Genomic DNA, 72089 nt, shown 5'->3' on the forward strand with positions numbered 1-72089 from the left:
GCAGAACAAATTTTCTTTCTGGTTTAGTAGTAATTTGCAAAATAATGAATTATTTTCAGATTTTACATCTCAAACGTGGCACAAAATTCATAACGCTGGTGGTGGACGCTAAACTCAGAATCAAGTTTCAAGGGACGCGCATTTCCCGACCAGTTAGGCCAATGGAACTCGATTAATAGTTTCTGATTGGATGTTTAAAAAAAAGGATGAGGTCGCTATTTCATTATTCATTATTCGGTCTCTTTTCATTATCCATTATGTCAACAAAATCAATGATTTTATGAACAGCTTTCTCCAAATTTAGGTACCCCACCAGTACCAAAGTATATATTGTTGATGAAAGACCATCTCAAAACCGGTATTAATGCTTAGATCATCTTTACAGACATTTTGCAACAGATTGAGAAAAAATTTGAATTTGTTTTCATAAAAATGAAAAGAAATTAGCAATTTTTGTAATCACTAGAAACATGATGAGGTAATCCTTAAATTTCCATTATTTACTATATCCTCTACCCCTACAACTAAGAAAAAGTGCTGATTATGATCACCAGGGGATGTCAGACATTTTGAGAGTTTCAATTTTGATTACTTCCATCTCAATTTTCAGATAATTAACTTTTTTATGAAATTGAAAAAGTGATGCGGGCGGTCAATCGGAAACTAACAATCGAGTTCCTTTAGCCTTATCGGACGCAGAGATTTTGAAGGCTAGCAGTTAGCTTTGCACTTCATAAACTTCCTACATGGATTTTTCATATTTTTTTGGTCTTGAATGTCTTCTGAACACTGTCATAAAACAGGGACAGTATTGATGAGCTAGCTAGAAAGTGCTACGGTGAAAACAAGAAAGTAAAATCATGGGGGAATCCCTTTCAGGCACAATTCATCACACACACATTGTCAATGCAGGAGATTTGGTGGTCAACAAAGTGAACTGAATGTTCAGGGTGTGATCATTGTTTATGCCCGATGCCCTAGACTCTGCCTCGAGCATAAATAAACAATCAATCATATACCCCATGACCCCAGTCATTCCAGTCTTAAATTATGAACCCCCTAATTTACTTCATGTGCCCCACCCCCTTTTTTCAGCTATTTCAAAATGTAAACATGGCAGGATTATTCAGATCATTTTGCATGGAAATGTTTTCACAAGGTTCCACACGTCTCACTGGACACCCCACAAGAAACTGCACACAACGTGATTCATATCCACTCGATACTCATTAGCACAACACACATAATCATATTAATAGGCCTATACACACAGTAATACATGCATGTAAACGGTGTGTCAATTATGCCGGTATATTATTTACGTGCAAGTCAATGGCACTAGATTGCTTCGTCGATTTCTAAACCTGCATGCAAACTCTAGGCCGTATGAAAAGGCCTATCAATTATGTGATTATTATTTCTAATACCTCCGTAAGCTACATGGATATTTTATGTATACGTACAAGCTTTCGCCGGCTGCTAAAATCCTTTTATTTACGTTGATACACCAAATTTACACAGAACCTGCATGTACCGATATGCGGAAGTGGCCAAGATGGAGGATCATGACGTCACTGCTGCTTACATTAGGAAGCCGACCGAAGAGGGATACAACAACGTCGGTAATTGGTCAATTGGGGACAAGGTGAATTATTACGTCCAATGAGATTAGGTTTGATATGATGAATTAGTAGATCAATGCGCTCTGCAAAAGGTCGGACCAATATTTCAGCACAGGCGGGTTTCAGCGTCTCCGGTTCAAGGATGCTATCTACCGTAGATAGCAATCTGGGAACCGGTAGGAAAAGTTGGAAGAAGCTTTATTTCAATCAATTTTAGCACCAGCACTGTAATGATTATTCCGATGCCGGTCTTCGTATGACTGACATTGTTGCCTTTTCCCAAGCACAGAAAATGGTTTGGATAAAACATTTAGACCCTAATTTTGTTAGCACTTGGAAATTTTTGGAGGTTAATGTTCTTTCTCATTTCAACCATGACACTTCAAATTTGTTCAAAACTAATGCCCCTAACTGTGTTTTGAATTCCTTGAAAAATTCACAGCTTGCGGAAACCATAAAGAATTAAAGGAAAATATGAGTTATGGAAATTACCACTTGCAGGATCCAATCTGGTGGAACAAAAATGTCCGGCTGAAAACAAAACAGTTTTTCTTTTATCCCGAGTGGAGTAATCTTGGTATTTCTACTCTTTCTGATCTTAATAGAGGTTACAATTTAGTTAAGACTTTTGAGGATCTTGTCATTGAGTATGAAATTCCAATTAGAGATAGACGGAAATACAATTCCCTCATGAATGGAACTCTGATTGAATGGTTTGAAAATCCCATGAATGTTGATGTGAACATTTTGAAAAAATTGTGGAAACTTTGTTTGAAACAAATAAAGTGACAAAATTTGCATACAACATTTTAAAGACTCAGGATAGACCAGAAAATACAGAGGTTTATTGGATTGACACTTTGGGAGTTGAAGAGGAAATTGACTGGACATCCATTCATGAAAATAATTTTAAATGTACCATCGAAACACACCTCAGGGCATTTTACTTTAAAGTTTTTCATAGAACTATCTGCACAAATAATTTCCTTTATAAAATTGGTAGAACAGATTCGCCTTTATGTTTCTTTTGTAAGAAATCAAATGAATCTTTAGCTCACATATTCTGTGAGTGCGATTGTGTGTCTCCTTTGTGGAACAAACTTACAACTCTATTTTATAATAAAACTGGTGAAAATTTTATTTTTTCTAATTTTGAAAAAATGTTTGGGACCGATACCACTAGTACAAAGCATTAAAAAAAAAAAAAGCGCAGGCACAACGCCAAGACGTTGATCCACAAGCCTCAGCACACTTTACAGGTTGTCGCTGACCACTATGGCCCCACATCATTCCATAAACCATTAAACAACAATTCAGGGACTTTGCTGCTTCAAGAGCGCACACCCTAGACATTCCACAAATAACTTGCCATCGCAACCAGGATCAGCTCCCCGAGTTTCGTACGGGTTACAACGAGACAAATTAGCAGTGAGTTCCTTGTCCAAGGGAATTTCAAGCTAACTCAATTTTTCCACGATAGCATACTAGGCACCACCAGGGTTCGAACTCGCAACCTCTCGCACCATAGTCGAACGCCTTATCGATTGAGCTAACTTGACTGCTAGTAACAACAACATGCTTGAACTTTTGTATTCTCTGTCTCAAGTTTTATGTTTACAGGTGTAAGTTTCAACAAATTATTCCAAATTTTCAAGCCTTTTTAAATTTGGTCAAAACTAAGTTTAAAACTGAATATAAAATTGCAGAAAAAAATGGTAAATTGGGAAAACACTTTAAAAAATTTCAGGAGAGTGAATATCAATTTAGTATTATTCATTTTGCTTTTTTACTTTTATTTTTCCTGATTTTACTACTCCCATTTATTTTTCATGCTACACATATTCATGTAATCAGCCAGCCTGCATAATGTTGACTGTATTATTCACCATGTTCCATGTTTATGTGCCCATTTTTGCCCATTTATACAGCTAGTAGTACATGTAATAGAAGTAATCATGAATACCATCATGCATGTTGTCTTTGTCCTCTGTCTTTGTCTATTTTGTCTCTCTCTGTAGGCCTACCTGTTGCTTTTATAAGTATGGATTATAGCCTAATATTAAAAGTATACAAATTAATGTGATTGTAAATTTATATAAATGTAGTTGTTCATGATCGTTGGGAACTGGTGGTTCTTTGTGTATGTTTTTTCTCCCTCCACCAGTTCCAAGCACAGGGAATAAAAAAAAGAAGAAAAAAAAAGAAAAAAATTTTAGCACCAGCATTATTGTTTTTAGTTACCAGATATTAGTTGAGTTGCATTTGTAGACGATTACTTGGAAATTTCAATTTAATTGTTAATTAATTTTGCAGTTGTGGTTCTTTTGAATAACCGGTAGTCACTAATTGACTAATAGGTCTTAGTAGGCCTACTAATTGGCCTAGGTAAAAACTTTACTGACAAAACAAAATAATGTTGAAACAAGACTACTCCATAGTCCGGACCGGAAACATTTAAATTGAACTCAATATTGAAAGGCCCTTTGTCACTTGATCGATAACGCCTTTAAAAAAACAAATTATTTTAGGATATCTCCTGATGAAATTCAGTGTTACCTTAGAATATCTACTGATATTTTCCGTTATTTTAGAGAATGTTGTGGATTTTTGTGTTTTTTTACAATATTCTTGTGTTTTCTTAGGTATTTGCGTTATCGATCATGTGACATAGGGCCTATTGAAGTAGAAAATATTAAGGCTGAAAAAGCGAACAGTGGTGAAAGTCAATTGAACAAACAAATAGAAAAAAATACAGTGTTCACTGGAAAGGTAATGACCTACCGGTATTTCCCCATTTCGCTTCCACATTTCACCACTCTCATTGCTAAGACAAACAATTAAATTAAGTTGCCGATTTCTCACTATTTGTTTTCCTTTCAAGTTCTTCCCCCTTTTTTCTCGTTCTTTCTTTCTTTCTTTCTTTCTTTCTTTCTGTCTTTCTTCCTCGCTTTACCCCATTAAAATGCAGATTTTGGTATCAAATGAAAGCTCATTATTTTCTCATTAACGTACATTGAAATTAAGAGTTCCAAATCGAAGTATTTTCGAATTGATAAAAAAAACTGTTGAATTAGTCTCAAATGTGGTCCAGTTGAGACTAATTCGACAGTTTTTTGATGATTTGTTTGGAACCCCTAATTTTAATATGTTATAATGAGAAAAATGTCAGCTTTTTGATAGGGTAAAGTGAGGGTTTGAGGCTGTTAATCAGGTTACCCACCTTTAATGAGAAAAATATGAGCTTTCATCTAATACCATAATATTTGTTTTTGTTTAACTTTTAAGACGAGGTTACTTCCCCATCCGCCCATGATTTCAGAGATTTTGTGCATTTATTAACCTGATTTTGTCCAATAATTACCCAAATCAACAAAAAAATATGTAAATGGTACAAACTTTCCAAATGAGGCATTATTATAGGCCTACAATTAAAATATTTGAGCATTAGTGGTAAAATTACAAAAACAAATAAAATTATAATAAAATTTGACATTCTTAAAAAATGCAGCTCCTTCATTCCGATATTTTTTTTATATATATATTATTTAGTAGATAATAAACTTACTTTAGGGTTGTCATTTCAACCCATCTTCGACGTTAAGGGTCACTTATTTGCAGAGATGGTTCTGGCGATGGTTGCATGCTACATAAGTACGCAAGTAATAAACCAAAACCAGAGGATGATTTAAGGAAGCCCCATCATGCACTGTAAAAGTGTTATCACTAGAGTTTCAACTGCCACTTTACTTTTCAAATCCCATTGAACTCTGTGCAAAAGATGTTGTTTTAGAATTGCCCGTGTGTCATTATTAGTTGGTCGATTTCAGATCTAAAGTGATGTATGCACGAAGGATCATTCACACCTTCTGTACATAACATAAAATGTGAAATCGACCAACCTTTTAAAGGTGTTTTTACTGTAAATATATCTGTCCAAATTCAAATTTTACCATGCACGTGTGTATGCAGTGGGCGGGCAGTGGCGTCATGTTCACTCACACAGCTGTGCTAACCGCAAGACTTGCTGGGAAGTGCTTAAATCATCCTCTGAACCAAAACCAAGATGAATATATGAACGGTTCCAGTTTATTCTTTTTATTAGTAGGCCTATAAGTGAGAACATTTTCATACACATTGCGCCATTTAGAGGTCCGTTTTAGTTTCTTACGCCATTTAGGGTGTAAAATTTCTAATATCTTACGCCAGGGGTAAAATTTGCAACCTCTGAATACGCCATTTAAGGTATAATCTTGGGTTATTCCTTCATGTAATTTTACACGAAATTAGGGTTAGGGTTAGGATGAGGGTTAGGATTAGGGTTAGGGTTAGGGTTAGGGTTAGGGTTAGGGTTATGATTAGGATTAGGATTAGGGTTAGGGTTAGGATTAGGGCTATAGTTAGGATTAGCTTACACGAAATAATTACATGAAGGATCGACCTAATCTTGAGATGCTGTGACAAGCAAGGTACCACTTTAGTATGCGAGTGAACCCCCGGGGTGCCCCCTAACCAAAAACCAAAAAAGCCGACGAACATTGTTCTTACAGCCTTATCCCTCTACTTTACCCAATCGGAAAATGCACATTTTGGCATCAAGTGAAAGCTCATATTTTTTCTGAAATAAGTTTAATTTATAGTCGGTATGACAAACAATAGTGGTTCCCAAAGACGTTTTCGACATCATTCGCAAAAGGTTATAAAAGGTTGTCAGAAAACGTATAATGTCGGGTTATATAAAGGGTATATTATGGGTATAAAGAGTTTTCATAACATTCAAAAACATTTTTGATAACCTACTGAAAATATTTTAACATAATGTTATTTAAGTGTTGACAAAATATTTGGCAACAAATGTTTGCAAAAAAATAGTTTATAATAACATTTTTAAAATATTGCTGTAGTGTGTTTTCATACAAAACGTTTTAAAACGTTTTCATGACCTTTATATAAACGACATTTAATGTTATTAAAACCCTAAACCAAAACCCAAAATATACCTTGTTTAAAACGTTTTAAAAACATTTTTGTGTTTGCTTGATTACCACCCCGGAAGTCATGTGTTGTTCTCAGCTCTCAGAAAAAAGGTTCTATGTAAAACCTAAAAAAGGTTCTTCTTGAGCTGCCCTGTATGTGGAACCTTAGATGATTCTATGAAGAGCAGAAAGGGCAGTAGCGTAGCCAGCGGGGGGTGCAGGGGGGCACAGTGCCCCCCTGACAAAAAGTGAAAGAAAAAAGTGCCCCTCTGACAAAAAATAAAAGAGAAAATCAGGAGGGCAAAGGAAAAGAAAAAGGGCAAGGAGCCCTTTTTTTACCCAAATTCAGCCCGAAAATACAAAATTTTTGGGCGCTACGCGCGCACATTGTAAAAATAAAGCCCGTTCTATCCTGATAATGGCCAAAAATAGTGTAAAATACCAATTTTTTGCGCGCTACGCGCGCACATCATCCCAATAAAGCATTTTGTCTCATTGTTTCATATCATTAACAATCAAAAATAGCCTTTTACCCAATTTTACAGTACAAAATAGACAAAACATTTTTGTCAAAATGCGCGCGAAGCTCGCCGAAATTTCAATTTTATGGACTAATTGTTAACAATTAAAAAAGGAGGTCATTCAGTGTAGGCATTTTTGTGTAGAATTTGCCAAAAATACCGGGGTCTTTTCATGGGCACATGATGTATATGTCAATATATGCGAGTGCCCCCGGGTTTCACTCAATATTATGATGTGCATTGATTGTGTGCAGTCCCAAAGACCCCCTAGTTTGTCCCCCGGGTTTGTCCCTCCCGACCTCATATTTATTTCACTAAAAGACTGACATTTTCAAAAAATATTACCAAAGAAATCTTGTAAGGAAATTTGTTCAACCATGAGTGTAATGCTTCCCCCAAAGGCCCAATTTTGTAGAATTTCCTGAAAGGACCCCCCCCCCCATTTTTAGCATCTGCCCCCAAAAGACCTCTATTTGGCTATTGTTATTTTGTTTATTTATTTTTATTGCTTATTACTAGTATTACTTGCCCCCACAGATCCATATTATATTGGATGTTGCGGCTATAAATGAGCATCGTTAACGTTATCAGTAATTCATAACATGTATGGTGATATTCAACTTAACATTGATTTTAAAAATCAAAACCACATTAAAAAAAAGGAACATGCTTTTAACCACAAATAATTCACGTTCCTATTTTTATTTAATAAGTAGCTTATACAACTCTTTTTAAAGCCCTCCCCCCCGTTTCAAAAAAAAAAAAAAAAGGAGAAGAGAAATTGGAGAAAAGGAGAAGAGAAACGCCTACATGTGATTTTGACGAAACTGATCTCATATATTTTGACCATTTTAGCTTTTTAAAAAGCAAATTTAGGCGCGTTTCGCGCGAATTTGTTCAATTTCAGCTTCAAAATGTTATATTTACACGTTTCGTGATCCTTTTGTAGGTCACCAAGAAATTCGCGCCCGGTTGCTGAAGTTCTGTAGCCTATTTACGCGCCTGGTAATGACTGATTTTACAAGTCGCTATCTACTGAAGATAGCAGACACTTACGATGTAAGACCCATTACCGCTTCACACGGTCAGCTGGACTTCTAGTCATTCTAAAAAGAATTAAATCAATGTTTGTGATATGATGATGGCTTGTGTCTAATATTGAAAAAGTTACATTTAACATGTTTAAACATCTTAGTTACATTAAAATAATGTGTATCATCTGAGATCACACAACTAAATCAGGTCCTCGTCTAGACGTTTATCTGTCTACTCTCACATCCCTGGACTGAACTAGAAATAACAACCATGTAGTGCTAGTGTTTCCATTCGCTGGTTAATTCTGATGGACAAAAAGGTTGGAATAAAGGCTGATGACTTATGAGCCCCTTTTTTGTAATACCTGTACTCTGTAAATGTTTTGCTCACTATCAAAGCATAAAAAAATAAAAAAATAAAAAATATTACAATTATGAAATTTCAGGAACGTTGATGGGGTTAAATTCACCATGACATCGCAACTTGAGAGGCTGTATGTGTACGGTAGAGATTGGTAATAATGGTATGGTGTATATCGTATTCGAAGCACCATCGCGGAAAATCGAGCCGCTCAATTACCGAAAAATTGCAGGTTCTATGGTAGAATATATATAAACGTTTGGCAAAATAGTGTTTTGAATGCACGATGACGTTTTAACCATGACAAAATGACGTACCGGTAATCTTCTGTGCCTTTTAAGACATGAAAGAATTGAAACTTAATGATTTGGTGTTGTCATTTGATTAGGCCTACTGACAGACAGTGATGATACAATTAGTCAAATTAAGTGATTTATTTATATCATAGGCATATACAGTGTATATACGGTATAATTACATAAAACAAAATAATTACGAAATGTGGATAAAGGTGTTCCCCCTTTTTGTAGCCACTCAATTTTACCAGCTACGAATATTTCTTGCAGGACACCATACTGCAGTTACTGTCCGTTTTCCTATACACAATACACAGAGCTCTCACAATTGACGCGTGACCTCTACAAGTAGTGCATGTTAGAAGTATAGGCAATTGCCTAGTTAACGCCACTGTGTGAAAAATAACCGGCCAATATTTAACATGTTTAAAGTATTCTCTGAAATTCTAGAAAATATAGTTTTGTAACATGTCCTAAATTTTTAGCTAATTTAGGTGTTTGGAAATATTCGCACTTTGGTGTTTTAGTGTATGTTATAGGTAATAGGACATTGCCTAGTTAACGTCACTGTGTGAAAAATAACCGGCCAATATTTAAAGTATTCTCTGAAATTCTAGAAAATATAGTTTTGTAACATGTCCTAAATTTTTAGCTAATTTAGATGTTTGGAAATATGCGTACTTTGGTGTTTTAGGAAGGATATGTAAACGACAGATAACACCAAAAATATGAAGAAATTATTTCCAAACCGTGTTAAGTCTGCAAACCACCATGTTTCTCATTTTCAAGAACGCTGGTTAACAATAAGCACGTATTGTCTCATTTCGTAAACAAAGATCACACACAATTGTTCTCTAGCGCTCGCTTTATAATCGTTCACCCAACTGAAAGTATAATCCCAGCTCATTGCTCCATTGTACGTGTAAAGCAGACACATATGTTGTGTGTATTTAACCAGAGAAGATATGATTTAATCAGTTGAGCTGTTTTCAATGAGTGTTATCTTGGTTTAATAGCTTTTAAGTCCTGCAAAGGTCGAATTGAATTCTACTGTAGACATGACTGCATCATGATTCGAAGCACCACCGCGGAAAATCGAGCCGCTCAATTACCAAAAAATTGCAGGTTGAATGGTAGAAGATATCATAACCATTTGGCAAAATGGTGTTTTGAATGCACGATGACGTTTTAACCATAAGAAAAGGACGCAATGTGCCTTTTAAGACATGAAAGATTTGGAACTTGATTTGGTGTTGTGATCTCATTAATTAATTAGGCCTACTGATGTCGAATTTTGATAAAATATGTTATTATTATTTAATCATGATGAATGCATTCCGTTGAACTCAAAATTATACTGATGTTTATTAAACATGTTAAAATTAAAGTGTTCAATAGTAAAATGGTCATAAAGAGTTTATATAATTATATGATTAGTGACAATAAAAGTTGTCGAATGCAACATAATCTTGCATAATTATAATGGCTCACTTCAATAAACTTTTACCCTTTTCAATAATGTCGTTAATAAGTCTTTAAAGCCTTAATGTACGATCTTTTTAAATTTTTAGATTTTTCTTTTTTTCTTCTAAAATGATAATATGCAATCATTGTGAAAGTTCCCAATACATTTGGACGCGAAAAACATTGGGAATTTGCAAAGAAACAACATCATAAACTTCACCTCTATCACTCGAAACATCTCGCACTATTTAGATTAGGACAGCGAGTGCGGCCTCAGAGTTAGGCTCCTACGCGGCCAGTGTGGTTACGCTCCCTCCACATGTGGAGGGAGCGTAACCAAGCTAGTTTTGTACGAGACTACGGTTTGCGATCGTGGCCGACATAAAGTCATAATCTAAAATTATGACTTTATGTCGGACCAACAGAAAATCGTCCCGTTTTACTACAAATAGGACGAATTTGACAGTTTGCTCATAGATTTAAGTTAGAACATGTGTAAGTATTACAAATATGCCAAAAAATCGGTTTTGAAAAAAATAAAGGTAAATTCTGAAAAAAGATCGTACATTATACAGGATATGTTATAGTACATGCACCTATTCCTTTAAAATACAGAAATCTGGTGGTGCCTTTATAGCCAAAGTCATAGATATAATATGCTATAGTATACAGTATCAGAAGAGTTTGCAAGCTTTTCCAGGACCGCGGTTTTCTGAGCAAACGCATGAGGGCGGAACACAAGATTTTTGTTTAACACTATGGATGAAAATGTGTTCAGCATAAAGTTTCTTCCTGCATCTTTTATTCATCAGTCTTCCTCTGATGACGACGATGATTTGGTCTCCTGTATCCCGTCCTCTACCCTCGTCTTGAGGGCATCCATCACCTGCTTGAGATAGTCTGTCTCTTCAATTTCTTCTTGCTCTAACTGCTTGACGACCACTAAGTCAGTAAACATCACCTTGGACATCATTATCATAGCACGAGCACGGTCAAACAGACCAGCCTGCATGGTGAAAAAAATAATAAAAATGTGAAGTTAATTCTTATAATTTGAAGTTTTGGTTTCCATATAAGATCGACAGTGGTGGCAGCAGCACTTACACTTTAGAGGGAGATTGGTATATTTTGCTCCGATATTACTAGGGTCAGTGCGCGAATCGCACCAAAAATTTCAATTTCAGCACAACATGAAGATGAATTTTGCTATTTGAAGAGTCAGTGTGAAGCGCGCGAAATTTGTACAATTTCAACCTATTTTGGCCCAAAACATCGGCTGAAAAGGAAGATGCACGGGGCAATTTTAGGGGTCCTGGACCCGGACCCATCTAGCCCAATGGTAAATCCGGCCCTGTGGGTGATCAAATTGGCGACAGTGTTGCACTGGATGGGTGATCAACGAGGCGATATTGTTGTAGTGAATATATGGATAGGTGATCAATGAGGCAATAGTGTTGTAGTGAATCTATGGATGGGTGATCAATGAGGCAATAGTGTTGTAGTAAATGTATGGATAGGTGATGAGGCAATAGTGTTGTAGTGAATCTATGGATAGGTGATCAATGAGGCAATAGTGTTGTAGTGAATCTATGGATGGGTGATCAATGAGGCAATAGTGTTGTAGTGAATCTATGGATAGGTGATCAATGAGGCAATAGTGTTGCAGTGAATCTATGGATGGGTGATCAAGGAGGCAATAGTGTTGTAGTGAATATATGGATAGGTGATCAAGGAGGCAATAGTGTTGTAGTGAATTTATGGATGGGTGACCAATGAGGCAATAGTGTTGTAGTTAATGTATGGATGGGTGATCAATGAGGCAATAGTGTTGTAGTGAATTTATGGATGGGTGATCAATGAGGCAATAGTGTTGTAGTGAATCTATGGATAGGTGATCAATGAGGCAATAGTGTTGTAGTGAATTTATAGATGAGTGATCAATGAGGCAATGGTGTTGCAGTGAATCTATGGATGGGTGATCAAGGAGGCAATAGTGTTGTAGTGAATTTATGGATGGGTGATCAAGGAGGCAACAGTGTTGCAGTGAATCTATGGATGGGTGATCAAGGAGGCAATAGTGCTGTAGTGAATGTATGGATGGGTGATCAATGAGGCAATAGTGTTGTAGTGAATCTATGGATAGGTGATCAAGGAGGCAGTAGTGTTGTAGTGAATATATGGATAGGTGATCAATGAGGCAATAGTGTTGTAGTGAATTTATGGATGGGTGATCAATGAAGCAATAGTGTTGTAGTGAATCTATGGATAGGTGATCAATGAGGCAATAGTGTTGTAGTGAATTTATAGATGAGTGATCAATGAGGCAATGGTGTTGCAGTGAATCTATGGATGGGTGATCAAGGAGGCAATAGTGCTGCAGTGAATCTATGGATGGGTGATCAATGAGGCAATAGTGTTGTAGTGAATGTATGGATAGGTGATCAATGAGGCAATAGTGTTGTAGTGAATCTATGGATAGGTGATCAATGAGGCAATAGTGTTGTAGTGAATTTATAGATGAGTGATCAATGAGGCAATGGTGTTGTAGTGAATGTATGGATGGGTGATCAATGAGGCAATAGCGTTGTAGTGAATGTATGGATAGGTGATCAAGGAGGCAATAGTGTTGTAGTGAATCTATGGATGGGTGATCAAGGAGGCAATAGTGCTGCAGTGAATCTATGGATGGGTGATCAATGAGGCAATAGTGTTGTAGTGAATGTATGGATAGGTGATCAATGAGGCAATAGTGTTGTAGTGAATCTATGGATAGGTGATCAATGAGGCAATAGTGTTGTAGTGAATTTATAGATGAGTGATCAATGATGCAATGGTGTTGTAGTGAATGTATGGATGGGTGATCAATGAGGCAATAGCGTTGTAGTGAATGTATGGATAGGTGATCAAGGAGGCAATAGTGTTGTAGTGAATCTATGGATGGGTGATCAAGGAGGCACTAGTGTTGTAGTGAATGTATGGATAGGTGATCAAGGAGGCAGTAGTGTTGTAGTGAATGTATGGATGGGTGATCAAGGAGGCAATAGCGTTGTAGTGAATGTATGGATAGGTGATCAAGGAGGCAATAGTGTTGTAGTGAATTTATGGATAGGTGATCAAGGAGGCAATAGTGTTGTAGTGAATATATGGATAGGTGATCAAGGAGGCAGTAGTGTTGTAGTGAATGTATGGATGGGTGATCAATGAGGCAATAGTGTTGTAGTGAATTTATGGATGGGTGATCAAGGAGGCGATAGTGTTGTAGTGAATGTATGGATGGGTGATCAATGAGGCAATAGTGTTGTAGTGAATTTATGGATGGGTGATCAAGGAGGCAATAGTGTTGTAGTGAATGTATGGATGGGTGATCAAGGAGGCAATAGTGTTGTAGTGAATCTATGGATGGGTGATCAATGAGGCAATAGTGTTGTAGTGAATCTATGGATAGGTGATCAATGAGGCAATAGTGTTGTAGTGAATCTATGGATAGGTGATCAATGAGGCAATAGTGTTGTAGTGAATTTATAGATGAGTGACCAATGGGGCAGTAGTGTTGTAGTGAATGTATGGATGGGTGATTAAGGAGGCAGTAGTGTTGTAGTGAATGTATGGATAGGTGATCAATGAGGCAGTAGTGTTGTAGTGAATTTATGGATGGGTGATCAATGAGGCAATAGTGTTGTAGTGAATTTATGGATGGGTGATCAAGGAAGCAATAGTGTTGTAGTGAATATATGGATAGGTGATCAAGGAGGCAGTAGTGTTGTAGTGAATTTATGGATGGGTGATCAATGAGGCAATAGTGTTGTAGTGAATTTATGGATGGGTGATCAATGAGGCAATATAGTGTTGTAGTGAATTTATGGATAGGTGATCAATGAGGCAATAGTGTTGTAGTGAATTTATGGATGGATGATCAATGAGGCACTAGTGTTGCAATGAATTTATGGATGGGTGATCAATGAGGCAATAGTGTTGTAGTGAATGTATGGATGGGCGATCAATGAGGCAATATAGTATTGTAGTGAATTTATGGATAGGTGATCAATGAGGCAATAGTGTTGTAGTGAATTTATGGATGGATGATCAATGAGGCACTAGTGTTGCAATGAATTTATGGATGGGTGATCAATGAGGCAATAGTGTTGTAGTGAATGTATGGATGGGTGATCAATGAGGCAGTAGTGTTGTAGTGAATTTATGGATGGGTGATCAATGAGGCAATAATGTTGTAGTGAATATATGGATAGGTGATCAATGAGGCAGTAGTGTTGTAGTGAATCTATGGATAGGTGATCAAGGAGGCAATAGTGTTGTAGTGAATGTATGGATGGGTGATCAACGAGGCAATAGTGTTGTAGTGAATCTATGGATTGGTGATCAATGAGGCAATAGTGTTGTAGTGAATATATGGATAGGTGATCAATGAGGCAATAGTGTTGTAGTGAATGTATGGATAGGTGATCAATGAGGCAATAGTGTTGTAGTGAATCTATGGATAGGTGATCAATGAGGCAATAGTGTTGTAGTGAATGTATGGATAGGTGATCAATGAGGCAATAGTGTTGTAGTGAATGTATGGATAGGTGATCAATGAGGCAATAGTGTTGTATTGAATATATGGATGGGTGATCAATGAGGCAATAGTGTTGTAGTGAATATATGGATGGTGATCAACGAGGCGATAGTGTTGTAGTGAATGTATGGATGGGTGATCAATGAAGCAATAGTGTTGTGGTGAATATATGGATGGTGATCAACGAGGCGATAGTGTTGTAGTGAATCTATGGATAGGTGATCAATGAGGCAATAGTGTTGTAGTGAATGTATGGATGGGTGATCAACGAGGCAATAGTGTTGTAGTGAATCTATGGATGGGTGATCAATGAGGCAATAGTGTTGTAGTGAATATATGGATAGGTGATCAATGAGGCAATAGTGTTGTAGTGAATGTATGGATAGGTGATCAATGAGGCAATAGTGTTGTAGTGAATGTATTGATAGGTGATCAACGAGGCAATAGTGTTGTAGTGAATGTATGGATAGGTGATCAATGAGGCAATAGTGTTGTAGTGAATTTATGGATGGGTGATCAAGGAGGCAATAGTGTTGTAGTGAATCTATGGATAGGTGATCAATGAGGCAATAGTGTTGTAATGAATATGGATGGGTGATCAATGAGGCAATAGTGTTGTATTGAATGTATGGATGGGTGATCAATGAGGCAATAGTGTTGTATTGAATATATGGATGGGTGATCAATGAGGCAATAGTGTTGTAGTGAATCTATGGATGGGTGATCAAGGAGGCAATAGTGTTGTAGTGAATGTATGGATGGGTGACCAATGAGGCAATAGTGTTGTAGTGAATGTATGGATAGCTGATCAATGAGGCAATAGTGTTGTAGTGAATTTATGGATGGGTGACCAATGAGGCAATAGTGTTGTAGTGAATGTATGGATAGGTGATCAATGAGGCAATAGTGTTGTAGTGAATGTATGGATGGGTGATCAATGAGGCAATAGTGTTGTATTGAATATATGGATGGGTGATCAATGAGGCAATAGTGTTGTAGTGAATCTATGGATGGGTGATCAATGAGGCAATAGTGTTGTAGTGAATGTATGGATAGGTGACCAATGAGGCAATAGTGTTGTAGTGAATGTATGGATAGCTGATCAATGAGGCAATAGTGTTGTAGTGAATTTATGGATGGGTGATCAAGGCGGCAATAGTGTTGTAGTGAATTTATGGATTGGTGATCAATGAGGCAATAGTGTTGTAGTGAATGTATGGATGGGTGATCAATGAGGCAATAGTGTTGTAGTGAATGTATGGATAGGTGACCAATGAGGCAATAGTGTTGTAGTGAATGTATGGATAGGTGATCAATGAGGCAATAGTGTTGTAGTGAATCTATGGATGGGTGATCAATGAGGCAATAGTGTTGTAGTGAATTTATGGATGGTGATCAATGAGGCAATAGTGTTGTAGTGAATCTATGGATGGGTGATCAATGAGGCAATAGTGTTGTAGTGAATGTATGGATGCATGGTGATCAACGAGGTGATATAGTTGCAGTGGATTTTTGGATGGGTGATCAACGAGGCGATAGTGTTGTCATGAATTTATGGATGGGAGGTCAACGAACGAGCCGATGGTGTTGCAGTGAATTTATGGATGTGTGCCGCAAAACAATGGTTTTCACTGTAATTATTACATCTGAGGGAAGATCAACACAACGTCTTTGGATGTATATATGATCATAATATTTTTGTCTACATATATCACAAAACTTATCTCGCGCTATCTCGAGTCTCTGTTTGATTACAAAAAGAAACCGATTTCACAAATTCCGTCAGTGAAAATGACAACCATTTCCACAGTGATATGCATTTAGTTAAGCTGACATTAACAACATACAGTGAGCAGAACTCGTGCCGAAAATTGGCACAACACAATTAAATTTGTACGGAATGTTTAATTTTAGGATAATATTGTACTATCAAATATAATACATGCACATGAAACAAAATCGACCATGTTTCACTTGGGCATTGGGGTGAGGTTTATCAGTTGTGCCAATTTTCGGCACTCGACAGTTACTGATCACATGCAGAAAGTAGAAATTATACACACTCTATCAAATTGTGCGACTGTCAAGAAAAACTTTGAAAACTTGGTCGTTCGCATCAAAAGGATAATGAGACCTGCTTAAAAACTTTAAATAGTGGTATCAGTGAGATATGAAGCCTGACTAACATTTGGGCGCGGACGGCTGAACGTCGATACAGGTGATATCAGTGAGATATGAAGCCTGACTAAAAATTTGGGCACGGACGGTTGAACGTCGATACAGTGATATCAGTGGGATATGAAGCCTGACTAAAAATTTGGGCGCGGTCGGTTGAACGTCGATACAGTGGTATCAGTGAGATATGAAGCCTGACTAAAAATTTGGGCGCGGACGGCTGAACGTCGATACAGTGGTATCAGTGAGATATGAAGCCTGACTGAAAATTTGGGCGCGGCCGGTTGAACGTCGATACAATGATATCAGTGAAATATGAAGCCTGACTAAAAATTTGGGCGTGGACGCTTGAACGTCGATACAGTGATATCAGTGAGGTATGAAGCCTGACTTGGCGCGGACGGTTGAACGTCGATACAGTGATATCAGTGAGATATGAAGCCTGACTAAAAATTTGGGCGCGGTCGGTTGAACGTCGATACAGTGGTATCAGTGAGATATGAAGCCTAACTAAAAATTTGGGCGCGGACGGTTTAACGTCGATACAGTGATATCAGTGAGATATGAAGCCTGACTAAAAATTTGGACGCGGACGGTTGAACGTCGATACAGTGGTATCAGTGAGATATGAAGCCTGACTAAACATTTGGGCGGTGTCGGTTGAACGTCGATACAGTGGTATCAGTGAGATATGAAGCCTGACTAAAAATTTGGGCGCGGACGGTTGAACGTCGATAGCTGTCGATACAGTGATATCAGTGAGATATGAAGCCTGACTAAAAATTTGGGCGCGGACGGCTGAACATCGATACAGTGATATCAGTGAGGTATGAAGCCTGACTAAACATTTGGGCGCGGTCGGTTGAACGTCGATACTTACATCCAGATAATCTCTGACTTTGAGGAGTTGCTTTCTCACATTCCTGATGGAGTCGGCGATGGCCCACATACCATAGCTGGTATGGATCTGTTTGGTGCTATAATACTCGTATAATCTAGCCACATCATCATCTTTTTCCTCCCACATAGTCATCTCTGGTTCAATCCGATACAGCCGGATGCAGAATGCAGGAGCAATACGATTCACCAGAAGATGCTTATTGAAAGATGCAGGAAGGGGTTTACCAACGCGTGGAAGAAGGAGTGTATCTCGTCTCAACACGATCTGGCTCTCCTTGGTACCCTCTGCGTGACAAAGGCTAGAGTAGTTCTTCACCATCTCCCACCATCTTAATTCATCCAATGTCCCTATCCAAACATAGAAGCCCCATCGACAAGCTCTCTCCAGGACCATGTACGCTAATCGTGCCATATCAGATCGAGGATCTCGTACATCAGGCTCATACCCAGAGCTACTCTTTCGTATCATGATACCTGTAATAAACTGAAGTTCTGGTTTATGTTTTACCAGCATCACATCCACTTTAGGTTGGATTATTGTCCTACTGCGCATGTATTTCACTTTAGGATGTTCGTACTCTAAGACAACCTGGTCTAAGTCTTTATCATGCCGTGATAGTAGATAGGTCATTGTTTCGTAAAATCGTCCTTGAAAGAATCGAGCATCTTTGAGGAGCTCTTTCTTTCCCATTTCGATGTCCTGTAGGATGATGCCGTGAAGGGCGAGACAGGTGTCTTTGAGTAGCTGTTCGCTGTATGAGTAAGTGTCGCTGATGTTGGGGTACTTGGCAGCCATATCCCTGGCCTTTTTGTAGACGTCGTCACCCATGATGTCGAGCCCTGCAAAACACAAAGTAATAACTTAAAATTAATTGAGCAATGCATTGAGAGAACTTAATGTATTGTCAGCTGTCGGACGATTTAGGGATTCAAAAGTATTGTATGAAATCAACTTATTTAGTATTTATTCAAACTCTAAAAGACAAAGGTAGACGGAAAACTCAAACGGCACAAGGTTAAGGGACCTGATGAATGGGTAAAGGCCGACCCTCTTTAATGTCAAAAGATCTCCTCTTTGAATAAGTTCATCAGGACTGATATGATTAAATTAAATATCAGATTTTGTTGTACAACAAAATCTGATATTTAAGCCAAAAGATCTTTTTTCAAATGAGGTTTCCAAATAATGCAATTGTGAACGGAAAACGCTTTTTGTAAAAACAGAAAAAAGGACGAATATTATAAAACCCACGCAGTTACCCCTGCCCGAAGTCTTTACCTCCTCCCTGTCGGGATTGATATGTAAGGTGTTTAATGCCCTTTTTTGTACTTTTTAGCCCAATTTGTTGAAATTTTTTTACCCCAGCCGCCACTTGAAAGTTGCCTTTCCTCCCCAGCAAACACAAAACGTTTTCGACATCATTCGCAAAAGGTTATAAAAGGTTGTCAGAAAACGTTTAAATGTCGGGTTATATAAAGGGTACATTAATGGTATAAAACGTTTTCATAACATTAAATAACATTTGTTGGTAATTTACTGCACAGCAAACACAAATGTTTTACAGAAAACATTTAAATGTCGGGTTATATAAAGGGTATAAAAACGTTTTAATAACATTCCAAAAACATTTTTGAAAACTTGGTACAAATCATTCTAAACAGAATGTTATTTTGGGGTCGAAAAAATATTTTGCAAAAACTGCTTGCCCAAAATATTTACAATAACGTTTTTAAAATGTTTTCACGACCTTTATATAACCCGACATTTAAATGTTATTAAAACGTTTTGTAAAAACATTTTAAGAATATTTCTGTGTTTGCTGGGTGAAAATATTTTAACATAATGTTACTTAAGTGTTGACAAAATATTTGGCCAAAAATGTTTACAAAAATAGTTTACAATGACATTTCGAAAACATTTTAAAAATATTGTTGTAGTGTGTTTTCATACAAAACGTTTTAAAACGATTTCATGACCTTTATATAACCCGACATTTTAATGTTATTGAAACGTTTTTACCTAAACCAAAACCCAAAATATAACTTATGTAAAACGTTTTAAAAACGTTTTTGTGTTTGCTGGGTCCATGCCATACGTCACTGCCAAGTGAACGTGGAGGGAGGGCAAGTCAGGCTAACGATAGAGTACCGGTCACTTCAAATGGTCTTCGTGCTGTTAAGACTGACTTCATGTGTGATGTTACGTCTGTTTGTATATCGAGTACGGTATATATTTTGGTCTTGCTAGCGTTGAGCAAGTCAGTCACCCAGCTATAGACGAATCCAACGAGCCAAGTGATGATCAGAATTCAGTCAGCCATTACTGGGTCCCCGCAGCACCAAACTGTTGTTGAGACTGCCCATTATTGGGTTGATATAAGCCGCTTAAAATCGATGTTAGATTGTATTGTGCTGTAAACTGTCATCATTCTTTTGTCTACTTGTAACACGGGTGATAGAATGCAGTTTAAAATCCCATGCAAGGCCGCATCATTTCACATTTTAGGTGAGTTGCAGCCGACGGGGACCCAGCTATGGCTGCCATTGAGGTGTAGGAATGTGTGGATTTGGGTTTGTCTATAGGCATATATACGGAGTCAGGAATCATTTTATTTCATTGTTATGAAGGTTGTATAGGCATCAGCATGTGAATTAAATTGGCAATAAAGATTATGTATAATGATTTAGATCTGATGCAAAAAGTACAGATAACAATGGTCCAAGAATCGGTCCTTGGGGAACTCCAGATGATGAACAAGACAAAGAGGATTCAGACCCTGGCCTAGGTCACAACACACTGAGGCCGGCGGTTAGTAAGATCAGGGATATGATGTTGTCTCATATCCCTGGTAAGATACATGTAGTTAACAAAACAACGAAGGGCGGTCCAAAACCCAGGGTCCAAAACGCCAACATTAAAAGAGAATTGAAGTATCAACCCGGTGGCAAGATCAAAAACACAGCGCCCATATTAAATTTTGTATGATCCACGACACTGAACCAATCTTCGAAAGCCATTGCCCACTTTTCATTTCATCGTTATACGGACGACGCCCTGAATATTCAGCATCGAAGTGGTTACGTAATTCTCTTGGTTACCGGATCACGCTACTTTGGTATGCCTTCGAGTGCCATATACTTTATGTGGTGATCATTTCGATCGTGGTTCATTACTCTAGCGCGTGATCCCGTTGACATAGTAACATTACGTAACTTCGATACTGAATAATAGATTACCCGGTAATCATGTTGACCATTCAGGAACTGTTAAAAAGTTTCAGATCAGTCCCGGTCTACGACCGGTAGGCTAAGGGTAGTTTCGTTAGACGAGGACTAAGTATATCGTCTATGAAACTAATGGTCAAATACTAAACTTATAGCCTAAGTGTAATTTTGTTATAAGCAAGAATGCCGTGGCCATTTTAGTCTGACAAATGATCTATTATACTATTATAATAATACTTTGTTATGTGCAACCCTTCGTACCAATACATATTGCAAATTATATTAATTCTAGATACATGTCACTTTTAATCATTTTCTGGAAGTTTACGAATGCTACATTTTGATGCAGATAAAATCGGACATCTGGTTACCGAGTTATTAGAGCAATTTATCAATTGCTTTAAAAAAAGAAAGGTATTTGAACACTGTTTTTGCCAGTATCTCAAAAAACAACATTAGCGACGTCCAACTCATGCCCCTTGATCATGTCACATATATATAATAGTACATTAATACTTAGTTTTGCATGTTTCTATCAATTTATTTATTGAAAACTTACCTTTAATGTCAGAGATCTACGAGTATGTTATTGTTCTTCCTACAACAGTGACTCCAATAATATTATAAATATCGGAATGTATAGAATATATTTCCAACAAACTACGCAAGTATACTTATGTAAAGTATAGACCTACCTGAGTAATATTGAATATAAGGTCGTGAATAAATAATATAAAGAATTGAATTCGATAACTAATAATAGCTAATAATTGATTTTGATCAAGGTTTCCATGATATAGAGGAAGGAATGGGATGCAAAAAATGGGATCAGGTGGTTATTTCTCATAGTGTTAAAACTGATATGCTTACTGCAACATCAGTTGAACATTATATAGGAAATGGTCGTTAATACAAGTAGAAATTATTAAAATTAATATTAATTGCATCTAATAAAAAGAGATAATTTGTTCTTAATAGGCCTAGAGGTTGAAATGAATGTCGATGAAATCGGATCGATTTTTTGACCAGTGAGGCGGTACATCATGCATCATCACATAAAGGTGGCGCACGAAGTACGTCACCATCATGACCATTAAATGGGAGGGGTAATAAGGGACCCTTAAAATGGGGGGGTGTAATTTAGGATAAGGCCAATAATTGCTCTTACCGTCAATATGTCAATTTTTTTGTCTTGAGCCCGTTTTTTGTCATTTCCTAAGGGGGGTTGGGTGACTTGGGTCCCAAATATATAGGGATGTTCTTAACTTTGTTATACTCATCGTAAAAATAGGGGTCATAAAATTAATCAGATCGATAGTCCGAGGGGTCATTAGTCCAAACCCAATTAGTAGGCCTATTATAAACCCTTATTCTTACTCTAAAGCTGGTTTCATACTACCCTGCCGCTTGCCGCTAAGCGGCGTGGCGCATGCGCATTGCAGACAAACGGACACAATCAAGGCTTGTCATTGGTTGAAACGCCCTATGCTGGGGGCATAACCCTATAAACTTCCCCCAAGTTGGCCTATAACCTTGAGCTTTAACCCCCCCCCCCCCGGACTCTAACCATAACCACAACCACAACACTAAATGACTCTAATCCTAATTCTGACCTACCCCTAACATTAGCCTTCATAACCATGCATGGCTCTAAACCTAACCTAAAACGCCCTAAACCCTAATTTTAACCATTTCGGACTATGCCCTTCTAAGCACTTCCAAACGTTTTCGACATCATTCACAAAAGATTATAAAAGGTTGTCAGAAAACGTTTAATGTCGGGTTATATAAAGGGTAGGCCTATATTAAGAGTATAAAACGTTTTCATAACCTTAAAAAACATTTTTGATAATCTACTGCTCAGCAAACAAAAATGTTTTACAGAAAACGTTTAAATGTCGGGTTATATAAAGGGTATAAAACGTTTTAATAACGTTCCAAAAACATTCTTGAAAACTTGATACAAAACATTCTAAACAGAATGTTATTTGGGGGTTGAAAAAATATTTTGCGAAAAATATTTGCCCAAAATATTTTCAATAACGTTTTAAAAACGTTTTCATGACCTTTATATAACCCGACATTTAAATGTTATTAAAAGGTTTAAAATGTTTGCAAAATAAAAATAGTTTACAATAACATTTTTTGAAAACATTAAAAAATATTGTTGTAATGTGTTTTCATACAAAACGTTTTAAAACGTTATCATGACCTTTATATAACCCGATATTTTAATGTTATTAACGTTTTTATCTAAACCAAAAGCCAAAATATAACTTATTTAAAACGTTTTTAAAACGTTTTTGTGTTTGCTGGGTTATTATTATAAGCACAATTTGCCATAATGAATGAATGAAAATTCACAATTTTGAATGGGGCTTCAACTTTGTCAATATTTTTTGCCAAATCTTTCATTTCAAAAATAGGCCTACCTAAAGACAATTTTCATTACTTATTATCCTTCACTTTTAGGGAATTTATAAACAATTTTATTTTATGATTCACAATTTTGGTGCAATAATGTTTTAAATCCCATAGGCCTAGATGACAAATTAGCACTTAGCTGATTCCATAATATTAGTAAGTTGGGACAGTGTGTACCGGTATTAAATCATGAAAATCAGGTTTGAAAAAAAGAAGATGCTTTCATATTTCGTGCATTAAAATATATTATAGGCCTAAATACAGGATTAAAATTTAAATTTAAAATCCACCATAGTCCTAAATTTAATATTGTATAGGCCTATAGGTGACTTCAATTTCAAGTTCTTTCATTTTTTTAAATTTTGATTTTATATTATTTTTGATAGTCTTTTGATGTTCATGAAATAACTAGGCCTACTATATTTTTTGATAGGCCCTATTTTCATAAATATTTTGAAAAGAATATTAACAAAATTTAAATTTGAAAATTTAGATAATATATAAATGAGAGGGTGCAGATCTAAGTATTGCTGCCAAACTTGTTAAAATCCTGAAGTGAAAATCAGAAATTTGAAAACTTATCCCAGCCCAGCCTGGACAATTTGTATAGGCAATTTCACCTGACAAAATGTCCATCTGGGCAATTTCAGGTCAATTTTTCTCTCGCTCTAGCGCCCTCTTGCATAAAACCAGTCAACTTTGGCTTGATTTGTAAACATCTGACATTTCCCGTGTCATTTGGTGCACGTGCCGAATTTTGCTACCTCAGTCGCCTCAGCTAAAACAACTTGAAGAAAATCATTTAGACCAAGAAATGGCCAGTTCTAGCGGTTCAAAAGCAAATGGACATTCTGCTCCATTGCCCAGATGTGTTGAAGACCGAGAAAAACTAGAGAAACAGCGGTTTGCAGACGACAATGTTTTGACACATTCGGCAAGGGAACAGGTAAGCTTAAACATCATGATCATGATGATCATGTTTTTACTTGGTATACTTGGTAATTTAGTCCTCTTTGCCGATGGGCAGGACTCTCAGTAGATTCTTAATGGATGCCACGGTGGGTGCAGAAACAAGATTATCTGGCAAATTGTTCCAATTCTTAACCAGCCAGCAAGACTTCAGTCTTTATCATAACCATGACATCTACGGGAACTCATCCGACTGGAAACCAGTTCTCAGTGGAGCTCCACAGGGGACAGTTTTGGGTCCTCATCTCTTCCTCATGTTCATAAATGACATCCATGAAAACATCTCTAGTACCACCCGCTTATTTGCTGATGATTGCCTGGTTTACAACAACATCAAGTCAGCTGAAGATGAACACCAGCTACAAGCAGATTTAGACAAAATGGTTGAGTGGGCCCAAACATGGGGCATGAGATTTAATCCATCAAAGTGTAAAACCATGAGGATCACCCGCAAGAGGAATCCAGAACCTTGCAACTACTCCATGATGGGAGTCGACCTAGAGGAGACGAATAATACCCAGTATTTAGGTGTCCACTTCCAGCATGTCCAGCGTGATCTTCGTTGGAACAAACAGACAGAGTATGCTACATCAAAAGCAACCAGGGTGCTTAACTTCATCAGAAGAAATTTTTATCACTGTGCTCCATCTGTCAAGGAAAAATTGTACTTGACGCTCGTTAGACCCCACTTAGACTATGCCACAGCTTCTTGGGACCCCTTTACCAAGAAGAACATTGACACCATTGAAAGAGTCCAGAAGAGGGCTGCAAGATTTGTGTCCAACACTTATGGGCAAGACACCAGCATCACTGCCATCCTGAAAGAATTGAATTGGTCCTCGCTTCAGGAAAGAAGGAAGTGCCATCGGCTTACCTGCTTTTATAAGATCCTGAATGGCCACCTGGAGATTAAGCACTCCGACCACATCAAGCCCAAAACAACCAGACCCAGAAGAGGACACTCACAGCAATTCCAGCAGCAACACACAAACACAGATGCAAATGCAAACTCATTCTTCATCCGAACCACCAGGGAATGGAACAGACTCCTCCATACCACAGTAGACCAGCCTTCACCAATGACCTTCAAAACAGCTCTCAAATCCGACCCTGCAATTCACATCAATTAGACAACTCTCTCCGACCTCCAGTTAAAACTCTTTTTGGAGTATTCAGGAGGAAGAACTACCAAGTACCAAGTACGGACCATAGTAGATTCTATGGTCATGATGGTTAGTGCCGTACTATTACGCTGACTTTCGTATTCGGCGAGGAGGAGGATTTCGACCTCCTCGTTTGTTTACAAACAGAGAGGTAGACAAAGGGGCCTGTCAAACCTGTTCCGCTTGTCCAAATACTCAAGTATCAAAACTTAAGGATGGTCCACAATAGAGACTAAATCAGTGATTCACGCTAGTTCACCACTTAAACTTGTATGGCTCAAAATTCGGACCGCTCGCCATTAAGTTTGCTGCTTTCTGTGTTTTGAAATTTGTTGATGTTTTAACGATCCCCGATTCCCGGTCGATTATTTTAGCTGTGTCACATCACATGCATGACGCTGGTGGGTACCAACCAAACTTCAGAAAAAAAAAAACCTCGATCGCCGATAACGATGTGATATGGGACTTAAGCTGGTTTCATACTTTCTGCCGCTTGTCGCTGAGCGGCATGCCGCTTGTACTTTTCTGCAAGCGGAGCGGCACACCGCTAAGCGGTAGCGAGCGGCATGACTCTGAAAGCTACTCTTGCCGCTCAGCACCGCTCCAAAATCGTATTTTGTTCTCGTACGTCAGAGCGGCACCGCTCCGAGTTGACTTGAATTCCTGTTGCTATTGTAAGACCTACAGTTCTGATATTGTGGTTGTATATAGCTAAGACATAGGGCTAATTAGGTCATCCCTAACCTTAAAATTAACATCGCTAGGCTGGTGAGGACAAAAATAGGGTGAACACTCCCCGCTCTCCCCTACGTCTGAAGTTGTAATTCTGTGTTATTGATTGCAAAGATCATAGATTTTTATTCCAGATTTGAATTCTGTACTTTCACAAGGGTGCAGAATTCTGTGAAAATTTTTTTTTTTAAATTACAAGCCTCATTTCCCCAAAACAGGGAGGGTGGGAGAAGTACTCAGTGCATAAAGCCAATGCATTACTTTGCACTGCAGTCTTAGACACTTGAGAATGTTCCTGAAATCTTATTGGTTCTTAGCCATGTGTTATGACTAGTCCTGCCAGCAAGACTTCAGTCTTTATCATAAACATAATGACATCTACAGACCTGAAGTCTTGCAGCGGTGCATAGGGATGCACTGTACGTTTAAGAAATCCAAACTTCAAGCATCAAGAAATATACCTTGCATTTGTCAGTTTTACCTCAGAGATGTTGTAGACCCTCTCTACACAGTGTAGAAACATCACAAGGAGAATGGTGCTCAATATGATAAATCCAAATCATGAAAATTAAAAAGTTTTGCAGAGCAATATTTTGACCACTTTTGCACTATTTTAAGTAAATTACTCCCCATGAAGATTGCAGGTTTTGCCAACTCAGGGAATGTTGAACTCACCCAAAAGATGAGATCAATGTTGATAAATTACCTCAACTTTGTATAGTACATGTATATATAGACTGAGAGTACTGAATTAAGAGAGGCGCTACATCGATCGCTCAAGTGAGGACAGCGTGAGCTCGATACCTGTATAAGAGTCTGTTCGTCACGCCACAAATCCTGAAAGGTGATTTTGAATATGTAATGATATGAATGAGCTATTACAGGGTTGCCAAACCCGCGATTTGGGCGCCCAATGGGCGATTTTCAACTTCCGTCCGCGACAAAGAAAGTGCTCCAGCGATTTAGCGAAATTTGGGCTACTTTGAAAATCTCACCCTTGAAATGTATTAAATGTTGGGCGATTTGTGACAAAGCCGACTTCAAAACTTATTTTTTATCATGATTGCCAATTCTTTCAATGGTCATTCAACAAAAGCACCAAACAACTAATTCAATAAGCAACTAGTTACAAAACACTCTGTGGTCAGTGTGCTTCCCATAACAATGGCACGCACAGGGAGGGGGCTGGTTAATCGCATCACATGTTGTTGCTAAAGACCACTTGAGATGGAGGATTATCCTTAGAATATTCCCATCTAAATACTCACAAGCGGTTCAAGACGACTTAAGTTGCTTCTTAGTGTCAGCGGGGTGCCAAGTTTGAAGTTTCTACATCAACATAAGGTTTTTTTCCCGTTGGCGGTTCTTTTGAAATAAAAATGTGTAAACACCTAGTACCGATATCCGCACATTTTCTTTTGAAGCGGCATGATGATCAAAAGTACCAGCCGTTTTGAATTTGATTAAAAATAGTAGGCCTACATGCACTGCGTTGTTATCAGTCAGCTGAAGGAATTTTTTTTTTTTAAAATAATTTTTGTTCTTTTGTTTATCATTTGTTTCAGCATTTCCCCAAAATTAAAAAGATAGTGCAGATCCCCGTCAAAAGTCAACTTTTTTTTCCTTGCAGTTTATTTTTTTCTTAAATTTTCAATTTGCAGTTTAAACATTTTTTTTTTCAATTTTGTTAGTTTTTTGTAATTTATTTCAAAAAATTCACAAATAAATTTTCCTTACAGTAGGCCTAAGCCTATAACAAAAATCAAGTTTTTGTTAGTTTTTTATAATTTATTTCAGCATTAAAAACAATAGAAAGAAAGGGGTGTAGACCCCCCAGCCGTCTTTTAATTTTTCTTTTTTTTTTAAAACTTTTTTCATTTTTTTTTTAAAAATAATTTATTTCAGCTTTTCCCAAAACTTCCAAAATAAAGGGGGTGTAGAACCCCTCAAATTTTTCTTCAGCTTTTTTTTTTTTATTATTTTTTTTTATAATTTTTTTTTTTTTTTTTTTTTTAGAATTTATTTCAGCATTTTCCAAAAATTTCAAAATAAAACGGGGGTGTAGAACCCCCCCTAAATCGACTTTAAAATTTTGGGCGATTTTTTGGCTATTTGGGCGACATTTCACGGCTAATACCCGCGACTTGGACTGAAAAGTTTTGGCAACCCTGGAGCTATGATGTGACGTAGCTACGAAAAGGCGCTGTCATTGGATGTATGTGGTTCATTTTCCTATGAGTTATTGTTGTTGTTGTTTTAAATGTTTATTTTTTTTGTCTTTTATATGAACGCACCGCCAATTAAGGCGTGTGCCACTGATATAGGCCTAAAAGCGTCCGTTCAAATAAATAATTAAAATAAAATATGCCCATATTGTTGTTGTTGGGCAGACGTCATGCTCTCTGCGAACGGTACAAAAAGGTGACTAATAGAAATATATTACGGGACTTGGCAGCAGACAGATTGCGCTGTCCTCTGACCCTGAGTGTTTGTCACGTTGACCTAGATAAACACGTACAAGCAAGGGGATGCGACTGTGCCACAGGTTTTGTCTCCGGAATCGGTATAGGCAATTTGTACAGAGTGCCGCTAGCCTGATATAGACTGCGGAACTCAGTCCTCAATGATAGTCAGTCATTTATCTTTTGGTCGTTATATGACTATCATTTGAGGGACTGAGTTGTTATAATATATCTTCCGACTTCCGAGGTGCAATTTCAGACAATAGCTGGGGATTAGTGGGGCAGAGGTTATCTATTGAATCCTTTCATGACCACTGAAGCATAGTCAAGTCTGCCAAGGACACTCGGCACAAATTGAAAGACCACACGACACACGACACCAATTTGGTGTTTGTTATGACACCAATTTGGTGTTTGTTATATGCTCCTCGAAATTAGTACCTTACGGTCTATGTCTGATGTATATACTTTGAGTATAGTACAATGGGATTAAAATCATCTACCCACACCCAAACCCTGGTACAATGGAGCCTTGGAGCCCAAAATGAGCCTACATATTGCGATGTTTCTCAACTGTAACTCAATATCTAATATTAAATGTCCCAATGATAAATGAAGATAGTGAGTTACAATTACTGGAAGTAGTGTTATGACACGATATAACAACATGGTTCAGCACATGCGCGTTGACTGAACCAATTGGAGGCGCATAGAAACAACGGGACTGATAGATTGTAAGCCCTAGGTACATGTAATTCCTTGTAAAATGTAGGATTTAATTTGATTAAAATTTGTTATACTTATGATATTTGTATCTGAATTATAGTGTTTAAGAATGAGAATAAAGGTACTGTTTTTAGCTACTGTCGTGCATCTGTTGTCTCATAGAACACGGGCGTCACAACATCAATATTTTTGGTATAAAATAACTCGGCTTTGCCTTGTTGTTTTACTGAGATGATAGATGCACGACAGCGGCTGTAAATAATACCTTTATTCTCTAAATATCAGCTATTCATGTACCGTAAAACCACGTCTACAAGCATATAGTGTGCTTCTGATGAAAGCTATATTAATCCAGTCGCCATTATGGAGTTTGAGCAAATAAATTACGGATCCAAGCATATACAAACAAGTATTATTTTAAGACCGATCTATTGTATTGGTATATTAACGCTTGCTTTGAATTAATTAAGCTTTTATAAAAACACTATATATGCTTGTAGACGGGGTTTTACGGTACTCTTAATCACAAGAAAGGCTATTGTTAACGGCAAAGCTTGTGGACACAGTGATGTAAACCTAAAACTAACACGGAAAAACAGTGGCATGATCGACGGGAATTATATAAATAAACATTATTTTTCATCAGGTTCGCCGTCGCAAATAATAAAGGAGACAAGGAGAAAAAGTGATCCCGCCGGGAATCGAACCCAGGACCTCAGGTTTACGAGACCCACGCCTTAACCACTTGGCCACGGGAGCTTCATGATTAGGCTGGTTGAAATTCGAACCCATAAGCGGTCACTTAAACTTATCTCCTCCCGCAAATAGCCCATAGTAGCTAGGGCCGTAAATGCGAGAAATAAATTGCCATCCTCCCTGTGAGGAAATATAACACGGAAAAACAGTGGCATGATCGTGAAATTATATAAATAAACATTATTTTTCATCAGGTTCGCCGTCGCAAATAATAAAGGAGACAAGGAGAAAAAGTGATCCCGCCCGGGAATCGAACCCAGGACCTCATGTTTACGAGACCTACGCCTTAACCACTTGGCCACAGGAGCTTCATGATTAGCCTGGTTGAAATTCGAACCCATAAGCGGTCACTTCGAACCCATAAACCTAAAACTGTTGCAAAAAATAAGCAGAGTGGTATTTGTTTTTCTTTTGCAGGAAATAGTTGAAGACAATGTGATGGAAATGTTTGAGATATTCTTGGACAAATATCAGGAGTTAACATTAGAGAAGAAAAGGTAAGTAAAATTGCTACTGAGGATGACTAACACATTTCATCGTTTTCTCATAAACAACTGCCATGCATATCAAAGAAACCAGGAGATCAAACAGATAGGAATGGAGGAAAGTTTTTCAGAACTACAGGATAACTTGCCTGGGTAATTAATAACCACCATAATGAGCACATTACTAAGTATCCTAATTCCAGAAGAATATGTCCCAGCACTATTTTGTTGGAATTAAAAAATATTTTCTTAAATTGTTTTTACCAAATCAAACAGTTTAATCCTAATCCTTTACTTAGTTCTAACTTGCCATGAAAGTCAAATTTGAATATTTTTGCATTTAGGGAAAATGGGATTGATTGATTGATTGATTGATTGATTGATTGATTGATTGTAATGTAATCGCTTTAACAGTGACTTGAGATGCATTGCTTATGTTGTAGCTTCAGCCCATGTTTGGATCGTGAGAAACACCTTGCCTATCTGAAGAAAGGTTTAATCCAGCTTTCATCATCTTATGAGTGCCTAGACGCTAGTAGACCTTGGCTTTGCTACTGGATAGTACACTCCATCAAACTACTCGATGTAGACATACCAGAAGAAATTGCAGCCCAGTAAGTATTGACAATTTGGTTTTTAAAGGGCATTTTGTGATCCAGAGCCTCGCGGTCCTCTCCCCCACACTTTTCTAAACAAGGGTTGAGATTATACCATTGGAAACCTCTGGCTTTGTAATGTTTGTGTGCAACACATTTCATGTAGATTCATTTGCCTGGTAAAAATATCGTCAAATTTGTATGTAAGTTGTGTTTAACAGAACAAAAATTAAAACAGTGTGGCCTAGGGGTTGCAAATGAAGCATGTATAGCCTATGTTATACATAACTTGCAAAAATGCAAAATTTGAATCAACTGAAATTTTGGGAATCGTTTTTTTATGTGGATATCTACTGAAACATACGGTAAAGCAGGGACCATATATTATGGTCCCTGTGTAAACAGGATGCTAGAATCATGAAATATTTCTTAGCTTACAGTTTGTTGATAATTGATTTGGATTAAAACGGGTGTAAAAAGAAGTCGTGTTGAAAGGCAGTCAAAATGAGTAAAAATAAGTGTGTACAATGGTTGAATCCGCACAGCACTTGTGTAACAAATTATGCGAGTGATAAAGAGCTATAGCAAAATCTTGCCATCGTTGAAAGATTTGTAAAATATCAGCTAGGGTTAAGTTTGATTAGCGGTTGCATATGAAGCATGTAGATATGTCAAGAAGCACTTGTGTTATGTACATGTATGTAGGGGAGAGTGGGGTAAGTTGAGCCAAGGGGTAAGTTGAGCCACCCCCTCTAGAAAGAAAATTAAAAACTTATCTTACTTTGCAGTTCCACTTATTTGTATATGACATAACAGAGGCTTCTCAAGTGTAATATGGAATCACTTGCTCATAGGGTAAGAAAGCTGCATTAGAAAGTTCATTTTTTGCACTTTTGTTGAACTTTTGGCAAAAACCAATTTTTTTCATGTTTCACCCAGAAAGAAAAAGGCTAAAATGATAACATTCTGGGTATTGAGGATGTGATATATGAACACTATTTTAGGAAACTATTTACAACTGTAACAAGTTTTAGTCAGGCGGAAGGCTTGGTTGTTGACAAAAAGGGCCACATGGGGTAAGTTGAGCCACAGGCCATGGGGCAAGTTGAGCATAGGAAAAACCTGCAGAAATTTCCCCAATTTTTTTTATAAAAGTAAAATCTTGTCAGAAATTACTTGTATGCAATATTTAGATCAAACTACTTCTATATCAAACTATTTTTTTAAATAAATACCTGAAAACAACAATTAAAAAAAAGGCCAAATTGAATTTCACAGCTATGGCATATACTGTGCATTTCTATGGTGGCTCAACTTGCCCCTGCGATTGGCTCAACTTACCCCACCGTTAGTAAGTTGGGCCAATTTGCAAATGATTTTTGAAGTCTCACTGTGAGAAAGTGCAAAATATTGATTACAATTGTGTGGTATCATAACCAAGTAAACATACATATGTTTCATTTGTAACACTGCATTTGGGTCCTGCTTTATTTACTTGAGCGTAGGGAAAGTAAATGTAAAAAGTGGCTCAACTTACCCCACTCTCCCCTACATCAGACTTGCTTTTTGATAGAAGAATTCAAAACTTCTTAATTAAACACACTGCATTGGTTTTGAAAGTGGTAATTTGTATGGATTCTTTTACCATTTCCAAAGCTGGGACCATCATGGAGTCAATCATGGACATGCTGAACGATTTACAATGAGCTAAAGAATCTGTGGGCAAATTTCCTATAGCCCCGTGTACTGTGAGGCCTGCAGCAGTCTCTGTGCACCCTACAGATTGTCTCTGATCATAGTACATGCATGTTCTCCGTAGGCACAAATTTCACAAAACATGGCCGTGAACTTGCCATTTCATGTTCATGTGTAAATACATTGCAAATTATTTTGGATCAAAAGTCTCTGTATGTTTTAGATTATACATGTTAAATATAATTCTAAATTGTAAAGTTTGCTTTTGTTTGTTTCCTATTTTCAGTGTAATACAGTTCCTAGCCAAATGCCAATGTCCAGATGGTGGATTTGGTGGTAAGTCACTATGGGCTATTCCATTTACCGTATTGGTCCGAGTATAGTCCCACCCGTTTTTTATGTGAAAATTTTTCACAATTGTGAGGTTGGATTATACTCGAATTTCCAAAAAAAAAAAAAAAAAAAAAAATTATTTTTTTTTTTTTTTAAGTTTTTCGGTTTTGGAGTGTCCCTGGACCTAGACCTAGATGCTAGGATCATTCATGGTTGACCTAAAAAAAAAAAAAAAAAAATTCAAGATATTTTGTATTTTAATATGAAAATTGATAATTTGTATTCATGTCATACTCTATTAATGATTTCAAAATGCATTGAATTTGAATGCATTTTGAAATCATTAATAGAGTATGACATGAAAACAAAGTATCAATTTTCATATTAAAAATACAAAATATCTTGAAATTTTTTTTTTTTTTTTTTTTTTTAGGTCAACCCTGAATGATCCTAGCATCTAGGTCTAGGTCCAGGGACACTCCAAAATCGGAAAAAAAATAAACTTAAAAAAAATTTTTTTTTTTTTTTTTTACAATTTCTGAAATTTTTCGAAAAATGGGGGGTGGGATTATACTCGAACATGGGACTATACTCGGACCATTACGGTAAATCCATACTACCCCTGTGGAAGATTTAGCTAAAGTCTTCCACAAGGGGAGTATAAGTTTTGAATAGAATACACAATTGGGTAACTTCCATTTGGAATGCTCACTCCAGTTGTGGAACATAGGTAAAGCAGAGGGAGTATGGATTTCAAAATGATTAACTCAGACCAGTTACATTTGAAAAACATACTCTCCTTGTGGAAGATATTTCCAAAATCTTCTACAGGGGTAGTGTGGCTTTTAAATGGAATAGCCCAATATTGTATATGTATCGTCATGTGGAGGCTTCATAAAAAACTTTACAATACACCGATTAGATTTACCATTCATAAACTTAAAAAAATAAGAATTTTTTATACAGGAGTTGTTTGCAATCACAGCAGCTGAAAGGAGTATCCCATCATGCATTGCAGTATATCTGAATGCCCCATAGCAAATGTATACAAAATATAAACAAGAGCCGCTTAGATATTGAGAGCTATTGATAGATTCACAATACTCTAGGGTTGATATTTTTTCAAACAAAAGTCTAAGCTTCCCTGATTTAAGTGAGTAATTGAAAGTTGAAGTGTGAGATTTTGTGTACATTTTCTATGGCACATTCAGTTCCATTATGGTACTGCAAAGCATAATGGGATACTCCCTTCAGCTGCTGTGGTTTGCAACCAAGGAAGATATCTTCTGGACTTTATAGGAAGGATCTTTGATAGTGCATGGATAGATGGTACATTACGAATGCATTGTTACCGTGTGCGTAATTGATAAAAGTGGTACTTTTTTTCCTGATAAAATGGATTCTGTCATAAATAGCAATGTATAAATGCTTGACCAAATATGCAAGTATCGAAAAGGAAGTCACATGCAAGCGCCTACCTGAGAAAGCGTACAAGGGAGGTTTGTCGACACTCTTGCAGCGCGACTGTAAAAAAGCATTGACGTCACGATAGAACTTCAGACAAACCAAAGAATAGGCATTTCTAATAAACTGAATAAATTTGCTAGTATTAATGTACCTGCTTATATCGAGTCACTATTCAAAATGCCTAATACGACAAGTGCATATTTTTCAGGTGGTCCTTACCAGTATCCTCATCTGGCTCCAACATATGCTGCTATCTTAGCACTCGCTGAAATAGGAACAGAAGACGCCTACTGTGTGGTGAATAGGTAAGCTAATATCCCTGTTGTACTTTATGTATGCCAATATGTGTGGTCTTGTTTGTTGCCTAAGTTCCTGCCGCTTCTTGCAAGGACTTTAGGACCTCATAGACAGAGTAAAAGTTAGACTACCCCGTAGTCCACTTGCCCATTCTGCATATACTCTGGGTATTGTATTTGAGCTTAAAACTCTGATTTAATTAATGTGTGCACTATTGATAGATTTTCACATCTGATCTTTTTAGTCACCCTACACCTTCTGTTTGTTAGATCCCCAAGTGGACTACTGACATTGGATTGCGGTCAGAGATGCTTAACACGGCTGTCTATGAGCTTCTATGGATGAGTTTGTCGGAAATCTGGCCTACTAAAATTGGCCATGATGTAATGCATCTTTAAATGGATCTGGCTTGTGATTGGTCGCCCAGATCTCGTTATGGTTTAAATCCTCCGAGTACCTATCATTACCCTTAATAACTACATGGTACACAAGTCTGCCGCCATTGTGTGGTGTAATTGCATGAACGCGTCACTAAGTGCATGAGCGCGTATTGTATTTGCTTGCGGTTAAATTTGATTGATAAACAAGTGTGATTGACAGTGTGAGTGTCAGGGACTTTGCCCACTCAAAATCGCGTTTAAAATTGGAAGTCCATAGTCTAAGTAAAAGTAAGCAATAAAGAATTTGGGCTACGTCTCACTGTTAAGATAACAACAACAATGTGGAGGGATGTGGAGGGATGTTGATCAACAGGTGAAGGTGGATGGGGAAGTTGTGGAACAAGTTGACACTTTCAACTTTCTGGGATCACTCATAGACAATACAAGGGGCAGTTCTCAGGAAATCAAAAGACCCTTGCCATGGCAAGAACATCTGCAATAATTGCTTTGACAGATATGTGGAAAGACACTAGATGTTTCCAAAGCTACTAAGATTCACATGATGGATGCTCTTGTTTTCCCGATTGCCTTGTATGGCTGTGAAACTTGGGCGGTTGGAATGGCAGATATGAAAAAGATCTTGGCTTTTGAAATGTGGTGCTTGCGGAAGATGCTCAGAATATTGTGGAAGGAACATAAGTTCACTAAATTTGTTAGAAATCAAATTGGATAACATGCTATTTGCCAAAAAATAAAACGCTTCAAATTGCAGTATTTTGGCCACATTTCTAGACGAGATGGCGACAACATTGAGAAGATAATTATACAAGGTCACATATATATATTGCTATAGGCAGACATGGATATGCTCATACAACTTTCCACCTCAGTTGATATAACCTCAGGTGATATCACCTGAGGTGGTCGCATATTACTTAGCCAAAATAACAACTAACACTACTGTGTTAGTAATGTGCAAGCGGCTATGGCGTACCGTCAGCTTTAGTTTTGAAGTTTCATATTTTCTGTTTTATATATTTTAAGTTTATGGTATCGTGCTTCAGTGAAGCACAAATCATAATTTATCGAAGATAATAATGATATAAACATTATGGTCTGTACTATAATATCTTCGGTACTGAGTCTTATTAAGAATAATTACCACATATCCATGTCTGCATATAGCTAGAATGCAGTCGTAGAAGAGGTAGACAGAAGCTTAGATGGACTGATGGAATTAAACAGTCAACAGGCCTTTCTCTTGTCGCAGCTCATCGTCTGGCTCAAGACAGAAGCTGCTGGAATATTGTCATCAGAAGGGGTACAAAGGGTCAATCCTGAACCACAGGGCCACGACTACGATGTTTTTATTAAATTTGGAGCGTGTTTAATTTTTTGTCCCCCTCCTCCCCGCTATATGAGTATGTAGGGCGTTAGGGGATCTTTTTTTTAGGGTCACAGGGTTCCAATATTGCTTGGCAGACAAAATGTTTGAATTCAGCATTCCCGAATCAATCAAAATATTTTGGTTGCCAGCTTTATGTGAACTTGCTGCTTTATGCTTAATTAAGCACATATTTCCGAAGTAGAACCAGTCTATGAGCTTTGAGACATACAGTTTTTTAGCCTAACTCTTTAAACTAATGAAAACAGGTTATAAGATTGAGTATTATCCCAGTATCATCAAAAGTGGATAACTTGAACTCTTTCAGTCAAAATTTTACATTTAATTACACAGCAAATATAGGGACGCACAATTTGATTCTCAGGGGGGCATGGGAGTATGGGTCAGGTGGAATATGTTTGGGCGATATTGGCTGCAATTTTTTTCTTTAATTTTAATGTAAATCTTTATGGTCGCATGTCATAAATTGGGTATGCTAAAAGGGTGGAGGGATTACACTTTTCTGAAAATTGCGATACAAATTTGATTGGCTTTCCGTAACCCCATATCCTATAGCAGTGGTTGATACCTCATTTTAAGCCTAACATTATACTCTTTCAGTCTACTGAAGCATATAATTATAAATTATTCTGTAAAAAAATCGCATCAGTTTAAATAAAACATGCCAGGGGTGGAGGAGCAGGCGGATGTGGAGCAGACGGATGCGGGAGTGTGCAATAGGGCATATGTGAAAATTCACATGTCAGCATGTCAAAACTACTGGTTACTTTTTCAAATCTAGGGAGGGTATGATGTATTTACAGCTTTGAATGTTGAATTTGTACTTGCTAAAACAATTACTGACTACTTAAGGTGGTATTACACCCTCTGATAACTTTTGTGATTAATTTTGCATTTTCTCAAAAAGTAACTACACACTGGTAACAAAAGTTATAATATGTATATAATTCTTATAGGGGCAAGGAATCCAATTACTTCACTGAAATTTCAGTGATTCAAGACAAGGAGTTCATTATATATGTTAAGAAGTAAGGTACATTCTAGCGGTACCTCTTTTCTTATCATAAATAACATACCGCTTGGATTGAGTCACTGAAATTCCAGTGTAGCTAGTAACTGGATTCCTTACCCCTATAATATACGTGACTTTTGTTACCAGTGTGATATTATTTTTGAGAAAAATGCAAAAATAGTCACAAATTTATCAAAGTGTGTAGTACCACCTTAAAGGGTTATATATGTTCCATTTTTTCATTTTTAATGAAATCCTAGTTGAATTTCAGTATTTTTTAGCAATATGCTAATGTACAATTCTCTTCTTGATATACATTTCCTCAATAATAGAATAACCATCTCGCTAATTACTCATAAAAAGGTCATTGACCTTCACAATGTAATTAACATACATACAATTATTTTAAATAATTCATTTGAAGCATTACTGTTTTGAGAACATATCCTCCAAATCTGATGACATTCTTGCATAAAATAAAAAATTTACAGTCATTTTTGTAATTGAGGTCCGATTTGAGAAAAACGCATTTGAAAATTGAGATTTACATAGACGCCTGTGTATTAATTAATTAGTAATTAAGCATTATTTCAAAAATTAAGCAGGTGTTAAGGTTAAAAATGGTATTACTTATTTAATTAGAGATAGTCAATATATACAACATATCAAAGAATACATTTTTTGTCATTTTTTACCATGTAATGGAAATTGTACCCAACTTATGACATGCGACCTTATACAGATTTGGATGAGCGAATTTTTTTACACATTACATTAGTGAGGAGAAATTGCCTATAACATTTTTGTGGGGGTGTGTGCGGGTGTGAGGTGAGCAGTCAAGTGTATTTTTCCCCCTGCAGGTTTGGTGGATTGTATTTTTTTCATTTTGTGTATCTGCATTTATATATTTAGGCCCTACTATTTGAGTGTTTCAGGGGGCACAACATTTTACAGGCTTCTGCTTCTAGTTGTGTCTCCTCCATCGTTTTGTATCATGTATTGTTATTTTTATGTTTTAATTTTGATGGAAATAAAATATGATTGATTGATTGATTGTATCACTAGTGGGTAAAGTTTTTTTTTCTTCAAAAAATTCATATGCCCGCCACCCCCGGAAATCAAAAGGGGCGCCTTTAGTTTTAGAATATTCACAAATATATCGCCTTTAGTTTGGCTTGGTACATGGAATTATTCAATGCTGCACTAAGTCTTATTTGGCTGGTATATGAAACTATGTTGTCAGAGTTTCCTGCCCATAGAAATACTGTTTATTTTTAGATTTCCAACTGAAATCATTACATTGTGATTCATGTATAGAATTCGGTCAACTACAAAAATGCCTATTCAATTGAACAAACACTAAATATATAAATGTATGATGGTGTATATAAAGAACTTACTAAGAAATTACATTGTGGTTTAGGTTGACGTACATTATACTGGTGTGGTGCATTGGGTTATTCCATTTAAAATCCACACTGCCCCTGTGGAAGATTTAGCTAAAGTCTTCCACAGAGGGAGTATCAAGTTTGAATACAATACACAATTGGGTAACTTCCATTTGAAATACTTACTCCAGTTGTGGAAGATGTAGGTAAAGCCATAATACAGGGGGAGTATGGGTTTCAAAATGATCAATTACATTTGAAAAACATACTCCCCTTGTGGAAGATATTTCCGAAATCTTCCACAAGGGTAGTGTGCATTTCAGCTGGAATAGCCCATGATGCATTCAGTCATATATCATGTTTGAATAATGTAAATATGCAGTTTGAAAGGGTAAATCAGCACCTTTTGCAAATATGAATGTAGAAATCCATTGAGTAGTAACCTTTGCAAAGGAAAGGATTCTTACCAGTACAGCTACTCATACGAGGATGGTCTGATTTATCATCCCCTCTTTTTCTCAAAATTATGATTTTGGTATTAATCCAAAAGCTATTTTTGTCTTGTTGACCCTGTGAAATATTTTGTGAGCTAAAATGTGTGGGTTAACCCATTGATCATTCACATAGCATCCGGTACCTTCAAATTTCAAATAAACATTTTGGTAATGGCTCTAGTATCAAAAGGATGAATAGGGGTCATTGCAACCAAGATGAAAACAGCATGAGATAAAATCAGACCATCCACTTCTTAAGTTTGTTCGGCTTATAAAGGCGGAAATTATTCGGCTTTTGTTACTGCGTGCGACAATAAGTCGCAAGTCTTGCGTAAATTCACATGAGCGTGCGCCAGTCACACATTACACAACGCACAACTAGCGAAAGAACTGCGCCCAGTGTGCACGACACCATTCTATATCAATACACAGTGTTGTGAGTCTTATTTTTTTCACCTGATATAAACCGAACAAACTTGAATGAAAAGAATACCACAAATAAAATTTGAAATTGGTTAATGTAGTCATAAACCCATTCTAAACAAGTATCATACTGTATGGGGGAAGGTCCTCATTCATCTGAAAAGCAACCTCTTTCCATTACGAGGTAAATATTTCCCAAAACATCATGTAGTTACCACAGAATTAAAGAAGGAGAACCGGGACTTCCTATACCGCCACGTACAATCGCGCCGTCAGCTGTGGGGAGAAAATTGGGGGTATTCGGGTCCTTGCCGACGGTGCGTGGAGACGAACAAAAACAATTCTGCATCTCATCTTTAGCATCTTGGTATCACGTGCAGATCACATGTGCAGGTGCATTCTGAGGGAAACTAACTGAATACCCCCAATTTTTGCGCCATTCTTGTATCAAGATGGTAGTTTCTCAGAATGTAATAATTATTCCTCACCATTTCTCATGACCTATCAAAATGGTCTCTGTCGCTGTTTGATACCATCTTATTGCCTACCGTACATGCTTTAGCCTTTTTGAGATATGGCAGACACATTAGGATGGCACAAAGTGGGTAAAGGCTTTGAATTTGCTAGGTTTTACCCAAATTGAATACTGCCCTCCTATTGTGTGTGTAATATTTTGAAAAGGCTAATGGTCATTTCTTCGGTACTTTCTTTTGCTGGAAATTGACAACCAAGTCTTACGGCATTGCCTTATATGCTTTTGGTTATTTTTGTTTTTCAGGCCGAAACTCCAGTCATTCTTAATGAGTATGCGAACTCAAGATGGCGCTTTTACCATGCATGCTGGTGGTGAGATTGATGTGCGAGGGGCGTACTGTGCTGCAGTATCAGCTAGATTAACTAATGTAGCCATACCTGCTATGTTTGATGGGACTGCACAGTGGATTGTAAGGTAGGTATTTGTGAACCCATGATGGCGCTTTTCACTGCGCATGCTGGTGGTGAGATTGATGTGCGAGGGGTATACTGCGCTGCAGTATCAGCTAGATTAACCAATGTAGCCATACCTGCTATGTTTGATGGGACTGCACAGTGGATTGTAAGGTAGGTATTTGTGAACCCATGATGGCGCTTTTCACTGCGCATGCTGGTGGTGAGATTGATGTGCGAGGGGTATACTGTGCTGCAGTATCAGCTAGATTAACCAATGTAGCCATACCTGCTATGTTTGATGGGACTGCACAGTGGATTGTAAGGTAGGTATTTGTGAACTCATGATGGCGCTTTTCACTGCGCATGCTGGTGGTGAGATTGATGTGTGAGGGACTTACTGTGCTGCAGTATCAGCTAGATTAACCAATGTAGCCATAATACCTCACAAAATGAAGATAGTTCAAAATTAGAATACATATATTTCTAGCTTATTTTTATGGTCCAGGAAACCACCCAAATAGTGAGGAAGCCAGCACATGTTATTACAGGCATTGAGGTAAAGGTGGGGCAGATGACCCATGATAAAAGACCTCGTTACAGTCGGTTCCGATCAGGGTAATAAGCCTGCTTGTTGGCCACACTTGACTGTCCTGTAAAAATTGCCCTGACCAGCTATCTACAGCGACCCTCTTTGTTCACCAGGTCACTTCTGGCTGGCCGAAGTTCGTCAGCGTTACTCCTAGCTTTCAGCTGTTATACCTAGATATGCTCGACATAAAAACAAAATCCACCAACTAACAAAATTGTAAAAGCTGTAGTAATCAACATCGATGTCCTAAAAATGTGATATGAGTTGTGAAAACCCTTCATATGGTGACATTTTTAATTTTTGAGTTTTGTACACAAAAAAACATGGAAATTAGAACTCTTTTAGAACTGTTTTCATTTTATACCTGCGACTTCAACATCAAAAGTTATGAGCAAGAAGGATTGAAAAAAAAACACCCACCGAAATAAGAGTTTTAGTTTTAGCCTTTATTATTATCTCTATAAAACAAAATAGGATAATGTGACAAGGGTGTTCCCTTGTTCACAGATCACATCACAAAGGTACTGTGTGGTATTTTAAATATTTCAATTAAATTTGGAGGGGAAAAAACTCGGCTCAAATAAAAAATAACTTGAACAAAGTTATGATATTTCTATACCTTTATTCAATATTCTATAGGAAAATATAACAGATTGCATAATATTTGTGAATTTCATTTATAATCGAAACTTTACCAGCAGGTATGTCTTAAATAAACTGGACATTTATAATGTACACTACATATTTGAGAATAATAGAAGTTATAGAACCTATGTATTTATTTAATATAGTCTAACAAATTATAGTATATACACATAGTCAGCTATATAGTCAGTGTGCATTTTATTTCTTGTGTTTTCATGGCACACTACATATTTTAGAATATCCAACATTGTATGTATTTATGTAACACCCACAGAAGTATGCAGAGTCAACGGTGCAGGGCATTGTGCATTTCATTGGTTAAATACTGCTTAGATACTTTCGGGCTGTGCAATAATTATGAGCCAGGGTGGTGGTAAAATTTTCAAACAGCATGGCAAAAATGCTTGCACCCCCTCTTGGCCCGCCTAAAAATTGCTTGCCCCTTCTCGGCTTGCCAAAATTGCTCCCCCCTTCCCAATTTTACCTTCCCACCAGGTCTCATAATTATTGCACAGCCCCTTTATAGAAACCAGGGTTTACTACATAAACCATGCTTTTGATGTGCACCAAACAAGCAAACAATATATAAGTTTATAATTATGGTATATATATCTTTAAAATATTGATGTAGTTCAAATCCAAAAGCAACCACATTGGGGTAGGGGGATACTGGTCATGGTGTAAAACTTGTGGTCTGCAGGGAATATTTTGGATGACATTTGCCAGGGAACTTTAGAAGTAAGGCAAAAAAAGTGATTTTGTTTTCATATTTGTTGACAATGACAACACTTGGCACCTGCTGCTGTGAAAAAGCAAAATGTTGTACTGTCCAGTACCATTGTATTTTATCAACAATAACTTTTAATTGTTCAATAAAATGTCAAGGCCAAGTTAATGGCATTTGATCCTTTTTATGTTGTGAGTACAGGCATTGTAAACCAAGTCAGAGGTTTCATTCCAAATTGAGATTAATATCAAATTATACTGGAATTCAATATCAATTACAATAATTGTATCAACCAAAGACCCAGGCTTAAAACATGCAAATATTTCATTATTTTATTTTGAAAATGTAATTGAACTTGTAAAAGTTAACAGGTACTTTTCTTCATTCTTTTCAGAATTTAAAATTCACCATGTTTGCAAATTGAAAGTAGCCAGTTCCAAATTTATTCGGAAATTGAAGGATACATTTTGCTGTCGAGAGCATACATCTATGATCTAGCAGGCTTCAAAGTCGAAGCACTTTTTTTTTAATCGTAAAAATTGAACTTTTGAGGCTACTTCATGATTTGGGGCTATAAAATACACATATTCCCCATTTTGAACAACAAGTCTCAAAATAGTTTCCTTTTAAGGCCTACTTTCTATTAAAAATCACCTGTAATTTAATTTTTTTGGAATTTTTTGGGCAAATCTTCCTTATTTTGAGCCTTGTGACATATAAATAAATGTCAGTGATTTAACCTGTGCTACACCGAAGTACCAGCACACTTCAACAAATATTCAACTGCCATTAGCACATTTCAGCTTCACCAAGTCCGCGGGTACTCTCAGCTGACTTAGATTGTGATTTCCCCCAGCAGCTCCCCATTTTACACCTGTGACTGCAGAGTGAAGCAATTGGGAATTAAGCCGTCTTGCCCAAGAACGCAACACACTGGCCATGGTGAGGCTCGAACCCACAACATTTCCATTATGAACCATTAGACCACCATGCTTCCCACATATAGCATTTTTGTCAAAAGCACTTTACAAATGAATGCAGTTCAAGGCTCAGTACATGAATACTATGGACAGGCAGACCAACAATTCTGGGAATACCCATTTATGTAAGAGGTTCAGATGACGCTATTTTCCTGCGAAACAAGTGTGAATAAGAAATGTATGTTTTCACTTTCATTAATCGCCATGTAATTTTCTTTAACCAATCCAGTTTGAAGCCCAGAATATGAAGGGAAGCATTGCTTGTAATTGTTTGTAATTCTAATGTTTGTACATTAGGGGCTAGGTATTAGTCAGACATTTCACCGAAGCAATAGAAAAAATAAAATAAAAATTGCCCAAAATGCTTTAATATAAAACAATACATTTTGCATTACCTTTTGAGACAAACCTTTCCTTCTACAAAGGAAAAGGTAGAGATTTTCTGTAAAAATATTTTAGCTCAACACAATTTACAAGGAATTTATCACATAGCATAAAGTATGTGACTCCCCCATAAAAGAGTGGGGAAAATTCATGTTGTACATGTTAATGTGTTCTATTTCATCAACACTTGCTTGTGGTCTTACATTCAGTCTGATTTTCTTTGAACACCATTGTTTCTTTTACCAGTGAAAAGTAAATTTAAACCAATGCCAAGCTTGCATTACTTATACTGTGCTTCCAGTTTATTCATTACAAGGGGCAATTGCAGCACTCTAAACATGCAACAACTACATCAAGAAAAAAAATAGTAAAGTATGGAAAAGGTGTGGAATCATAGCAATAAATAGTTGCATGTCCCTTTTAAATGCCCATGGAATATTATAGATATATTTTGTATTGTAGCTGCATCCAGTAACTATACTGTATAGCTGATGTTTCTATTTTTTATTCTTGCTCTCTGGTTTAATTCTGAACACCATTTCAAAGCCCACATAAATATTCTTTACCCATTGGATGTAATGGGCTATTCCATTTAAAATCTGCAATCCCCCTGTGGAAAATTTTCGAAATATCTTCCACAGGGGGAATGTGAATTTTAAATGGAATCAGCACATTAGGCATGCTCCATTTGAATTAATATACCCTCTGAGAAAGATTCAACCTGAATATTCCACAGAGGGAGAGTGAGTTTCAATTGTAGCTGCCTAATGTGCTCATTCCATTTGAAATTCATACTCCCCCTGTTGCAGATATTTCCAAAATCTTCCATAGAGGGGAGTGTGGATATTAAATAGAATAGTCCTTTGGAACCACATAGGTTCAGGTAGTATAGGAATAGGTAGTTCTTTGAAACCACATTATGAAACAGTTAGGAAAACTGATCACAAGCAAAAGAACTCCAAAAGTAAACAGCACAAAAATATCCCACTATACAGGGACTGCCTTTTGAGGAGAACGGGAGCAATCGCTCTCTACGGCTCTCCTTAAATCTGATTTGTAAATGCTCTAAACAGCTCTCCTTGAAGGCTCCAGAAGAGCTATTTAGTATTTTATGCTCTCCAGCAAAGTCCAAAAGTCAGTCCCTGACTATACAGTATAGCTTGATGGCAGTACATTACACAATACTTGGGTAAGTCCCTCTTCTCTTAGCAACCTTATAGTTCCTGTGGTCTAAATAATCATACAAAAATGCTGAAAATGTGTACAAATATGGGTTAAAAGCTGAATTGATAGGGATGATGAAAATGACGATATAAACATAGACATCGTGAGATATGTAAATAGCGTTCAGCTCCACTAGTATACCCATGACCACAACAGGCATGCAGGTCATGAAATTTGTTGCAACAATCAGACCCATTCGTACACACATGCGGATTTCTTGTTTAGCCCTGGTCATGTGTAGCTTACTGCTAGATGCCTTGACAATGTAAAAGATGGTGATGTAGCATAGTGCGATGATGAGGAGACAACAGGTGTTGAGTCCGATGAAGATGGACATCATAAAGTAGGCAGTGGACTGTGGCTGGCTTTCGTTATTTACTGGGGCGGTCAAGTTACCGGTCATGTGCGATTGTCCAGCTGTTCTGTTGAAAGCACCGAATGATTCGGTAATCAGAGGTAACGTTAGACAAATGTCGGATTGAACTGCGGGTGTAGGAAGTATTACAGTAGGTATGATGCCTAAGAGAAGTGCAATGACCCATAGAATTACAGACATGATTGTCACATACGTTTTTGAAGGACGGAACTTGACGCATATCGGGTACCGGATAGCTATTGCCATAACTCTGTCAATGCTGATCAGTGTAATGATAAAGATGGAAGATTCAGTCGAGAAAACGGCAAGAACACTGGCAAGTTTGCAGACGATACCGGTTTTCCACCAGTTTGCCTCGGTGTCGAAACCGTGTTTAAAGTTGATATCAACAGATGCAATGATGATCATGAACACACCCATGAAAAAATCCGATATAGCAAGATTGGCTATGAGGCGTATTTGAACGGGGTTCTCCCTGCCTTTCCCAGCACACCGCCATATCAACACGAAAGCGTTGCCAACGAGGGCGGTTAATCCGATGATCCAGACGAAAATTCTGCTGAGGTTATTTGGTAGCAACCAAGTACTTTCTGCGTTTGATGAATGTGCATTAATTGTTGTAGGCGAAAGTGTAGTTAGATTATTATGAAAAGAAGCACCTCCCTGGTCCAACGAGTCTATTACATTTCTAGCCGTACTTTGCCATGGGAAGAAACAAAAGTAGAAAAGGAACACTGCACACAATTGGTGATATGCCATTATTCACAATATGTAAGCATAAAACTGGAACTTGCAGACCGAGTCAAACTAATTATTTGCACCAGCAGTAAACAGCAGTGTCATGCAAACAATAGTGGTTGCCTTGTTGAGATAAATCGGCACAAATTTCGCTGTAGGTTTTCATATAAAAAGCAAGAAGTCCAGGTTGTTACTGTGGCATTAGTACACCCTTTATATGATATTACTTCATTTTATCAGCCACTGACACTAGTCATTGGTGGTACTGATAGCTAGTACACATGTTGCCCCTCATGCTACTACCTTCCTACTGTTGTATGATGTCAAGTATAAAATGCCTGCTTTGGTTCCGCTTTTACGTAAGTGCCTGATATAGAAGGTCAGTGATTGCATTGTTGGGCATTGAAAAGCAGCAGACCATGAAAGGGCTGACTAAGGGAAAAAAAATCCAGTGATATTTATAATTGTAATATGATGTTTTTTTGTTTTACTTCATTCATTTTTTTTAGTTATGTAAAAAGGTGATTATCATAAAATATGATTTTACTCTAGTTTTAAGTTTTAGTTTGTAAGAAGAATTGATCATGTACAATTTTGTACTACGGGTGATGAATTCTTGGATTTTTAAAATCTGAATGTTTTGAGACCATGAAAATAAACTTATGTTTAATTATTTAAGTCCCATGTACTTTCCAAACATTTCAATAGTTTGTTAAACTTATAAGCAAATAAAATATATGGGGGAAATCCACACACCCAATGAGTTAACCAAGTTTGGATTTACATTATGTCGGTTTGTTAGTTCTTGATTACATACCTGAGCCGACAGATTACGTCAATAAATGTTTGATATTTGCAATGAATGAAACCCAAAATTGAAAAGGGTCATTAAGTTGCTAATTCACAGTATCAACTTCCTCAAATCTATTTAGTTTGCATGTAATGTACAGAGTGTATGGAGTACTTTTTTGTATTATTACAATGGGAAATAGAAATTTAACTTCCTGTTACTTTACAGGTGATTTGTTAATATTTACAAAATATAAGGTGACATGCCATTACCATAGTCAACAACAACAACAACAACAACTTGGCAAGTCCCTTTGGACGTAGAACAGGGTTTCTTTTTTCGTCAACTTCCTGTAATTTTTCTAGTGCTCTTAATTTGTTTTAATGAACTTCATTCATGGATGTGGAGAGAAATGTCAAGAGGTTTCCTGTGTATTTTTTTTTTACAGACTATTGGTTACATTTACCCGAAGACAATGTTTACTGGTTTTGATGAAGATTTACAAATATCTAACAGTGAAACTTGTCATGTATGAGCTTTTTCTCTTGACATATAAAACAATGTTTCTATTGCAGAGATCGATGATTGCAGCTTTACAATTAAGCTATTTAGAAACTCAAATTATTAAGTCTTTTTTTTTCTCTCTCTGCAGTTGTCAGAGTTATGAAGGTGGTTTTGCCGGTCAGCCTGGGATGGAAGCTCATGGTGGTTATACATTCTGTAGTGTGGCAGCACTGATGCTATTGGAACATGACAGGCTGATGGATATGACTGCATTATTAGTAAGTCTAGCTTGTGTGGTCAAAATATAGCTAGAAAGCTTTCATCGTATTAAATGTGAATGATAACATTGAAAAAAAAAAATCATTGGAAATTTGTGTGTATGATCACAACTATGCATCAATGAAACAGCAGAATTAGTATGTTATGATATTTGTTTATTATTGCCAGTTGACCTTTATTGCCAACTAAAGTATTGAACCATGTTTTATTTCACAAAACAGGATATATTATTTTTTAATTAAAAAAAAATAGCACTGTATGAGTTGATGCTTGAAAAGAAAATACCCAGAATTGTTTTTGTCTGTGTTCTTGTGCTCTTGCCAATTATATATTCCCAATTTGACTAAATGGCTGATGCTAAAGTGGGTGGTATAGGGATTCTGGATGGATTCTCTGTAACTTTTCTTCTGTGGTTGGGATTCAGGACATTATAGGGTGACTAAGGCCAAATTTAAAAACAAAGGTTTGTCTCAAAGCTCGCCAACTCGGAAAAACTAATGCGAAATGCGTTTTTGTTCTTTTTTCCAAAGATTTTTTTTTTAATGTGAAAAAATCCTCATAAGTCCTATTCTACTGTACATGAAGTGCTGTATTGAACAATAAAGTGATGGTGCTAATGTATTGAAGTGAAGTAATCTAAGAGCAGGGGTCTGGTGGTTCATCTCGATGTACTTTTTTCCCCACCCCACCATACCCAAGTACAGGGAATAGTAGAGGAGGGTGTAAACAGTTGCGTAGTAAAAAATGAATTCCTGAGGTTTAAAAAAAATTGTCAAAATGGCATTTTGATCATATTTTTTACACTTTTCTGGAAAGGACATTTTTTTTACCAATGCGGGTGAATAAACTATAAATGCGCGTGGGAGATTTGAGACAAACCTTTTTTTTAATTTGTCCTAATCGTTTTCCTGTACTTTTATTCCCCATAATCCTGCAGCGTTGGTTGTGTAATCGTCAGATGAGGTATGAAGGCGGTTTTCAAGGCAGAACCAACAAGCTAGTAGATGGTTGCTATTCCTTCTGGCAAGCAGGGGCCTTTCCATTGATTCATAAGATCCTCATGACAGAGAATGATAAGGCTCTGCAACAGGAACACTTTATGTTTGATCAAAGTAAGTAGATGGTTGCTATTCCTTCTGGCAAGCAGGGGCCTTTCCATTAATCCATAAGATCCTCATGACAGAGAATGATAAGGCTCTGCAACAGGAACACTTTATGTTTGATCAAAGTAAGTATATGGTTGCTATTCCTTCTGGCAAGCAGGGGCCTTTCCATTAATTCATAAGATCCTCATGACAGAGAATGATAAGGCTCTGCAACAGGAACACTTTATGTTTGATCAAAGTAAGTATATAAAATAGCTAGTGCACTGTAGGGAAAATAGTTTAACAACAAAAAAATGGAGAAAATTGATCTGTTTAGATGTTAGGAAAATGGAAAAGAAACTTTAAAATCTATTGATATGTTATTTGAGTATAAGTAAATCAAATTATCCTCTTGGTACTGGTAAACGGGGTCAAATGCCCTTATGAGTAAGAAAGAACAGGACAGACTGTGCAAGAAGTTGTATAGCAGACAGTAGGGGCATCAACTTGGTTCTTTTTTCTAGGGGAAAAAGTGAAATTTTGGGGTGGTGGGGGAAAAAATCAGAAAATTCTCTTAAAATTGGGCAATTATGGCCAAAATAATGGATTTCATGAGATTCTTTGTCCAATATGGAGGCGGGTAAAGCAATTAAAAAAAAATTTGCCATCCCTTTGCCTCCCCATGCAGCTTAGGTTATGAAGTGCAAAAAGAGTGACCCAAGGACATATGTCCAATTCATCATTAATCAAATTTGACATTGTTGAACAAAATCACCTTGTTAAAGCCTCTTTCTTACCACAAAATGGGCAGGTTGTCCGTTCACATACTCATCTAAGTGGTAAAACTCTTCAAATGTATGTTTTGATGGTCAATAAGATGTTGTATATGATTTTGTTTGCTAGGAGCATTGCAGGAATACATCCTATTATGTTGTCAGCACAGAGGTGGTGGTCTCATTGACAAACCTGGCAAGTAAGTAGATAGACAATGAGTGCTTTGATCTTATACAGTTACATTGTAGGGTCCCATTTGCATTTAGAGTATCCTACCATCAGCAGTTCAATATAGAATAGACTTGCCCATATATCATTGTATAATTATGTCTATATGACTGCACCTATAGTTTGTACAGCTTATAATTGGCAAACAAATAAGACTCATAACATTAATTGATATAGAATGGCATGCACACAGTTGGGCGCAGTGCTTATGCTAGTTGGGCATTGCGTAATGCGTGACTAGCGCACGCTTGTTTAAAAATACACAAGTGTAATTTGGGACTCTATTGACGTCGCACATAGTTACAAAAAACGAATAATTTTCACCAATTGTAAGCCGAACAAACTTCAGCAGATTTTATATCAGAAGTTTCAATCTTACCCTTGTTCCATTAGGATCTAGTTGGCCAGTTTGCACTCTGCCTTCATTAACCAAAAATTACGTATTTTTATTTCATGTCTATGTCCACATGAAAAGACTTTTTGTTGGAAGAACAATGTCAAGTACATTCTAGCATACAATATGCACTTGGGTGGTGTTAAGGACCAGAAGGTTTATGGGGGTTGAGCATATTTTGTGCCAGTTCTGCTTGGACATTTGAGCGCGAAATATTATCAGTTTCGGACTTATTTTAGCCCCAAATGAAGGTGAATCTTGGTATTTGATGAACCAGTATGCACTTAGCACGGGCTAAATTGTGCAATTTTACCCTAATTTGGCCTAAAACACTTATGTCTTTCTGGCTAAAAAGAAAGCTGTACATGGTAATTACTATTAGTATTTTAAGGGGTGATGGTATCAACATGAAAATTTTTGGGTTTTGGGGATGTGTACCTGCTTCCACCGCCTATGTTAAGGAGATTACTTGCATATGCAATGTACTCTGTATTGCAGAGGTTCTCAGCTTCATTTTCGAGGGCTGTACAGTGGCCAGACACATTTATTCATACACACTAGTTTCTTATGTTTTCATTCACATTTGATCAGTGTTTGGCAGGGCAAGGTTGGCCTACAGATCGCCTCTTGAGAACCTGTGATGTATAGCCTTGCACATTATTCATAGCTGTTTTATGTCTCGGTTTGAGAACACAAGATGATGAAAAAATCATGCATTTTTGTCGAAAATTGACTATAGTTGGTAGAAAAGATGTATGATTTAGACTGGTTTACTATTTATAATTGCATTTCTATTTTCATGTGGTATATGTTGAAACTTTCAGGGGTCGTGACTTCTACCACACTTGTTACTGTCTCAGTGGCCTTTCAATAGCTCAGATGGGAAAAGATGATGTTTTAGGAAATCCAGAAAATGAATTGGTAAGTGAATGCAATCATCATAAATATGTTCATGGACGATAGTTCAATTTCTGTTTCTATCATGTATGATAAAGGTAAAAGCACGCCTTCAACCATGACTTTTTGTTCATTGGCAATTAAAGAAGCAAGATAATTAGGTTACTAAAGTATTTTACATACCCGAGTACCCATTGCTCTTTCGAAGTGACTTAAGGCCAAATTCTTCAGCCAGCTGAAACCCATGCAAGTCGGTCCCATGCAGTTACCCGAGGTGTAGGTTTGATGAGCATTTGGCATATTGAAAGGGCAATGAAACTCCAGAATCAATTTGAGAAAACACTTTTTGATATGCCTGTTATAATTTATGTAGAATGTTACCACATTTGTGCAAGCTGATAAGGAGATGATTGATGTACTGTCGCTGTCATCCACACTTGTGTCAGATATGGCAGTGTGGGTATTGTCTGACATTCTTGGCATTCTTTATGCATACATTTTGATTGTGCATAATAAATTAATATTTCAAATTTTCAGTGAAACTTATCCAATAAGCTGCCACCTGCATCTTGAATCAGTGGGAGATGGTTGAAGAACAACAGCAGAGAACTAGTGTAAAAAGGTTCTGTGCTTTAAGGGCTCTGGTATGAACGTTTCGACAGTATTTTTGTGGGACATGAGAGCACAGCGGAAATATCGAACTGCATTCTTAATACAAAGAATGTCCTGATGATATCAAATGATTTTGATTTCTTGAAATTTGCGATGTAATACAAATTTTATGACAAATTATTATTTTTAACATTTTTGATATTTAACAGTCCTTGAAGTAAACTTTCTAAATCTAATGATATGTACTTGAAGTGTATATAGTTGGGATGAAAAGCCGACGACCAATTGAAAATTTTGAAAAGTTATGGATTTTTTCCCCAAAACACACACAAAAAAATGTCTTTTTGGGAAAAAAATCTTCAATTAGAAAGGTCAAAATTTTCAATTGATCGTCAGCTTTTCATCCCAGCCACATACATGTTAGTACATATCAATAGATTTATATCATATCGATAGAAGTTTACTTCGAGGACTGTTAAATATCAAAAATATCAATATTTAATCATTTGCCATAAAATGTGTATAAATTGCGAAAACTCAACATTATTTGATATCAGAAGGACATTCTTCGTATTCGGAATGCAATTTGATATGTCTGATGTGCTCTCATGTCCCACAAAAAATACTGTCCAAATGTTCATACCCCATCCCTTAACATTTACATTATTGAGCCATTTTTTTGCATTTTTTTTATAGAAACCAACTCATCCTCTGTACAATATAGACCTTGTATGTGCTAATGCGGCTACTAAATTCTTCGAAACATTACCAGTGCCACAGCCACAGTCATCCTCATAATTGTGTAAGTATGTCATAGGAAAGTCAGATGTGCATCAGTAGAATAATGTGATATGTTCCGACATATCTAAGAACATGGCAAAGTTAAACTTTATATGGGCCTTGGAAAAAGCTACTAAAATGGGGAAATAAGCTTGAAAATTACACCAAATTAGTTTGCATACCGTATATTTTTAAAGCTATAAATAGAGAGGGCGGCCTATCTGCTTTGTTCTAATAGGACATCAGTCAATATGAGATATTTTTACATTTTATATTTAAAAATATTAAATGTGAGGATCCAGGGGATACAGGCCTGAGAAATATATAATAAATAAAGAAATGGAGCTCAGACAAACTGGCATTATAATAAAGGAGAGAAAAAATCAGAACCGTACGGATTCAAACCAGCGCACACCCACGATTACATGTCATTGAGTTCACCACCACACTCCACAACAGCTCATCGCAAAAAATGGCGAAAAACTATGTACTTTTACAAAGCAAAAAGCAACTTTTCTAGGCATTGTTGATATGGTGCTTTCGAGAAAGAAAGTATTCTACTATAAAGACCTGACTTTTGAGACGGTTTGTATATTTGAAGGTGCAAAATTAATGCATCCGGTTTTACTGCCGCATTCAGCAACTTATCATCACGCAACTTGTAAACAGACCAAGCCCGAGTTTGATTGACAAATGGCATCAGACACAAACTTTTTAATTCTGTCCCGTGGATGTCAGCTTATATGTACACACGTCGAGCACAATGCTCCGTGCAGTATTACATGTAATATAATCGGCGAGCGTAGTACAAACATTGTAGGCGCTGGAATGAAATCGCAATTTTCTACGTTATACCTCATTTGTTTGGCTCGATATTAAAAGAGGATAGTGTGATCAGTGAAAACAAACATTTATATAGGAATCTATTCTTGATGCAAATCACAAATTATTGCTTAAATTTGTACTGTGACGAATCACTGTGATGTCATTGTGGTCCACAACTGGTGACAGATTTCTTTGTTATCCGTTTGACTCCAAAATTTTCTCAATGTGATTATGTGCAGAGTTTTGTATCCAATATTTTTAATTGATTTTTGCTATAATGGACCTTAAGCAAAACTATAGGCTTTTACTGACATTTCTGACACCAGAAAGGCTGGACACCCACCCCCTAAACAGCCCCCCATAAATGTAGTCATAAAACATCCTTTTAGATGTGGCATGTTAATAATCTGACATGATAAACACCCCAATGATAAATTACAATTTTGACCTTGAAAAGGTTGTCCCTGTCTGCCAAACAAAGTTTGGAGAGGGGACTTTAAAATGAGCTCCAATGTGTGGCTGTGCACAAAATGTTAACCCAAATGTTAATCCTTTGCTTCTTTGGTTGATTTCTCCCACATGTTTTGATGGATTTCAGTTGGACTTGAACACAATGACCCTCGGGGTACATTGTCATGTGTATGGTATGGTATGGTGTCCGTCAAATGACGAACTTTTATTAATCCTTGTCGACCCCTTCCGGGGTATGAAAGATGCATAAACATTACAAAGACAACAGAGGGCTAAATGGCTCCAAATAATGCAGTCAAAAAAGATACATACATGTACATGTAATTTCTTAGAGCTACAATGTATTATGTAATACAGATTTTACTTGTTAAAAACTAATACTAATTAAGGTTGTTTGCTATAAAAGAAAATAAATTTCTGAACAAATATAAATAAAATTTTATGTACAGGGTGAAGATAAAAATAAAATATTTAAGCACACAAGTAATAATACCAATTTTTAAACCATACAACAATATTCACAAAAGGATGAAAGATAAGTGAGTTGAATGTGTGATGTCAGCAGTTTTGAGGTCAAAGGTCTGGTGGGGGTCACTTGAGGTCATTTTGCAAATATGTTAATTTAAAAAAATATTTATAATATATATATTTTTTTACTTGCCCCAAAAGCCCGAGAACCACCATTCTGGCGGGGACACATTGGGCTATTCCATTTAAAATCCACACTACCCCTGTGGAAGATTTTGGAAATATCTTCCACAGGGGGAGTATGCATTTCAAATAGAATGAACAGCTCCATTTGAAACTCACCCTCCCTCAGGGGAAGATTCAGTTTGAATCTTATTCAGAGGGTGTATGAAATTCAAATGAAGCTGCCTAATGTGTCCATTCCATTTGAAATTCATACTCCCACTGTGGAAGATATTTCCAAAATCTTCCATAGGGGTAGTGTCAATTTTAAATGGAATAGCCCAATTTTTATGCACCGTGTAATTTACTAATCTTGTTGTTCCTGTATATTTTGATATTTTTTGCAGAATGTGTTTGTCTTCTAAGCTGCAGATCATGGCTCAAGAAATGCAAAGTTTGTATCAAGTCAAGTATAAATCATGCTATGTGTCATGTCAGTCTGTCGTAAGCTCAGTATGTAATAGAGTATATATGCAAAAGTTTATTTTATATTGTTTGTTTGTAAACAAGTACTGCTGATGTGGAAAAATATTAAACAAGACCAAACGTAAACTAAAGTACAAGTTACCCAGCCGCTGATGTTGTGGTAAAATGTCAGTTTGAGGTTGAAAGATTTTGAAAGTTTGCAACATGTTATTGCTGTTATATTTTTTGAAATTATTTTTATTATTAAATACAAAACAAAAACATAAGCATGGTTGTATTAAAAAAAGTAAAAAAGGAAAATCAAACTATTGCTAACTTAAAATTAACTGAAATAAATGGCAAAAATGTTGAAAGTTTGCAACATGTTATTGCTGTTATATTTTTTGAAATTATTTTTATTATTAAATACAAAACAAAAACATAAGCATGGTTGTATTAAAAAAGTAAAAAAGGAAAATCAAACTATTGCTAACTTAAAATTAACTGAAATAAATGGCAAAAATTTGTCTTTCTGTTCTTAGTGGCCTGAGAATTTGGCATCTCGTACATGGCCTCGAGTATTTCCTCTTGAATTGGAAAATCTTGAAACCGTTTTCGGTAACCGAACTTCTATAGCAAGATATAGGATCGTTCCAACGTCAGCTAAAGGCAAAATATGAGAAAATGATTATCAGTGGCAGATTAAAGCAGTCAGAGGGAGGGGGATACAAGTAACAAGCTCTGAAGCATTTGAAATTCAATAAACCAAAATCTACCTTGTATATTTTTGTATTAACATTGTTATTTTATTTTTAAATGAAATTAGTTTGATGTAAAGATGTTTGACCTGATTGACAGCCTCATCTTCCACTTTTTCCTACCAAAATGGAGATTTTGGCTTTCAAAGAAAGCTCATTTTTTTCTCATGATATCTGAATGGGCAGCGATGTTAGGAAGTAGTTGTTCTATAACCACCATTTCGTAAAACACTCTCCGTCCATTTCCTCATGGTAGTCTGAAGTCTTTGTTTACTAACCAGTGATAGTAGACACGTCGGGTATGAACCCAGTTTTGGAACCTGTGTGCTGGTTTATTATTTGGCTGCCTTTGCCAGATGGAACTTGAAGTAACCCATTGCCATTTTCATTATGCCTCCACCGGAGGTATTATTCCTGGTTGTCCGGGAATATTTGGTGTTTGAAATTGGCGGTGTCGAATCAAGTGAATCGGGGATGAAATTATTTTCTCGGATCGATTTAATACATTGGATGGGGAATATTGATATAAAATTGGACAGATTGAGCGTGATACCTGAATTTATCCTGAATTTATTGGTCGCAAAGCTGTCTCGATAACCAGCGTGATATTTGAAAACTCAAGCGAGAATAAGAGATTGGATTTGGAAAATCCTGTTTGTCTTTTCAGATCAACAGGTTTGCCTGCGTTCTTCAAGTGCCTATTAAGAGCAGCTCGTAAATTGATTAACAATCCCGTTTTGTACAGCGTACCATCTTCTCGTCGTACTTTTATATAGAATTTTGACAGGATGTCAGCAAGCTCTTTCTTAGTAAAATCCTCGAAATTTGTCGGCATATTCTTGGCAGTCAAATATGCCCTGAAGACATTGGCAGCTTTGCGTGTACTTCTCTGGGTCTTTGCACTATCCTTCTAATGAATTATCTCTTTGAATTCATCTTCTTCTATGCAAGCAAAATGGTTAGTTCCGTCCGATAATTCTGTCTTCAAATTACCTGCTACCGCAATGTTTACTTCTGTGACGAAACTTTTTTTTTTTGTCGTCAGTGTGATCAACAACTTCCGGGGCGCATGGCACGGTCACTCGGTCCGACTCAGATATGACATGACACCACAGAGGAGTAAGATAAGACAGAGCGCGTACCACCAGTCAAAGTCCCTGTGTATTGTATGGTACCAGTTCTCGCATATTCATGAGGGCCGATTGTTCGATCGTGCTGTGTCAAACAATCACGCCAGCGCTGCGTGCCCAGCGTATCGCGATAGGCGTTATGCTTTTCGCGATACGCGATAGACCATGAAAATACTGTGTAATTGCGTAGCAGTCTCGCCTGTCGCATTTCATGGAACAATCGGTCCTCATTATCGGATGAGGCGGAGACTTTGACTGGTGGTACGCGCTCTGTCTTATCTTACTTCTCTGTGCATGACACGATTTACAAAAAATAAAAATTGAATGTCGCCAAAAGAGAATAATTTTATGGGCGCTAAATATCAGTCACAGTTGTATGGCAATTTGTGCACGTAAAGTATACGAACTAATATGCAATATAATGAGTTTATACAGATACAAATATTATCTGTTGCTCCTGGCCACTGATTATCGACCGATACGCAATTTTATTACTTTTTAAAGCATGTACAAAAGTATAGAGGCAAGATTCTGAAGACATAATAATGAATTTGATTGGGATATTGTCTGTGTCCGTATCCAGGTATGTGCCGTATCCGTGCGTTAGTAATCACCATATTCATCATCACGCATAATAAAAATATATTTTAAAAACTATTAATTTGGCATTCCATACCATTGTGGCTTTTTGACATTCTGTCTAGTTTTGGTGGTGTACATGGATCAGTCCCCATGGGAGCCTCTGGTATACCTGCTCTACTGCTTTAGTAGGTCGCATAGGTCTTCAATAGCTCTACATGTCCTATCACCATCGGACTTGGATATTTGTACAAGATATCAGAAACTTTAGTTGTAACTACTTATGAGCTCTTTCAAATGTTCTGAAATTTAGAAGATAATCACTTTTTCTTAATAGGGCAATAATACCAGACACTCTGACCAGGAAGGATTGCCTGAGTAAAATGCCTGAGCTGAAGGTTTATGATGGATTGCAACTTTTGTTTTCTTTGCACAAAATTGTGTAAATCTCTCACTAGGTTGTTAGTGGACAGTTGCCTATACATGAGATCGATTGGCAATCTTACATTACGCCCCGAAACAAGTTCATTTGGGGTTAGTAATGGGTGCTATCTTGAATAGAAGATCAAGTCAATGTAACATATTGTAAATGTTGATCCCAATCTTCATGATTACTAGCAATATATGGTTTCATCATTTTCATTGATAGACCATAATCCAGACCATAATCTTTCATCAGCCATGGTAGTCCTACTAAATGTCTTCAGGAAATGAAGAGCACTGAATGAACGTTCACAGCTACAACAAGTACAGGTAATGTTGCGGCAATTGTCAAGACTGGAGTAGTGTCTGGAAAAACATCCATGTTGACCTCCTTCACTATTATTGCATCGTATATTTTGTGAATGATCATGCATGCCAAACAACCCAATTATACAATACTCACAAGGTATTGCTAGCCATCAGAGTACCACCACCACCATCACATGCTTTTCTCATAAAATGACTTCCTAAAATTGGAGGCAGTTTTTGTGGCCTTGCAGGTCTAATCTCTTCAACCAGAAGGTAGCCCTGGTCATCCTGAAATATATTTTCTATTCTGTATCAGTGAGGTGTGGAACTGTTCATTCTTCCCACCTGCTAGTATATTTGGTACATCACAAGTTGTAGAGTAGGTTTTCAATATGTCTGTTGTATGATACTCACAAGTGTCACTGCCACACACTTTTCTAATGGAATTGATTTCCTAAAATTTGTGCCGTTAGTTTTTTGTGGCATTGTAGGACTGGTGTAATCTCTTTAAATAGGCTGTTAAATGTAGCCCTGGTCATCCTGAAATATCTTTTCCATTCCTTATCTGTGAAGTGCAGAACATTCCTACCACCAAGTAGTATATTTGGCACCAGGTAGTTTGTCACCAGATAGTATATTTGTCACCAGATAGCAACCAAATTTTAAAAAGTGTTATGAAGAAAAATTAATTTATAGGCCTAGTGTTTTAATTTTCATAAACTCAATTTCATGTCTAGAGTCTCAAACATTACAAATTCATTTTTCAAAATATCACATCAAAAATCACTATCAAACATATCCAAAAATCTTACATAAATCATGACAAAACAATTTTTGAAAATAGCAAAGGCTTAAAATCATTGCAAAATTTTAAATATTCTACATTTAATCATCACTAATGCAAAAGTTACTTAAAACTAAGCAAAGAAAAAGACTAAATAAATTACCCCAAATTATTTACATGCATTCTCAGGTCAAGGAAGGGTTCACTGTACAAAAGGAAGTATGGTTTTAAATGCCAACATTACTCACACCCATCAGCTTGCATTCATCACCTTGCATACAGCTCATTCACAAAAAGCCCCAAAAGAGGTTAATTTGGTCTCACACACACCCAGGAACATCCATCCCCTGTAGCCATCGGCACACATTCTGACTGAAAATCATACAGTGACACACTGCATTGAATGTCGTCAGGAGATGTAGAGCAATGAATGAACTTTCATAGCTACAACTAGTACAGGTAAAGTCGCGGCAATTGTCAAAACTGTAATAGTGTGTGGAAAAGCATTCATGTTGACCTTCTCCGCTGTAATGGCACAACATCACCACCACCACACGCTTTTCTCATGAAATTGACTTCCTAAAATTTGAGGCAGTTTTTTGTGGCCTTGCATGTCAAATCTCTTCAACCTGAAGGTAGCCCTGGTCATTAAAATATTCGTAATTGACGAAAAGTTTTGACCTGTTGGCCATTTAACATACTGGAGATTTGTTGTGGCTATATGTGTCTTCCTCTTTCAATATATATTTGTCTGTTTGAGCAATGTAGGTCAATGATGTAAAACAGATGCAGCTGCATCCGCCTTGGTTTGGCATTAGCAAACCGGTTCACAGCCTCATCCAAATCAATAGGTATGTACATGTGAACATAGCGCAAGTCCAGACCATTCAATCTTTCACCAGCCATGGTAGTCCTATTTAATGTCTTCAAGCAATGAAGAGCACTGAATGAACGTTCACAGCTATAACTAGTACAGGTAAAGTTGTGTCAATTGCGTCCCGCCTCTCTTTGTCTCTTTCAGAAATGTTGTGGCTATATGTATCTTCTCTTGCAATATCTATTTGTCAATATTTAGCAATGTAAGTTGATGGTGTAAAAACTGATGCAGTTGCATCCGCCTTGGTTTGGCATTAGCAAACCAGTTCACAGCCTCGTCCAAATCAACAGGTATGTACCTGTGAACATAGAGCAAGTCCAGACCATTCAATCTTTCACCAGCCATGGTAGTCCTGTTAAATGTCTTCAGGCAATGAAGAGCACTGAATGAACGTTCACAGCTATAACTAGTACAGGTAAAGTTGTGTCAATTGCGTCCCGCCTCTCTTTGTCTCTTTCAGAAATGTTGTGGCTATATGTATCTTCTCTTGCAATATCTATTTGTCAATATTTAGCAATGTAAGTTGATGGTGTAAAAACTGATGCAGTTGCATCCGCCTTGGTTTGGCATTAGCAAACCGGTTCACAGCCTCGTCCAAATCAACAGGTATGTACCTGTGAACATACAGCAAGTCCAGGCTATTCAATCTTTCATCAGCCATGGTAGTCCTGTTAAATGTCTTCAGGCAATGAAGAGCACTGAATGAACGTTCACAGCTATAACTAGTACAGGTAAAGTTGTGTCAATTGCGTCCCGCCTCTCTTTGTCTCTTTCAGAAATGTTGTGGCTATATGTATCTCCTCTTGCAATATTTATTTGTCAATATTTAGCAATGTAAGTTGATGGTGTAAAAACTGATGCAGTTGCATCCGCCTTGGTTTGGCATTAGCAAACAGGTTCACAGCCTCGTCCAGATCAATTGATATGTACCTGTGAACATAGAGCAAGTCCAGACCATAATCTTTCACCAGCCATGGTAGTCCTATTTAATGTCCTCAGGCAGTGAAGAGCACTGAATGAACGTTCACAGCTACAGCTACAACTTGGAGGACTTAGTAGCAGCTCAGTGGCAGCATCATCCTGAAGATCATCATCAAATTATACAATACTGTCGCGTTTTTTGGTTCTTGGGGAATGACGGCGACCATTATCTCTGAACCGTCGTCATCCAAAAACAAGCTTTGAGATTCCATCTTATCAGGGAGAACCTGCTAAGGACGGGAGGGGATGTTATTTCAGATTCCTCACCATGACAATACTTACACAAGGTGTTGCTAGTTGCCAGAGTGTCCCGCTTTCCTAATGGAATGGACTTCCTGATAGTTGTACCGTCAGTTTTTCATGGCATTGCAGGTGTAATCTCATCAACAAGACTCACTGTTGAAGGTAGCCCTGGTCATCCTGAAATTAAATTTCCATTTCATACAGTGTACATTTTAAATAAAAAATCAGAAAAAAATAATACTTAAATAATAAAAAGCAGTCAATGGGAAGTGAAATTACAGAATTTGGAATCTGTTGTGTTGTTGTAATGTTCAAGATTAGCCTTTGTATGGGTTAAACTTCATTATTTACTTATATTAATGTCATTATAATTTTACAGTATCATTAGTAATTGGCTTATCAAATTTTATTTCCTCCTGCCATTCTCGCTGACATCCACCTGTTCACTGGTCATGTAAATGCATGACTTGACCAAATGTCCAACAAGACTGGTAAATTTGGTTGACATGAGATGTTGATCCTTGAAATTGGCCCTTTGTGGGGTGTCTGCGCTTGCGACCCTTCCACCTGACCCTAGGCATTTGATATAAGCTTATCATCTTTAGAATCTGTATGCCTATATGGAGTAACTACCCATGCTTAATATACAGAGATACAGGCTGACCAAAAAAAAACACCTCATGGGTTTCTACACAGAAAAAACCCTCAGGAAGTCTGCTGGAAGAGCTATTTTATAGGGAAAAACATTAAAATTATGACAGAAAATGCATGAGTTTAATCAGTTTTATTACCATTTTTAAATTGCAGTGCACATGTAATCTGTAACGTCAAAGGTCCTGATAACACAAAAATCATTTACAAGTCCTTGGCACTGAATTTACACACTAATTTACCCACAGGTTTGGTGTTAAAGCAGTTCCATCGCATTATTCAACTCGGATTCCAAGATTTCCACTGCTTACCTGTTACTTCTGAAGTTTTTTACGAGCTGATTGGCACTGCTGTCTCTTCCTTTTAGCAGTTACACGCAATTGTTTGACCATCATCTTCTTCAGCGTTTGATGCGGTTTCTTGAGCTGAAGTCTTCTTTTTCTGTGGCTTTGCTACAGTGGGCTTGGATTTTTCTATCGGGATGGAACTTTTCCTGAACCTCCTCGTTGTGTGGAAATTGATGCTGGGTGCTGTTCCAGGATATTCTTCCGAAATCTAATTGTGCCCTTAAAGCTGACACTTTCTCATGGTCAGTAGGTAAAGCATCAGTGCCTGTTTGTTCTCTTGACTGCCATATCCCCCAATAAACAATGTTAGTTGTCTGATCAATCTTTGCTTGTACTCTTTTCCTTTTCAAGCTTGTACTTAATTCATTCTCAATTGCTTTCTTTTCCCTGATGATATTTTGTCTCTCCTTAAACTGTTTTCTAACATATTTAACCTCCTTGTATGCTTCTTTCAACACTCTGCCTTCCTCTGCAGGGGATTTGGTTTCTAGCCATTTCTGTGTTTTATTGAACACAAGGTTGTAATATGTGGCTTGTACTTCAAGGAGTATTTCGTGATCGTAGCATCCTCTTTTTATTACATTTTTCAGTAGATATTTACGAAAAATTTTTTGGTTTTCCCATTTTGCGTTTGCGAGTTTTGCATGATTATGTGTATTACACTGCTCCACAGACAATGTGTTGTAATTTTATTGTGGTGTACCAGAAGGAAATTCAAATTTGACAATATTTTTGCTAAACGAATTAATCTGCAAGAAATATTTTGTACATAAACATTATGTAGCCAGGTGAATTCTACAGGTATGCTATTATAATATAATTATTGTTCATGACATTGTTGCAAACTTTCAAATCATACTACTTGGTCAAATTAATGCTGAAATAGCTGCACATCAGCAGATTTAATGTGCCCACCATTGGATAATAATGTAATTTTTGTATAATATTAAAAGATTGAATCTTTCCGACAGGAGTTACCATTATTTGTATCTGTTCTACAGGCTTCCTAGTGATTTGTTTTCCAAAGGGCTTGGTAAAGACCTTTTACCTACACTTTGCTTCACAATGAGGTTGGTAGTGACATAGCTACACATTTCACTGTTCGCATTATCTAATAGCGCGTACTAGCCTATTCCCCCAGCGTGTATACACACATGCAATAAGATCTCACACCACCAAATCAGAGTCCCATAGAGATATGTGCTAAATTTGCCTTAACAAAACGTCATTTTTTCTTCACAGGAGCGACTCAGTTTTAAGCGACAGCTATGATGGTTGAAATCAGCCCTTGCCTGATCCCTCTGGCTGGGAAAAAATATAGGTTGACCGTCATTATTTTTTACGACTAGCCCTCAAAGTCTACGATGTCTGGGAATTTCCTATTTTTCAGGCAAAACCATGCGGTGTTTCTGTAAAGAAAAGGCTGCTTAAAATCATTAAAAGTTATTTGATCTCTCCCATCTGTGGTACACTTGCAGGAATTAATATTACTAATCATGACCAATCCAAATTTGGCTAAAATTATGCAAATTTCTGCTCATTTTAATGCTTAAATTCAGAATCAATGGGTTTTTCTGAGAAGTGAAATTCAAGGGCGCACAACCATATATACTATTTGGTGGTGTGAAATCATAACAGTTTGGTGGCACACTTGTGATGCGATCAAGCAAAATCAGTCGGAACTCGGAGATATTGATTTTGAGATATAGCCAAACAAAGGCAATATTTCCTTTTGTTTTGGAAACTTTTTAATAGCTCATATCTTTGGAACTGGTTGTTCAATTTAAATGTGGTTTTCTGCAAAATGCAGCTTTGCAAATGATTTTTACTATCCTTTAAGAAACTGAAAATTAATAATATTTCTGAGTTCCGACTGATTTTGCTTGATCGCATCACACTTGTGGCACAACTGCGGGAAAAGCGCTGATGTCACTATTAAACTCAATGTGAAACAAAGTATATATCCCACCATGTATTATTCGTGTACGCTCATCTCCTCGTACAAAAACTTGCCATTCAAATACGGGCATGAGGTATAGGGACAAAAACCTCCATTGATTTTACTATTGCACTGCAATTTATTTCTAGGAGGAAATAAAGGATTTTCTAAAGTTAATTTTATATTACTTCCGTGATCCGAGCTGTGCGCCAAGCGTACACACCTAAGAAATAAACAATTACGCTGATTGGCTGATTAACACACTTGACAACAAGCCGGTTGACCCATTGGTAGTCGGCGCGGCGCGTAGTAGGTGACCTTGTCACTTCTACACGATTGCAATTCACCAGCGCGTACCCAGACCACGGAAGTAATAAAAAATTAACTTTATAATATTTATGATACTCAACATGCATATTTTAGCCCAATGTTTTTTCAGCCAGGCTGTCACTTCTCTTGCATTCAATGGCAGATGAGGTTTGTGCATAGAATGCAATGGAGTGAATAAAACTAAATGTTACCACAGATTGCACAGCCAGGCCACTTGGTTCATCAATAAACATTAGTGTATCTTCAAATTGAAACAGGTGACATCATGGCTGAAAAAGGGTAATAGTTTGTAATTTGTTGAATGAATAAATGAATGAATGTAAAGGAGTACATTGATAATGGTAAATGTAAAAACTGTTGTGTCACATCAACTTACATGTTGAAGATATTATGAAAAGTACTTAACACATATTGTGATAAATCAAGTTCTGTTGCAGAATCATGAAAATTGTTATAAATGTATAAAGTATGATGTACCATATTCAACCTATACATGTACATGTAGGCACCTGCTTCATAGAAGTAGTGAAGTACACAGAGTACTTCGCTGTCTTAAAACCTAGTGTTGCTATTTTTAATTTTTGACACAACATGTACATTTGAAAGTACCCAGTGCAGCCTGGAAGTGTATACGCTTGTAAACTACATGCACCCCAGACCAATCACGCCATGCAATATTGTGTTACTAAGCAGCCGGATGCTCAAGTCACAGCTTCTCCGGAGAAGCACTTCCACATTTGTCTGAGAACTGAAAGACTTACAGTAGTGCATTTTATTGCATCAAATTTAATAAAACAATAACTGAATTGATTACTAAAAATTTAAAAAGACGATCAAGTGCTCAACATGGGGTGTGACATATTGCAGCCTTGGGTTGCATGAAGAAATAAACATACCCACAAATAAAAACAGGTAGGAATTCACAGAAGTAAGGGAACAAACCAAAAGATCGATGATGTCCTATAAACGTAACTGGTTTCGTTTCTCAGCCGACCCCCTCCCTCCCTCTCTGCCAGAAACGTAATAAAGAAATGTTAAAAATTTTGACATAATAATAATAATGACACATTCTTCAGACCGATGTTTTTTACAAACGTAATCGAGTATTTTTACCCCCTCCCCTCTAAACGAAACTAGTTTTGTTTATAGGACGTCATCAATCTTTTGGTTTGTTCCCTAAATAATAAGTAGCCATGAATAAAGTTACTTATCACCAGGGCACTTATTCAGGTTGAATATGGTAGTTTCTAGTGCAGTGATTGAGTGTAGCTGGGATAAATGAATGTATCTGGCATATGTGGGTTACAGTTGTTTTTAAAGTTACAAGTACAGTGGAAACTCGTTAATACGAGATCACCGGGGTCGGCATGTTTAGCTCGTATTAAGCGGAGTTCGTTTTAAAAGTCGGGTGCAAAAAATGTGTCGGAAGACTGCATGTGTTTAAGCCTAAAGTCGGCTCAGTGAGCTGTACAACCAAAGCTTCACTGGTCGAGTCTGCATAGCCGTCTTCATTATTTTATACTAGATTTGCAGCTTCCGAGCAATGTCATAGTTCGAAATTCCCTCAATCGGTATGATAGGCTAATAATTGTTTTTGATTTTTGGTAAGAGGCATTTTTCTTACAGCTTTCTGATGAAATTCAGATGATTTTCTCGAGCTGATTATCGTAAACAAATAAAACAATTATACGGCGATATCGGGATTTCCCCTACTTCCAGCAGCTAGTAAACATGCCTTGAAGGGCTTCCCACTTTCGATCCAAGGGCGGACTTCCGCGTTTGCGTAATTGGGTGGTCTGATATGTCGTCAGCAATAATTGGCCTTATATGGAAAATTTCGTCATGACTTGATTTTATAACATCTAAAAATAGGAGAGGGAATCCTCATTTGCCGCTAAAGTGATGTCTCGAGCGAGTATTTTGTCAACTTCTCACATGATTTACATCATAAATTTACCTTGGGAAATTAACTCGTTTTATCCATCATAAAAACAATAGAAAACAAAAGCTTTGACTGACAGGAAGTGCTCGTCCCGGGGTGCTCGTATTATGCGGATTTCGTGTTATTTACCTCGTATTAAACAGTTTATTTTGTACAGTAAATAATAGGGGAAAATCGGGACCACAAGTTTCTGTTCGTAGTAAGCGGTTTCTAGCATTAAGCGATCTCGTATTAACGAGTTCCCACTGTATATTATTTTTTAAGTGAAGTATTTTGATTGCATATATTGTGCACAAGCTGTGTTCAAGTGCTGTACTATATTGCTAACTTGCCATAGTGTGTGAAATCAAAATCAAAGGTGTTATGTACATGCTCCCACAATCACATGTTGTTCAAATTGTTCCATTATAAACACACAAATGTTATCATTATGCACTAAATGAATACCTTGATGGCAGCACTCTGCGCAAAAGCTCTTACACAACTTTTTTTGACATGGTGTGAGAAAATTATTATTACTTTGTATTCAGTGGTTCTGTAACTTAAAAATGAATGTACCATGATTTCAAATTTAAAATGTTCTGTAAATCTTGAAATGAATGTGTCACAGGGATTGAGTTTTAAGGTGTGCGTGCAATTGCACACCTTAAATAACCTGTCCTACAGCCAGTCTACTCTGAAGTACAAAGTACAGACGCGGACGCACACATTGTACGGACTTTGAAGGCACGTATACCTGCAGCAGAGACGCAGCACTACGCGCTGTATGCGCGCGTTGTCACTTTGTACTTCAGAGTGGACAAACTGTAGTGTGATTTATTAATTCCTAAACTTCTTACCGACAGCCCACCTTAACAATACCATTTCCCAGAAGTGCGATTTGTAGCATGTCTGTTATTTTCAAAACTGAACCCCTGGTGTCAGGATTTCAAATTAAATGGTTCTGTACATCTTAACATAAATGTGTCAGGATTTCAAATTTTACAGTTCTGTGGTGTCTTGTGTTTTAAAAGTGTAAACATAATTTTTGGGGTCACATTTTGACTATAACCTCAAGAACCTTAAGACTTGGTGAGCTGAGTTTAGTGTTTGAATTCATGTGAATATATCTAAAGATCAACTGCTACAAAACTGTCAAGTTATGAAAAAGATTATCGAAAAAAAATAATATGTTACAGTCTTCAATATTCATTACAAAGTTGCTGCAGTTTGGAGTACATGTACCTAATCAGCAAGGGGGTGCCTGTTATTTACTTCTAAATTCAAACTGGGTGTACAAAGCAAAACAATATAAAGATGTACATGTAGAATTTGTAACTGGAAATGTCACAACCATTGCTACTCAATGGGCAGGTGATATTTGTTTTTTTTTGGGGGGGAGGGGGACAGGGGACTCAAAATCCCCAATATCTGGGCAGAGTAGCTGCATCACCTCAACAGGTGCATCAAGTAGGCCTATACTACCAAATTCCTATTGCAGCCACCTGCACAGGCACACTATTGCCAAGGTACTTGGTATTGTGCAGTACCAGGGGAGTAACAGTATTGTGCAGTACCAGGGGTATTGTGCAGTACCAGGGGAGTATTGTATTGTATTGTATTGTATTGTGCAGTACCAGGGGAGTAACAGTGCAGTACCACTGCTGGCGGGTGCTGTATATTGGTACTGTGTAGGTATTCTGTGTGCACCATTCAGGTAACTTAGTAGGTGGTCACAATAATGCACATAATGCGCTCAAAGGCTTTTCCATTCATAAAAAGCATTCCTCAAAGTCATCATTGATCGGTGTTGGCCTACACCCTTTGTGGCAGCACCACTAGGATTTTGCTGAAACTATTGTACTTTGTTCCAACTTTTTCTGTTTTTCCCAAATTTGGCAGGGAAGATTTTTGGTGCCATGATATCCAAAATCTAAATTAAATTAGAGAAATTTTGGACATTGAGTTGCTCTGGCTGTCAAGTTTTCCTCTGAACATATTCTCCGATTTATGGAAACATAACAACTATCTAGTTTGACAATTTAAAATGATAAATAGATGTCAGCTAATTAGGTTGAACACAGTATGTACAAACTGTGTTGCCAAGACTTAATGCAAAACAATGCATTTGTATTGAATGTCATAAAGTAAAATGTTTCGTAATACAAGCTGTTTTTAGCCCTGCATGTCACAAAACCTGTGTGTGGATCAGGCAGGTAAGTTGGTTTGGTCATCTCAATTGTTGTACATGTCAAAATTGTCAGAAAGCCAGATGGTATGGACAATAAAAAAATAATCACAGAAATATACCTCAACTGTTGTATTTTGATTTATTTGTTTGTATTTTTATTGATAACAGAGATGTCACTCAGTTTCACTACAAAAACCTGAAACTAGTGAGAAAAACCTGAAGTAGCATGTTAATGCTGGCCAAAAAGCCCCAAAACGGACCAAAAATAAATAAAAACACTAGAATTTTGACTCGCAAAAAACCTGAATTCAGGCTAAAACCGGGAAAGAGGCATGTCTAGTATAATTTGATTGTTGTGTACAGGATGTGTAAAGCAGGGATGCCCGTTTTCAGGCAATTGCCTTATTTCCTGCTTCTTGTACTCCCAAATTTCTGCACTTATATTTATTTTCAGCCCATTTTGAGTCTTTATAACCCATGCTTTTCAGGCTTTCCTGATAAAGGTAAGCTCAATTTTACAGCCGTTCTTGACTCTTTGGAATGAGATTTGTATCAGGAGACCACAAGCATTGCTTTGAAATTTTAGTGCACTAGTTTTTTTTCCCATGTTTTTTTTTTCAGTTGGGGGTGGATTTTGAAAAATAAAAACAAAAACAAACAAACAAACAAACAAGTATTAAGTTCGAGAACAGTAAATACTTCCACAAAGTGTTTCTCAGTTCAAATTTTCTGATGGAGCTGTTTATTCTTTTATTCTATATACAAATACTGAAAAATATTTACAACACATAATTTACAGTAATTACAATTTAATTTCAGAACATAATTTAAAATATACAAATGAATTAAGTTAGCATAATTTTACAGAGTAATCAAAGTGATTTTGGTCATAATTTTGGACATTCAAAAATTCTTTGTAAAATACTAGGGCCTTTAGATTAAACACCAAAAGTATAGATGTGAGGTTGAAGCGTCACCGTGTCATAGACCCTGTTTACACCAGGAAAAAATCCCAATTTGATTTTACTTTTTTGCTATCGAATTCAGCACCAAGTACAGTGTAAACATGTACAGTCAGTTGCTACATAATTATGACTTCCAAAGTCCCTATTAAATGTTGCTTAATAATAACATTTATATACCTCATATATAGATTCCTCTCATCTGATTGGTTAAAAGTGGAGTCATTAAAATAGCTGTGCCCCCTTTTTCTATCAAGATGACGTCATACAACAACTGTGCCCGGGCACAGTTGATTCAATGCCCGGAAAATAATTGGATATTCGCAACCCCGAATACACAGATCGTCGTATACATTGCGCACCCACTATACAGCCGGCGTTGATTACGAGTGTTGAGACTATCGCGGTCACAGTTCGCAATGAATTTGACCTCTCCTTGACGAAGATCTTTCACCGGCCGCCGTGAGTGCAGTGATTGTTTACATTCTGTTACATGTCAAGGATTTATACCTGCCAAATGTCACTTTTTAGACAAATTACTACGACCTGGAGACTCGGCAGTGTGTGATGTTAGCACAGAAACGGTAGGGTTGTTTTAGATATGAAATCGGTAGATATCGGTCCAAATTCTGCACCCTTGCTCTTGCATGCACTGTGACTGTGTGCATTTAAGCCTAAGGCCTATGCAGTTACAAAGCTTGTAGGCCTTGTCAGTCAGGAAATCTTTTAACCAATCAAATGAGAAGAATCTATATTATTCGGTATATAAAACAAATATTGACTGCTTAATATTAGGGCACAGTTTAAAATTATCAGGCCCTCTGTGATGTCAAAACCATGACTATGCCCTCAGCTTCGCTTCGGGCATAGTCATGGTTTTGACATCACCTCGGGCCTATAATTTTAACTGTGCCCCTCATAGCAGTCAATATTTGTATATTAGTCCCTACTGAATTACATATGACAGCGTTCAAGCTTTGACTTACGTTTGGCAGACAGACTGGTGGGAACTTAAAGTGAAAGATATCCTACTTAAAGGAACATTTTCTGGGGTGAAATTTTGTGTAGAAACTGAATCTGACATAAAAAATGCATAATTGTCAACTTGAAAATTTTCCCTGTACAGGCATATTTCTGCCCGAAGTGTGAAAAAAGTCACGGAAAATTGGCGCAAAAAAAATAAGTCCTTCAAAACTGGGACTCTCAGGGCTAAACAAATATAAACTTGCTCTAGAGAGATGTCTTGGCTATAGCAAGTTTGTATTTGTTTAGCCTTAAACCTCACAGTTTTGAAGGACTTATTTTTTTTTTGCGAAGGCCTTTATTTTTTTCACACCCGCTGAAATGTTAGGGGTAGGGGTAACATATTACTACTTTAATTTTTGTCAGTACATTTAACTGAGTCAAGTTTTATACCACTGTTTAGCTAGTGAAATACTGAATAAAAAGACACAAAAAGCATCTCAATAGCTCATACCATTGAGGAGTTATGGCTTTTTCAAGCTCAAAATTAGGCGAAAATTGCATTTTTTCCCAAATCAATTGTCACTCTGACCCCCAACTTTCTAACCCTGTTACAAAAATAAAGAAACAGATTTATCCCATTTAATGATTTGAATATCACAAATGTACCTTTGTCACATAATTAGCATAAAAAAATAGGCACTACTAAGTAGTTTTCATGTTCATACACTCACAGGAAATTAGCAAGTCAAAATTTTTGTCACCCCAAAACCGCCATTTTCGGCCAAAATAAAAACAAAAAATGAATTTTTCTCAAAATCAGTGAAAAATAAGGGTTTTAAGTGCCAAAATCTGAAAATATGTGACATTTTACCCCTAGAAACATTTAAGCAATCAAGAATTTTGACTGTTTTCACCCCTAAATATTTTTTTCACATGTGTGTCCGCCAAATGTAAGTCAAAGCTTGAATGCTGTCATATATTTTGCTATGGTATTAGGCAAGGCTCTTCAGCAGTTTCCAA

General features: G+C 37.0%; 3 protein-coding genes across 7 annotated transcripts in view; 1 reads left to right on the top strand and 2 right to left on the bottom strand.

Moving 5' to 3' along the window:
- LOC140153685 (synaptosomal-associated protein 25-like) overlaps positions 1-1589 on the bottom strand; it is a 259881-nt gene extending 258292 nt beyond the window's left edge. For all 5 annotated transcript variants that reach the window (XM_072176506.1, XM_072176502.1, XM_072176503.1 and 2 more), the window contains exon 1: positions 1464-1589. The gene's annotated coding sequence lies outside the window, so the exon portion shown is untranslated. The remainder of the gene's footprint in view (positions 1-1463) is intronic.
- Positions 1590-10913: 9324 nt separating this feature from the next.
- On the bottom strand, positions 10914-21812 carry LOC140151971 (uncharacterized). Its single transcript, XM_072174272.1, has 3 exons — positions 21704-21812; positions 17900-18759; positions 10914-11277 (listed from the first exon to the last, which is right to left on the bottom strand). Exons 2-3 carry the CDS (start codon positions 18746-18748, stop codon positions 11080-11082), a joined length of 1047 nt encoding a protein of 348 aa, XP_072030373.1. The 5' UTR covers positions 18749-18759; positions 21704-21812; the 3' UTR covers positions 10914-11079.
- Positions 21813-24278: 2466 nt separating this feature from the next.
- LOC140153687 (protein farnesyltransferase subunit beta-like) lies at positions 24279-55962 on the top strand. The gene is made up of 12 exons (XM_072176508.1): positions 24279-24514; positions 30794-30873; positions 31305-31475; positions 33439-33488; positions 35161-35257; positions 41130-41300; positions 48387-48516; positions 49455-49629; positions 50506-50575; positions 51823-51919; positions 53204-53309; positions 55621-55962. Exons 1-11 carry the CDS (start codon positions 24383-24385, stop codon positions 53303-53305), a joined length of 1275 nt encoding a protein of 424 aa, XP_072032609.1. The 5' UTR covers positions 24279-24382; the 3' UTR covers positions 53306-53309; positions 55621-55962.
- The last annotated feature ends 16127 nt before the right edge of the window (positions 55963-72089 follow it).

The sequence above is a fragment of the Amphiura filiformis genome, chromosome 5 (genome assembly GCF_039555335.1).
Source record: "Amphiura filiformis chromosome 5, Afil_fr2py, whole genome shotgun sequence".
NCBI classification, from domain to species: Eukaryota; Metazoa; Echinodermata; class Ophiuroidea; order Amphilepidida; family Amphiuridae; genus Amphiura; species Amphiura filiformis.

Excerpts from the sequence above, each read along its gene's own strand:
- LOC140153687 (XM_072176508.1), top strand. The coding sequence starts at position 24,383 with ATGGCCAGTTCTAGCGGTTCAAAAGCAAATGGACATTCTGCTCCATTG. Across the intron at positions 33,489-35,160 it reads TCCAGATGGTGGATTTGGTG|GTGGTCCTTACCAGTATCCT; the intron begins GTAAGTCACTAT and ends CATATTTTTCAG. Across the intron at positions 35,258-41,129 it reads GCCTACTGTGTGGTGAATAG|GCCGAAACTCCAGTCATTCT; the intron begins GTAAGCTAATAT and ends TTTGTTTTTCAG.
- LOC140151971 (XM_072174272.1), bottom strand. The coding sequence starts at position 18,748 with ATGGGTGACGACGTCTACAAAAAGGCCAGGGATATGGCTGCCAAGTAC. Across the intron at positions 11,278-17,899 it reads AAGTCAGAGATTATCTGGAT|GCTGGTCTGTTTGACCGTGC; the intron begins GTAAGTATCGAC and ends TTCACCATGCAG.